At 33.6% G+C, this 72,089-nt stretch overlaps 3 protein-coding genes across 4 annotated transcripts; 2 read left to right on the top strand and 1 right to left on the bottom strand.

The window, feature by feature from the left end:
• The first annotated feature begins 24,751 nt into the window (after positions 1 to 24,751).
• Positions 24,752 to 26,893, top strand: LOC6642728 (cytochrome b-c1 complex subunit Rieske, mitochondrial). The gene is made up of 3 exons (XM_002064908.4): positions 24,752 to 24,915; positions 25,204 to 25,583; positions 26,591 to 26,893. Exons 1-3 carry the CDS (start codon positions 24,849 to 24,851, stop codon positions 26,807 to 26,809), a joined length of 666 nt encoding a protein of 221 aa, XP_002064944.1. The 5' UTR covers positions 24,752 to 24,848; the 3' UTR covers positions 26,810 to 26,893.
• Positions 26,894 to 33,269: 6,376 nt separating this feature from the next.
• Positions 33,270 to 52,774, top strand: LOC6642727 (rab3 GTPase-activating protein catalytic subunit). Its single transcript, XM_023175824.2, has 6 exons — positions 33,270 to 33,472; positions 33,528 to 34,784; positions 35,259 to 35,431; positions 51,201 to 51,748; positions 51,831 to 52,060; positions 52,132 to 52,774. The coding sequence occupies exons 1-6, from the start codon at positions 33,359 to 33,361 to the stop codon at positions 52,654 to 52,656; spliced, it is 2,847 nt and encodes a 948-aa protein (XP_023031592.1). The 5' UTR covers positions 33,270 to 33,358; the 3' UTR covers positions 52,657 to 52,774.
• LOC6642725 (leucine-rich repeat and fibronectin type-III domain-containing protein 2) lies at positions 39,629 to 45,320 on the bottom strand. 2 transcript variants are annotated; one of them, XM_023175823.2, is made up of 8 exons: positions 45,093 to 45,320; positions 43,994 to 44,944; positions 43,566 to 43,928; positions 42,623 to 43,296; positions 42,267 to 42,405; positions 41,392 to 41,516; positions 40,743 to 41,126; positions 39,629 to 39,770 (listed from the first exon to the last, which is right to left on the bottom strand). In XM_023175823.2, exons 1-8 carry the CDS (start codon positions 45,303 to 45,305, stop codon positions 39,641 to 39,643), a joined length of 2,979 nt encoding a protein of 992 aa, XP_023031591.1. In that variant the 5' UTR covers positions 45,306 to 45,320; the 3' UTR covers positions 39,629 to 39,640. The 2 variants fall into 2 exon arrangements, with proteins under 2 accessions (XP_023031591.1, XP_046866424.1); XM_047010468.1 differs by lacking the exon at positions 40,743 to 41,126.
• Positions 52,775 to 72,089: the final 19,315 nt, after the last annotated feature.

The raw sequence follows: 72,089 nt of genomic DNA, 5'->3' as shown, positions 1-72,089 counted from the left end.
ACCAATTTTTGATATTAAGAAATCTTCTAAAAAGAATTCTAGAACTGCAGATTTTTTAAACTATGGTTTTAAGTTTAATTGATTTTTTTTGTTGCTAAACATTAATAGAAGTTCGCCAAATTATTACAAGTTTGAGTACTTCGAATAAAGTGCAAAAAAGTAAGTCCAAGAATGTCAATTTTTAAGCTGTTTGGGTAATAAAAGTTTTAGGTTACACAAATTAATGGATTGCAGAGACAAGCTATGCAAGTAATTATCCTTTTTTTTTTGCGCCATCTCATACTCTGTCATTGGCCATGAGAGGACAAAAACCTTTTTTCACCTACTTTGATCTGGGTGAAATGTTGTTGTTGTTGAATGGGTAGGTTGACCTGAAATTTGTTGGTTATCGCATACGCATCTTCTCAATGATTTAAATATCTCATTTAACGCCAGGACGAGTACACGAGTCCCACATAAGTCTAGAGTCTACAGGGTGGAAAGGTTTAACTGCATTTCGCTTTCACAAACGACCGCAAAGCTCACACACACACACATACACGCACACTTACACAAAGGCATACAATAAATTTCAACATGTTTATCCCTTTTCTTTTCTCACAGGCAACGGGCCTGTTTTTGCTACTGGTCCTAGGACTAGTCCTGGGCTTTCTATATATATACATATCTATCCCATATCCTTTTTGTTTGTGTGCGTGTGTGCACGCAGCGCTCAAAGTGTGTCAAAAACTTTTTTGGCTATTACTTTCACTACTTAGAGTTAAAGCTATAGGAGTGTTGATTGAGAGTATCAGAGGACAATGGTCGGGGAAAGTATGTGAAAGCAGAACTGTAACTGGAACTGTGCCACTATAGACCAACATTTCTTTCACTTTTTTGTTTTGGGGGGTGAAATTGTGCTATGTGTTTGTGTGTGTTTGTATGAGGGTTTGTGTAATGCGACAAATTAACGATGTTCGTAATTAATATGTCACAATTGGCTTACAATTTGCTCAAAATTTGTCATGTTTTGGCCATTATGCGAGTGTGCACAAGTTTGATATGAACTAATTAAATGAACAAAAATTATTATGTAATTTTAGCAAAGTATTTGTTAAATATCATGTTCACTTACTTGATTTCCATAGCTTAAAGTTTATATTTTTATAAATATGTACATATATTTATTCCATGGCTAGACATTCAATATAATATTGTTTCAATTTAATTATCATGTTCAATTCAGTTTCAATCTACTTTTAGGAATTGATAAGTGCATCCGAAAAGTATGCAATTAAAATTTGTTTAATATTTGTAATTAGGTTTGCACAGTGTGGCATATTCCCAAATAATTCGCTATGAAGATAGTCCATATAAATCAGATTTTCAAAGTCATGTGATTAGTCAGCTCTTTTCCGTGAAAAAATTGACGAGAAAATTTGTATGTAGAATGAATAAAAAATAAACATTTTGAAGTTATGTTTGTTTTAATGTCTGATATGTATAGTACTTTGTATTGTCCAAAAAGAGAGCAATTTAATTCGAAGTACTTGTCTTCTGTAAAGTAGAAACTTATGTTCTGTATGTTTCTGTGAATCGTAATGAAACATTTCTTTTCTTTGGATTTTAATACCTTGTTCTTCATTTTCGCATTAACTGCATAACAACAAATATATATATTTGTTACTTTTAGTGAAAATTCCATAAAAAAATCAAGAAAAGCCTAAAACAATGAAAGTAACTAGAAATATATATACTTAATATATTTGATGAAAATTCCATAAAAAACAAAGAAAACCATATGACAAAAAAGGAAAAGAACTACTGCAAGCGGTGTATTAGTTAATGATTCTATTTAATTATATTTGCTATAGCTATAAGACTATTCTAATTTACAAAATGTTATTAAAATTGTTATGTTCTTATGCTTAAGTTATTTATATTACTTGAGATTTCGGAGTTATAGTAACTTACTTATTTATTTTTCAATATTTTGTTTTGTTATTGTTAATCAATAACTAGGAATTTTTATGGTTGACATTATAAAAAGATAAAAAAAAAGATTTGAGATATTTAAGTCAAACCTTCCATTTAAGACGGCTCGAGGTCAAAAGAACATTATTTCAAAGGCAACACGAAAAGGTGAGCAGGTTGTCTGTAAAGCTATTTGAAAACCCACCAAGTTCTATCATCAGCAGACTTTGCTAAAGAACTCCACAATTGCAATAGCCATACCAAATCTTCAACGCCAAAACTAGTTGGAATCAGTTGAGATATATTTAAATTGATAAGCTGCATATAAAAGTAATGAGCAAATTATTTCAAAATGTTCCAAAATGTTTTGTAGGTGGCATGGAAAATAATTTTGAAATTTAATTAATATGAAAAGTATTTTATGAATTGATTTATTCACTACCTTTAAGCTATTCAGAAACACATACATGCATATATCTGTATCTGTATATTAATATGTAGGTATATTGTCTCATTCCTCTGATGCAAAAGCCACTAAAAACTTATCATCCTCAGCGCATATATAAATTTTAATTAGACTCTTCCACACACACACACACACACACACAAAGACAGAATATTTTTGAATTAGGCTTCTTCTCTACACTTTGGCCTTAATTAATTTCTTTGATGCGAGAAGGGCGGTAGTGGTAAAGAGCGGTTAGGGGTAAGGGGAGGATGCTTGATGGTCTAGTGACATTGTGGGAGAAGCTGTTCTTGTAAATGATGAATTGATTTTGCACAGTTTTATGTACACTAGATAGCAAGTTAAAGTGAAAGTGTAAGTGAGAAAGACAGAGAGAGAGAGAGAGGAAGATTGTGGCAACTGAAAGTGAAAGTTTTCTACAAGTGCAGAAGCGCAGCACGAAAAGTATCTTACAGATACACAAGAGAAATTGTAGGCTGCTGCCTAAAGCTGGTGGGGTTAGATGGATGGGGGAGGGATGTGCTCAAGAGGACGGTGGGGGTTTTTGGGGGGGACAAACTGTTGTCAAAGTAACGAGTGCGCTGTCAGACTGTCAGCCACACCTACCCCACCGTACCCCCAATTCAACTCTTAGTGTACGCCCACGCCCACGCCTACGAGTAGGCCTACCTACCGCCTTTCTTGCTCTTTTGCTTCTTCATGGTGTTTCGTCTTCTTCTTGTTTTTGCTGTCAGAAGTAAGTAAACTAAAAAGACAAAAGCCTCGCCTAAAAGTGTGCTACACATAACAGGGAAAACAGGACGAAAGTATATAAGGACCTGCTGCTGCTGCTACTGCCTCTTCTTCTTCTTCATCTGTTTCGTATTCTACTTGTTTAGCTTCTGCTGCGTCTTCATCTTTTAGGTTTTTCTTCTTTCCTTTCTTTCCTTTCTTTTTTTGCACGTTGCCCCTGACAACGTTGCGGACTTGGCCACGAGCTTCGGCTCAGCCAAGTGCAACAACAGCAACAGCAGCAGCAACATTGACAAAAGGTTTGGCATTTTGGGGTTGCCATACGCACGCAACATTCCCATCTTCTTTCCCCCCCACCCCATTTTCTCTCCACTCACTGTCTCTCTTTCTTTCCTTGTTTTGCTATCTCTTTCTCTACCTCTCAGTGTCCATGTAAACGAAAAGTTGGGCCGCATTTTGTTGGAAAATTCGAATGTCAGTTGTAATAGCTTTGGCATATAAATCAATAAAATGATTGTACGCACCTTTGCGCCTTTACTTTTTCCCCGTGTTATTGTTGTTGTTGTTGTTGCTGCTTCTGTTTTTCCTTTTCTTTTTTGGTATATTTTGTTTTTTTTTTTTTTTTGAATCGTTTTCTTGCAGCTTCTGGCTATGTGGGCACTTGTAGCCGCTGCTGGCGGCCCATTTCAGTTGCTATTTCTCCACAACTCCTTGTTCCTTGTTGTTGCAATGTTGTTGCCACACAGACGTAGACACACACACACACATACACTCATACACATTTATCTATATAGTAACAAGTTTGAGGGAAAACCAAGTAACGATAGGCTGACTGACAAAATATGCGAGGGTGGCTTAAGAATAGATTGTATATGCGGAGAGAGAGAAGAGTAAGTGATTAGTATGCAAATGCAAAATTTGTCACAATTGATTGATGTGTAACGAGTGGCAAGGAAAAATAAAAATAAAACATCATCAAAAACCATTAAAAAATACATTTAAATTTATTTCAACAAAAGGTTTTGTTCTAGAAATTTAAACCAATTATAAGATTAACTTTTGATGTGGTTTGGGAAATATATAGATTGGCGAAATATTCAAGATTTTCTGGTAGAGTTGTACGTTTCTTCTGTTCGTCTTGTAATTCCCAACTAGTTTAAGCTCTCAAGTCAATGGCGTAAATATGCTGTGAATTTGAAGAACTTTAATCTCTAAATTATGGAATAAGCAGTTCAAGAATATATTATATCCCTACGTAGTGGAATGCGGCAGCAATTCTAAGGAACCGTAGACCTGACAAGATTTAAGACGACACACTGTCATTCCCATTTGCCTACAAGTCTCCTGTCTTCAGTATTAAAGTACATTAACAGACAAACGTATTGGTAAAATGATTATACAAGGCTCTAGTGACGGATCACCCGATCACGACTGAATCCAAACGGATTTCGGGATTTCTAGATTTGTGGAATACTATAATGCTGTGTTCACTGATATACAGCAAGCAGTTTCTGGCTTAACAATCAATTGAGCAAGTATCTAGAAGAGCGTCACTTTATATACAATTCAGATCATAAATAATAGCTGGAGTACCCCACAGTAAAGTCTTGGGGCCACAACTATACTTTAGTATTGTCCTAGTCAACTGTATTTATACAGCAGACATATCCTGCCAGGAAGGCCACTTATCCTATTAAGCTCTAAATGCCACTCTGAGGCAGCAAAAGATCCAGTAATCGAGTAAAAACTCTGGCAGATTGCTGCAAGTAATAGAATTTAAAGATCAAATCCCAGAATATCACTAATTATTGCTTTGCACTAAAAAGACACCTCGATTCAGATAGAAGTCGCAATTTTATAGCAACCTGCATAGACTAAGTATCTCAACATCACACTTAACAAGCAACCAACTTTCGGACCTCATTTATAAGCAGCAGTAGTATAATTTGGCATAAGAGTGCAACAACTGCATTGGTTTATTAGGAAAGATAGTAAACATGTTACTTTTGGTCAAGATCAGTTTATGTTCATTGCATAAATCATATAAATCATTCAGGTTTTGCAGCATTGGGACAAATTATAGATTGCTTATGGCAGCTGCGTAACTCCATCCTTTATGGGAACATAAATCTGCACACTGTCAAAGGTCAGACTGTAAGGCATACCAGCAGATATAGTAATCGACTTAATTGGATACATACTCTGTTATTTTTCGTCGGGTTATTGAGGTGTTTAAAAGGAGTGCATTTCTTCAAAACGCTAGGCGAAACATTATGTTCTCCCTCTCCTTCTCTCTTAATTTAAGAACACTTTGTTAGCTTTCATACTCTTAGCATAAAGTTTGTTCCCCTTATTGCTTGTTAATGAAAAGATCTTATTTTATTGAAAGCAATGAATACAATCCCAGCCCATTGCAAATTTTAAGAAGAATATTTTAGATCCAATTATCTTAAAATATAGATTTGTGTAGAACTGCAATTCTACTACTGAATAAAAGAGCTTATAGCACCATTCTCACTATCTCCAAAAAATTGAGTTTATTTGTTCGACAGTTCGACAGTTCCAACCCAACAATCAAGTTAAAAAAAGACTTTTGTCTTTAAATAAATATTTTCTAATGTAAAACTTTTCATAGTTTTACTAAATCTACACGCCATATAAAGCTTTGTACCAAATTCCTAGAATTTTGAGAATTTTTCACACAATTTTTATTATCATTAAATTGTTGCAAACTTTTGCAGCCAACCTCATGGCTTCAGGTGCGTCTGTTGCTTGTTGCCGTTGTTGGTGCTGCTGTTCTCGTTGCCATTTGGCCACACAAGTTGGGCCATTTTGCTGACTGTTGATGATGATAATGGGCTTGGGTATTTTTTTTTCTCCTTCAAATTTTTTTTTTTTGTGTGCTTGCCTTCTGCTGCTGGTGGTTAGAGAATGTGTTTTTTTTTTTGGGTAAGGCGGGGTAGATGGGTTGGTCTCTACCCAACCGAGCGACCAACCAACCAACCAACAAATATAAAACCAAGCAAGCAAACTTTGTCCCCATCCTGGCCAGCCATGGGTATGAGAACGAGGACGATGTCGTAACGTAGTTAGTATGGGTATAAATTTTTACTCATTTTTGATTTATGGCAGGGCAAATAAATTGTCGACTTGACTTTTGGGTATATTGAAAATGCATTCCCCACAAAAACACATGACAGAAAAAAAAAATAAAAAAGAGAAACAGAAGCAGAAAAGTGGCAAGTTTCAGCTTTAAAGGCAATGCTTGAGGAATCGAAGCAATTTTGTTAATGATTATGGGCCAGGAGTTGAGTTGAGTTGTGTTGTGTTGAGTTAAGTTAAGTTAAGCAGGCAACAGCTGTAAAGTTGTTGCCAAAAACATTAAGAAACGCAAGCACCTGAGGTACACACACATGCACACACAAGAAGTAAGAATGAGATGGGTAGAAAATGGTGTTGTTGTTGTTGCTGCTGCTGCTGCCTTTTGGCCATTAAAAGTTTTTTTACAATGCAGACACACGCACTTTTACTTTGCTTTTTCTCTCCAAGAGGGTTGCTTACCTGGTCCAAAAAAAAAGAAAAAGACGAAAAAAAGAAGGAAACACACAATTTTTTAGGCACACTTTAGTGAGGTCTCCTGGCCAACAGTGCGCATACTTGATATCCTCCCGCCCTCCTTCTCCTCATCCTCCTCTTCTCATCTATCTTACTCCCTCACTTCTTGCTCTATTCGTCTCTCTGTCTCACCCTATTCATGATGAAAGACCACAACACATGCGAACTTAAGTTAACTTCACTTTCTTTCCTCTCCTTCTTCTCCATCTTATTTATTTGTATGTTTTTTTCTTCTCTTCTTGGCTCGGTTTTTTTTTTTTTTTGGCAAATTTACAACAAGTAGGCCAAGTGAAGGAGCGCTTGAAATTTATTTCTTGCCTCTGTTTGTGTGAGTGCAATTTAAGTTTCTTTAAAGTGCCCGAAATGGCCAAAAGTGTGGCATAAATATCAGCATAAGCATAAGCTTCTTCCTTTTTTTTTTGTTTTGTTGGTCTCACTTTGTCTGAAGATTTGCCATATGAAATAAAATGGCCCCAATGGCGGAATTTGTCTTAAGACAAAAAACATTTTTATACTCTTACGTGGAGGTTATTTTTGATGATGCAGAATAAAGTTAAAAAAAAAAGATTCTTATATACATATGTATAAGAATGCTAGATCCATATCGAAAGACAAGACTTTATTCTGTAAATTTGGAGTTATGAAAGGGCATAGTTTAGTCAAAGAAATTTGATGTTAAAAGGGTTTGATAGGTATCCCTTTCACATGAATAATGACATAAAAGCAGTTAGTTAACCAATTAAATAGTTATTTTTATTTCATCTGCTAGAACCAAAAACTATTCGAACTGATGTACAGTTATTTCTTGTAAAAGTTTTTATTATGAGACCCTTTAAATTCATTTAACAAATATAAAATCTTTAAAAGGATCAAAGAAGAATAATCATATATGTATGTCTCTCAATATAAAGAATAAGTGCAAAATTTAGGTAAATTTTAGGTACTTCAATTTTACTCTAAAAATCTAAAAATCTGAAATCAAACTAAATTCTTTTCAAATCTTTCGAATATAACTGTTTTGAATTTAACATAATGTTGATACTGCTGATTTTTTGAATTCTTTGAGAACAAGAACTTTAAAAAAAAACCCCACTTTTGGGACCAGCGAACTAAAAATCTAATCTTAGGAATATTAGAAAAATGATGCGCCAAAATGAGCGTTGACCTTTAATTTTAAAACGGTTCTAGTTTATTACTTAATTTAATTATTTTTTATTATATAATAATCCATTAATAAATTTACTTTAAAAATAAATCACTTAAATCCTGAAATGGTAAAAATATTTGCCTAAAAATGTGTATTTTCTCTCTGTCTTTGGACAATCTTTAATCGTTTAACTTCAGAGGCCATGAAGATATACACTTAAGTTATATTAAATTGTATGTGCCACCTTAAATGTTATACTTATGTGCCCTTTATCTGTTAGTAATCGTTTTTATTTGGTTTTGTGTGTTTTTTGTTTTTGTTCTTGACGGGAGGTAACACCTCATTAAAGTTACATAGAAGATTCACATATAACTAACGAGCCATTCACTCAAACCTGCATAAGGGCACGCGTTACCCCATGCCTCGACACACGCACCATCTCGCCCCTTCCACACACACACACACACAGCCACACATACCTTCTCCCTTCGAATGTAAGAGGGGGGAAAAATATACATCCAGATTGCCACAGGGACTCACAGACGACGCCTGGCCTGACATTGCTGTGACAGCAAAGATAACGCAACAGCTCCAACTCCAACTCCAATTCTAATTCCAAATTCAGCTCCAACAAATGTCAATGCATGTGTTGCGGCTAACAAACGAAATGACCAGCAGCAGCAGCAGCAGCAGCAGCGGTAGCAATAGCAATAGAATGGGGACTATGGCTAGGACTAGAACCACCAACCAGGAGGACATTCAAACTGACCGTGTGATCTATGCCTATCTGATGTATTTTAATGGTGCTCACATATATTTTTCATTATTGCTGGCTCTACACTCTCCACACACCAAAACAATAACGGAAAAAAAAAACAAAAAGTAAGAAATAAAGGTAATATCAACGATGTGTTACCCTATATAAACTAGAGCAATCTAATATATAGGTATGGAATTAGTTATCGAGATTCAAAATCAATTCCAAGATCCCAGGAACTATTAAAAGAAGAATTGTGTCTAAAGATTTTAAAGATCACAATTTATTATCTTCTTTAACTTTATCTTTATCTGATAAGACCGCAAATTCTGTGTATTTCATGGCGCTTTACAACACTTTTCGACGTTGATCAATTTTTTTCTTTTTAAACATGTCTTTGTGTCTTTTCAAATACAGTCAATACAATTAATGATAGTTCATTTTAATTTTCACGTGGTTTAGCAAGAGTAATGGGAGTAGTTGAATATGCGTCATATTTGAATATATCAATGATAAAATTAGATAAAAACGAAGCATATACTTGGCATTATTCGATAATCGATACAGTTTTTTGGTTGTTTTGAACGAATATCTATCTATATATGAACATATAATTTCGAGAGTTAGTACTCGTTCTGAATCGTTTAAAGTTAAGACTTGACTTGACATCAATCATAGCAGTTCTGTGATATATGTATACATGAATATTTAGATTTATAGATTCATATATGAAAATGCTTTTTGGAATTCGAGCATAGAACAGATGCAACTTATATTGCCATAGGGTAATATAACGATATATACCTATGTATAGCTAGTCTATATTCCTTCTTTCCCTTTTGCACCTTTGCCGAACACCCTCTCTCTCTCTCACTCTCCACATTACGTATACGCAATGACTCTCTGCCGCCACCTACACACACATGATTTTTTTTGGAGTCGGAAAAAAACTGAAATTTATATTCTATACACCAGAGGCCGCGAAATTTTTACTCTTTGCTCTGCGACAAATGCGACGGCTGCATCCCAAATAGAATACATAGATGAGGCCACCCACAGGCGCAGACCCAAAAGCAACCGAAACCCAGACCAACCTAACAACCAACAAAATATACAAAGTTCAGGCTCACTTCCATTCAAATTTGTCGCCCTTTATCCTCACATGCTGCGGCGTTTTATATTCTGGATGCCATTGTGGAATGAGAGATAAAGAAAGAGAGAGAGGGAGAGGTAGAGAAAGGACAGAGGGATATTTTTTATGGCCCGTTGAGATTGCAATTCCAAAATCGATAAATTGCAATTAATTTAATGGTCACAACAACGACATATCGAAAGACATAAAAAAACATGCCGAAATGCGTGTATATATTTCCATATAAATCACAAATACTGCAGGCGAAATAAAACGGCAAACTCATATGAAAGAAACCAAGTTAAAAGCAAGGTAAAAGAGACCAAAAGAAAAGAGGAAAAAAAGGGGAAAAATTCTAGTCACTTAATGCAAAAATATGCCAAGAAATTGTAATTTATTAAGGGGCCAGCAGTCACTTAATTAGCCCTAAAATTAGTTAAAAGCCTGTGGAATCCACAGAGCATAAGAAAGATTTTCCAAATTTCCAAGGAAACCACCACCAACAACAACAACAACAACAATAAATATACAAAATGGTAAAGATAAATGGCTAAAGCCAAAAAAAAACCAAAAGCAACAAAAGAGTAAAGGAATCTTAGTCAAGGATTTTGACGAAAAAAGGGTCAACAAAAAGTCAAAGATCAAAAATATTTTTATAAGCATTTATTTAATTTACGTAAATTAACTAAGAAATTAAATAAATCTTAAATTTTGCACTTTTTAAAAACAAATATAAAGTTTACCATTCTTTGAATGTAATTTTTTATCTAAAATCAAGATAAGGAGATGGTTAAATGCCAAATCTAACAAGAAACGGATTATCCTTGGTCAACTGTATGACCTTTGGTTATGAACTGGTCAAGATTATTGGTCCAATTACCTGCAAAAGCTGTTAAGCTCAGAAAAGTAATAAACAGATCGCTTTAACATTTTGACTTTTGTTAATTCGCTTATTAATTTTCTTAATGACTAATTAGCATTCAAGACATTATTTATTTATGACCATTCGAATTCAAATGAAAATCAATATTTGGTTAGTGTATTTTTACAGTTATTTTCATAACTCGTTACAAATGAAAGTTTATAAGACCAAAACCAATCCATTTTTATTTATATCATCAATTTATCAATTTATATCATCAATTTATACCAAGTGCTCTAGAATATTAAGTATACTTTATTTTTGAACTATAACATTTTTAGTTCTTTAGTAAACATCTCAAAGTTTTGATATACTTTTGGCAAGTAAAAGTTAAAATAAAATTTCCTAATTTGAAGAGGGCAATGACGTTCGTTTGATCCGTGTATCATATATTAATAAGTACTCCTAAAAAACCTTCGGTTCTAAGCGATAGTATCAAGGACGTAGTCAAGATAGAGAATTTTGTGAACAAAAAATATAAAGATATAATTCTACAAATTTCTTTTGTAAGTTTATCTAATCTTTAAGAGATATACACAAGTAAGAATTCATTAATATAATTTTTAATGGAGAAAAATCAGAATAAATTTTTCAATGTCATGATATTTAAATTTTTTAAAAACTATTAACTATTTCATTTTCGATTGCATTTACTGATGTTTTCTTTTAATCCGTAATGGAAATTCCTTTGTGTATATTTTTAATTAAACTGCTTCGCTTTGTGATGAAGCATATTTTAAATGCAGCAATGAAAAGCAATTTTCCATTGAGCCTTGGCATAGGCACATGCGCGCATTTGCATAATTTCCACCCTCGGCCGAGATTCAGTTTCATATTAGCTGGTCTTGTTGTTGCTGTTGCTGTTCCTGCTGCTGGCTGGGATTGCTGATTAGGTGCTCCTACCACCCCATTCCAAAACGCAACTTTTCCGCCTCCATTTTCATTCTCATCTGGTCTTATTGTGTGTTCGGTCCAGCAGCAGGCAGCATTTAATTACCACCCAACAAAAAGTTTAAGGGCAACAACAAAAACAGGTTAAAACGGCAAAGCGAGCGGGTGTGGGAGGGGGAACAACAACGAGGCTGGGAACATTGATGCCCAAAAGGAAAAACAAAAACATAACCTAATTTTCTCAAATTTCGCCCAAAAAACGTAGGCGACGACAAAAACAAGAGCCTGGACGAGAACGAGAACGAGAACGAGGACGAGAACAAGGCAATGGCAATGGCAACGGTATCGGTAACGGTAACATTGGTAAAGGATGGGAATCGTTTCGTAGTCAACGTTTAGGTGAACATTGTGTTTGGGGAAAATATGGCGCAGTTTAAGTGCGCTCCAATGGGAATGCGGGCCGAAAAAGAATGCACTGTGAAAAATTAACCAACAAGTTGAATGAAATTACCATCCATAATTCATTTGAAGGCAATTATATATAAGATTTTTACGGTTTTTAAAGAACCATAAAACATATAGTTCTATGGCTTTGTAAGGAATAATCCTAAATCAGAAGATTTAGTCATTATTTTGAAAGATTTTGACTACAATTAGTTTCTAGCAGATTAATGATATACAGTATCGCCAAGATATTTAAGGTACTCAATTTTCTATTCTTCTTTACTATGCTTCTATTTGATTATTCAAGTTCTTAAATTCGGAAAGGAATGGTTTTCCTGTCGTTTCATTAAGTTGAAGTCTACCCTGACAGAATCAAATTTTTACAATAGTGAAAATGTTGAAAGAGTTAGCTTAGCCTTGACAGTTCCCTTTTCCTTCATGCATATGACATGACTCGAACCAAATTTCTCAGAGAATCTCACACAAGTTCTACTTGGATTCCCTTAAGAAGAACAAACGTTCCTTAAGGATTCTTTAAGATCTCTTACAGGGATTTTAGGGTTGTGATTTTGTCACTGTTAATCAAATGTTCTACTGTTTATAAAGAATTTTACAAATTCATCTTAAGCTTTTTAAGCTTAAGCTTTTTTTTAATTATAATATCTAAAACAATAATACAAGATACTTTCTAATAAGTTTTTTGAACCCTTGGATTTCGCTACCAATATGAGTTACTCTAATTATTGCATGCTAGATAATTAACAAAATGCATGTTATAAAAAGTGTTCAGATTAGAAAATGGTGGAAAGACAACCTAAGCTGAAGAATGGGTGAGTACTCCAAGAACTGCGATACACATTTTGACGATTCTCAATTTCAATCTGTCGAATCTCTTTATAAGGAGTACATATCGAGTTTATAGTCCAGGTTTTTCTCCCCAAATTGTAATTTTTTTGTTTCATTTTGGAGTGGACATAAAGGCTTGAGGATATTTATGAGAAATTTAGAGAAAAAAAAACTAGTTGGTCACTTTCACAATCAAACAACCAAACGCAATATGGTACCGAAACGGAAAAAGCTTGACTCAGATCTGGCAGATCTATGTATTATGGTCTAAAATTTTTTAAAACTGAATTGTGGGTCTAATAACACTCAGATATACTCAGTACCGAAAATTTTGAAATTCGGTGTATTTTTTGAATATTATTGGTTTTTTTAAATTAGCGATCTTTTATTAGTTTAAGTACATCTGATTTATTTTACGGATAAATAGATATAAGTTATGGTTAGCCTAGATAAGCTTTGCATCTCAAATAAATAGACAACTTGATTTATCAAGTAGATATCAAGTTATATTTGCTTAGAATAGGATATATAAGCTGTCTTCTAGAAAAGATAGTGGAAAACTTAAACTTAAATAGGACTTAATAGCATATAGGAAATTTATAAGAAATAAAATTTCAGAAGTTTTACCAAATCAAACTCAAAATGCAATTGAATTTTAACTAAAGAGATGCCTAGTCTAAATATGAATTCTTTAGCTTTTTCTGGCAGACAAGTGAATTTACATTAAATCCGCTTTAAACGAATATGTAATATACATATAAATATATGTATGTAGTTCTAGTATCTGCCTTTGACATTCCATAACAACATTTACAACAACAGCAACAACAAAGGGCAACATTAGCCAACTGCCAAAATAGAAAAGCAAAGGCAACAAACAATGATTTTCATGGTACGTAAAATTAATTAGGGCACTGAGACAAAAATCCTCAAATTTCAATTGTGAGTCTGAGATAGGCGTTACCAAAAAGAGAGAAAGACACAAACACTGCGAGTGAGAGAGATGGAGAGATATATAGAGTGAAGTGAGAAGGGAGTGCGCGAAAGATATGCAATGAAAACAAGGCGGAAAGCCCAACTAAAAATATCAGCAGAAGGAAAACCGAGAAGAGCTAGAGGAAAATGCTGCTTGAGAGCAACATAATTACTCTCGGTGCGTATGTGTGTGTATCAGTGTGTGTGTGTGTGTGTGTGTGTGCGTGAGGCTTTGTGCGTAGGCTTCGGTTTCTGCTATTTCTTCCTCATCTCGTCCTTTGCTTTCCTTTCTTTTTGTCAATGCAACACACATTTCAACGAAATTCCCTTCGCTCTGTTTGCTGCTGCTGCTGCTGATGTTGCCCCTTACCTCTCTGATTCTCTATGTACTTGAAGAGCTTTTACATAGAACAGGGAATATTGTGTGTGTGTGTGTGTTATCAGCAGCTCTAGCAATTACAGCAACTACAACAGCAGCAGTAGCAGCAGCAACAACAACGATAACAACAACAACTTTTGGTGTCGCATCCTTGTTGGCTCTTTTTTGCCTCTGCCTCAATACATAATTACAAATACATTTAAGCCTGAAAGTTGTTTTTTGTTGTTTTTAATTGTTTTTCTTTTTCATTGTACCGGGGAGGTGGACGGGGGTGTGGTTGAGGCTAAAACTGAGCCTGTGGGGGCATGGCAATTGCTGACGTTTTGTTTTGATTGACATTTTTGGAAAATGTGAAAAGTCATGAGGGGGAGGCCCACCAGCTATGAAGGGATGAAAATTTTTGAAGAGGACCCAAAGCGAATCGCATGAAAGGTAAAATGTATAGGCAGGTATTTAGTTAGGGGTAAATTGCATTAGTTATGTATACCAAATCAATTTCAATATGGTATAGAGAGATACATTTTTAATCTACTTTCACATTGCTAGGCAATCAAAAATTAATTGAAGTGGGGCAATGAAACAAGAAAAAACCAATTGGTGACCCCGACGTTTTCATCAAACAAGTGCTTTTTTGAAGGGAAAAGAGATAAGTGTTCATCAAAGTTTACTTTAAAATGTTTATTGGTATACAAAAACAATTGCAGCTGTAGTTATGGTGACTCTAATGCTGATATGAAAAAGTTTCTTAGTTTTAGAGATAATTTATCCTTATGTTTAAAGCATGAAGATAGCTTTTCAGATGCTTTGATTAATCCAGGCTCCGCTTCACCAAACCACCGAACATATCCAACTCCTTTAACTGAGTAGGGTAATCGTATACTGTGGAATGATTCTATATAATCTTTCCCATTTTAACTGTGCGGACTATCAAATGACAGCTCTAAAACACTTCGTGTAGGCTACACGGACTCAAGGTAGAAAATGCAGGACTCAAGATGAAGCCTCTAGTACACTTTCTGTAGCCTGGGAAATTGCAGGGCTCGGAATAGCGGCTATGTGGCTTTTCTTATAGCATGAAATAAGTTCTACAGTTTTTTTCTTACCGATCCTCTGATAAATTGATATGACTTTGAAATAAATGACGATGTATTTTAATTTACTTAAAAGTAGAATTTCTTAATTAACGATTGGCTGATGTTTTCGTTGACAACGTTTTCGAACAATTCTTTTAGGAATTACCTTGGAAGCATTCCTCAGGAATTTAGTGAGTTATAATTATTGGAACAAACTTGTATCTATCAATATTGAATGTAAACTGTTTTGAATGAATTATAATTTAAAATATAAAATATATTTCTTTATATTTATATATTTATATTTAAAATATAAAAAACACAAAGAAAATTAATCAAGCAAAAAAATAAATATTTTGAGGTGAAATAATAGTTCAAAAAACTAAAATCAAATAATTATAATGTATTTTATTAGGTGGTAGCTGACTCGTGAATCTTAAAAAATTGAAAATTCATTGAATCAGATATCAATTTCTCAAATTGTTTGATTTGTTTTTTTTTTTTTTTTGTATTTCAATCATTCGAATGAACAGGGTCAAGGTCATTTTGGAGCAAAAACAAAATGTCCTATGTATTTATATTTCTTTTATTTAATTTCAATTAGAATTATTATATTTAATTTTTGTCATTCTATAATATATTCTTCGAAAACAAGGAACTTTTCAGAATCTTAATGAAAAGATACAATTAAAGTCTCTACTATAAATTTATGTATACGTTTTATTAGTTATTATTATACATCAATATTAAAACGTTGACATAGTGAATGCAAAATAAAACATATCAAACAAATAAAATGGAAATACTTCCAAAATATTTTTGACCAATTGGCAAATTTGTTTAAAGCTTTAAAATTGCAATTAATTTTCAAGTTAACCTCACACCACTGACAATTGAAATACACGCACTCACTTTATTAGGAAACCATATAGACCTAGGAAGAAGAAGAAGAAGGGGCAAAAAATGTTGGCATAGCAGAAATAGATATAAAACCTCAAACCTCAAAGAGAATTTCAGAAGGCAAGGAACCACAATTCAGGCTTTATTTAACAACTCGCTCCAGTTGTCGAAACTTTAAACTAAAGCAGCACACAAACACACTTACACATACATACATACATACATATAGACCCATGTAAAGGACCTACTCATTGCTATGCAGTGCATAGCTTAGCATAGCCTGCTGCTTGCGACCCACATTGATGGAAAGGCAAAAAGCCACATAAACCACATCTCTTCTTCTCTTATTTTTTGTGCTCGTATCATGCATTCTGAAAGGGATGCGGTAAAAAACTACGCAATTTACGAAAAAGCAGGCCTGCAATCTAGAAGAGGCAACCAAAAAAGGGAAGCTAAGCTGTTATATACCTACTATATATAGAGAAACGAATGTATATGCCTAACCAAAAACTCCCTATACATATATACATTTATATATATATATATATAGAGAAAGAGAGACAGAGAGAGAGTGAGCCATTTCCCCCTTAAGCATACCAACAACAGCAATCAATGTCAGTCACATGGCTCCCAAAACACACACACAAAGACAGCAACTCGCCGCTGCACACGCACAAAAGCGCCAAAATTACAAACGCAGCGAGTGGTCGTTGTTAGGAATGGCAAAGGCAAAGGCAAAGTCATAATGGAATGAGCCGAAGAAGAATGAGAAGCAAAGAAGGGGGAGAGAGAGCGAGCGAGCGGGGGGGTGGTTACCGATTTGGGCGTCATAAAGGACTGCATAAACTCACCAACTGCTCACCCATAAAGCCTCCCAAAGAACCAAAAAACTTTATATAGGCGCCGGCGCACGCACATCTGCAACCAACAAAAAGAAAGAAAACCAACGGCAGCAGTAGAAGTAGATGTGGCGGGGGCGGGGGGTCGAAAAACCCAAACCCATGTCAAAGTCAAGACCAAGCAAAGTAAATGAAAATAAGCGCCCTGCATTTTTTTCCATTTCCTTTACACACACACACACCAAAGTAAAGTAAAACAAGTCACACACACACACACACACATATATATACAAACACACCCACTGCGAGTTTTCTTGAACGTCCTTGATCCTTGCAACGCATAGTAATAATAACAAAGAAAAGAAGAAAACACAACAACAACAACAAGAAGAGCGGCGCCTGCTGGTCGTCTTCCCAACATACACACACACACACACACACACAGCACGAAGTGAAAAAGCATAGCATACTTTTTTGGGGCAGCAAAATCCTCATCCCCATTGACGTCGTCGTCGTCGTTGTCGTCGTCGCCTCCGTTGTCGCCGCTGCCTTATCAGTTATAAAAACAAAACCGGAAGCCCACACAGGAAGTCATAAGACGTTGCCAGAGCAAGTGAGAAAGTAAGAGACTTCAAGAGTAAGCGAGACACACTATAAAAGAAGGCGAGACAAGGACAGGACATCAAATGCGTTGAGAGCGTCGACGAACTTTTTCAGGGTTTTTGTGAAAGTGAAAGCTGAAGGCAAAGGACAAGGCAATATTATTATTGCAAATGAAAGTGAAAGTCATCTGAGAGAGAAGCAAGACAAAGAGAGAGCCAGCAAGAGAGAGCCCTGAGGTAGGAGAGCGAGAGAAAGCGCAGACGCAGTCTACCAAAATAGTTATAAACAATGCAGAAAAGCTTCACCAAATAAGTACATAAATGAGAGAGAGAGAGAGAGCAAGAGCGAGCCGACTGAGAGCAAGCTGCAATTGTCTCAAGAAAAGCTTTACCCCACAAAAACTCACTACATTTTTAATGGCCACAATGTCCTTGGCCAAGCAAACGTGCCGCGAAGGATAACGCACAATGCGCACAGCGTCAACGTCAACGTCAGCGTCAACGGCAGCGTCAACGTTGACTGCGAAGCCTGCATTTACTTTCGTTTTCGCTCAACCCCCAACAAGAAAACCCCAAAATATCCTTCACCCCACGCCCATTCCATTTGATGTCCTGCCAACGTCTTTGCTTGCATATAATGTACTTTGTATTACAAAACTTTTACCCCGAGAGCTTTTGCTTTTTGCATTTGTTTTTTTGTTGCTTTTGCAAAGTTTATTTTTTGACAGAGTTTTATATGCCTGTCGGCTGCTGGAGGACACTGCTCTTGCTTGCTGCATTGGACCCAATCGGACCGCCAAGGGAGGAACCCCACAAAAATGACAAAATAATGTAATTTGCTTCTTAGATTTATGCGTGCTGCGCCTTCTTTTCCTTTTCAATGCTTGTGGGGAATCCCCCACATCCACTTCCCACAACTTTGGGTGTGCGTGAGTGTGTGTGTGCGCTTGTGTCCTGCAAGCGAAACGCAATGTTGTCGTTTCCTTCGTTATATTCTCCTACATTTTATTTATTTTTTTTTTGGGTTTTTTGGCCCACCCGCTGAGCCTTATGCTGCCTGTTTTCATCTTGTTTGTGAGGTTTTCCCTTTTTCTTTTCCTTACTCTCACTCCGTGCCTCTGCACTTAAGCCGCTTGTGCGAATTTAGGGCAGGTTTTTTTTTCTTTCTTTTTTTATATTCATTTTCTTTCGCTTTAAGCGAAAATATTTGTCGTTACCAAAAGTTGGCACAGCTAGCTAACTTTCAAGTTTTCATCAAAAAAGGAAAGAGAAGAGCAATATCTACAAAATATTGCAAATTGAAAAACCCAAAAAAAGGCAAAAAAGCAAAAAAAAAAAAAAATTGACAATGAAAAGTTTTTCTCAAGTGAGATGAACATTTTCGCATTTCTTGGTCAAAATTAAATTGAATTTTATGTGACGTTTTCTCTTCAGATTGACGTTGACATTAAAACCAATCAACAGATTGATGGAAAAGAAATCATATATATATATATGTTCATATGATCAGGCAAATCCTGTTTTTTGTTTTCTATTTAAATGTTGAATGAAATACATTTAATCAATTGATCACAATTTAATTTAGCCACATAAATATGTATCTAGTTCAAATAAATTGTGCAATGTGTACTATATATTGTGTCTATAGGACCTCAACATCATCTTTGATCCTTAGTTTTCCAGTAAAAAAGTACTCTTTTATTTTTACCAAAGATAACCTTGAGAGATGGATTTTTATATTGGTCTATATAACTATTTTAGGAACCACTGAAGCATTTCTGGAAGAAGTTAAAAATTTCAATAGCTTCTTGGCAAGAACCATTTGAGAATTACAACTAAAAAAAAAAAACAACTCAAAGCTGATTAAGGATTTTAGTGATTAAGATTAACCCCTCTATAAAATCATCTCTATAAAATCTATATTAATTTTAGAATAATTTAACCTCTGCCATTAATTTTTAAAAATTATAATAGGAATTTTAGAATACCAAATAAAATAAAGCAATTTTTATAAAGAGCCAAGAGCTAAGGTAAAATTAATTTTAGGTGAGAGTAAGAATTTAAAAGGCGAAGGATGATGAAACTGCGAGTAAAATTTGATTGAGCTTTTTTTAAATTACAAAACTACTCAATACTTTTTTAATTTGGTTCGAGACATTGCGGATTAAAAAGCTTTAAAAAACCAACATCAAAATTTTAACAAACTTTTTTAAATCGGTTTGGACGAAAGCATTACTCTAAATTCTGAAGAAGTAAGAGAAATATGTAAAACAAAGTATAAAAATACCGTGAAAAAAGGTTAAAAAATATATTTTATGAAGTATTGATCCTAGATAGTCGTTAGTCGTTTCCACTTTAAACCGTTTCTTAAAAATGTTCGTTATTTTAAAGCTGAAACTTTTCAAAGGTTTTATTCAAAAATTTTTGTAATTTTGCAGTTAAATAAGTTTCAAATTTTTATCAATATGTAGAAACAAACTTAATAAAGCACCATATTTTAGTTAAGTACTAAATATGTTTGCACTTTATATATATAAAACTAATATATGTATTATTTACTACAATCCCTAAGTATACCGACATTACTAAATAGAACTCTATACTATATAGACCTCTTATATCAAACTCTTATTACGCTTTTCCAATAGAAAATGAAAATTTTACAATTAAAATAATATATTTAAAGTTGCTTTCATTCTAGCTGAAAAGTAATCGAATCAAAAGAAAAATAATAAAAATAGTTGCCTAAATAAAAAAAAAATTATTCCCTTAATAAAAAACTTAAATAATAATAGTGTTCAACGATATTCTACTTACATCTCTTGAGAGAACTAAAGGCTCTGACTTAAAGATAGTTTGATAAAATCTCCCAACATTAATGTACTTCTGAGCTCGAAGCAAAAATCTTACTTTAAAGCTTAATTCTAGCTTTTCGTTACATTTAGATTATTATTCTTTTTTTTTTTTGTTAAGAATTTTAAATATGAAAAACAAACGTAGAAAATAAAACGGACCATTGTCATGGTCACCTAATCCGGCTAAGCAAAATGACCGAGCCATCCTTAGTGGCCCAGGACCCGCACACATACACACACACACATACACAAAGCAAAGGCTTCCAGGCACAAAAAAGAAGAAGAACAAAATGTAATTTTAAATGCAAACCGAAAGCCAAATGGCAACCAGCTGGGTTACATTTGCCCAGAAGCTGATGGAGAAAGAGGACTGCACATATGCACAGAAAATGTTTAAATATTGAATTTTTCCTTTTTACTTCATGCTTGATATATATGTATGTACATATGTATATATAGAAAATATACCCACACTCATACATACAGAGTAAAAGTCTCGACTGTCAGTTGTTTTGGAGCCATCATTTTAGGAGCCTCCTGACAAACTTTTGCCTGCCACGCACAATTTTCCACTTTCAACTTTTTGGCAAAAAAAAAAAAAAAAGAAAACATAGAAATAGGGAGATGTAGCATGGGCGGAAGGGAGTATCAATGGGTGTGGGGGGCAGTACATTGGACGAAGTGCAGGGGAGTAGAGTGTGTGTGTGTGTGTGTGTGTGTGTGGGTGGATGGGGCTTGAGCTTTATGCTTGGCTAATGTTGCGATAAGCAGGCAACGTCGTTGCTGCACACGCCAGAAAACACATCATTCCGCTATGTCTCTCTCTCAGCACTTCCCTGCCCTGGATACACTTCACTTTCTTCCCTTGCGAAGGGCCCTGCGGCAGGGTTGAAAAATAGGCAGTTTTGCCTTTGCTTTTCTCCACTTTCAGTTTGTTGTTGTTGCTGTTGTAGTTGGCGCCAGTTTTCCATGTAAAAGTTTTTGCTGAAAAGTGTAACGCAGTTGAAGCTGAAGAAGAGAGGAACAGAGAGTGGTAAGTCTTAGGGCAGGGGGTTTCTGGGGGGCAGATGGATGTTGGGTGATGGGTGATGGGTGGTAGGGCGGTAGTGAGGATGAGGCGAATGCTGCTGCGGCTGCTGCTGATGCTGCTGTTGATGTTGTGGCTGCGTCGTCGTCGCCTACGCGGCATAGTTTTTAACTTTTGTTGTTGTTGTAATACTCTATTATCCATAACAGTGATAGTGACTTTTCAAATCAAAGTGATAATAACTATTTTAAGCTCTATAATTAATGCATTTTTGTTGAGACAACATTTTCAACACTGCACTCCATATATTCGCTTTCTTTTTTGGCATAAAGATAAAAATTTCTTTTAATTTCTTTGAAATCAAAAAGAATTGTATAAGATTTGCGATAATCGGCGATTCTAGCACTTTGAAATGGGAGGATACTTTGCTCCTTAAAGTATGCAATAGGCTGGAAAAGTTTATATTGCACTTAGCAAATTGATGTTAACAATGTCTGCTTCGATGATTGCTTTTTATTCACAGGTCATTGCGAAATTCCTTTAGATGTTTCAAAAACTAAATTTTCGCGCTGCTTATTGCATACTTTAAGGGTTGAAATTCCCTTTTTGTATAGCCCTAGATTGGACACTAATTGTGATCAGCGTTTTATAATGGATATCGTTAAAATCTGTAATGGAATATTGCCATTAGTAAGGACTACTTTCTTATTTGTCACATGTTTTTTTGGGTTGTTGGGACTTAAATAAAATTAGATCACTCAATTACTCTGATTTACTTAAACTATATAATTTTAACCTTTCTCCACACACTTAAGTTTTTTTTTCCTTATTGTTTGCAATTGCTTAGTTTACTTTGTTTGAATATAAATGGAAATGACTCATTCCCTTGGCAAGTTTGGTCTTTAAATACAATTTATTAAAAAAACTGTAACTTCATTTCTCTAAAAGATAAGTAGAAAAAGGGCAAAAACTTTTAATAAGAGGTTTCAAAACGCAATATAAAGTTAAAACTTACCATTATTTTTTTTATTCTACATTATAAGTAGGTACATATAAACAGATTTGTATGACATTTTCTGATATAATGCATAACTAGAGGATTTAATCAGCACTCGAAATCGTTTAATAACAATCACTAGTCTACGTCCAAAATATAGTCAATACTAATTTGAAAATATTTAAAAGAATTTTAAAAAATTGAGAAACCGTTTCATTGTTCCAATAGAAGGGAAAAATATAATGAAAGTGTGCAGTTAATTTTAAAAAAACTAACTGGAAAACACTGAAAAAAAATAGTTTGTTTAATCATTATGTTAAAATGAGAATTTAGTTTATGAATCATGTATAAAATTCAAAAGAGCATTCGAAATTTGTTTTAAAAGTCAAATATTCTTTTCTTTTTTGCAGTTGTTTTTGTTTGTGCTAAAAATTCACGCACTTTCCCTAGTTGCCGCCGCCGCCACTCCACCCTCCTCTGTGTGTGTGTGTGTGTGTGTGTGTGTGTGTGTGTGTGTGTGTAAGTTTCTAAGCAAGTACATAGAAGGCGCCGTTATGTGCGCAGATTTCCTTCCGTTGGAAATAGACGAGAACAGGCAGAAAAGGCAAGCGGGGGGAAAGGCAGACTTCACTTTCGTTTTCACTTGCCACCTACATACATCAGGGAGAAGCAGCAGAAGGAGTAGGAAACTGAAGACCACCAAAAATAAAATAAAAAGAAAGAAAAAAAAGTTTCGACATCAAAAAGAACTACTTTCGATAATCACAGGCCTGGCGCCAAAGGAATTACATTTTCTTTTTGCTGCTGCTGTTGTTGTTGTTTTTGTTGTTGCCGGCTATTTCAGAGTTCTCCGACTTTTTACTGGGTTTATTTATTTTCTTGTTTTGCAGTGTTTTTTTTCGGCATTTTATTTTTGGCAAGTTTTAAAGTAATTTCAAATTTGTATATTGCCTACTTTTATGCGCATAACAAATTTTGGTTTGGCCCAAATGTTTTATGCATTTTTTATGGCCAACTAAAAATGATTTGTAAATTGTGGGACATTCACATAAATATATATATATATATATATATATGTGTACATATATCGAGTGGACTGGATCAAAACCAACCCTCGACCGGAAAATGACATCATGGTTAAAGAAAAATGCATCTGGGAAAATGCTTAAAGCATAATTTTCCTCTAAGGGTTGGAGATTGGGTTGCTGGGAAATTGGGCATAACCGGTTTATCCTCCCGGAACAATGAAAAGCTAAACTGTTGCAGCACAAAAGGGTTGTGTTTACCCACCTTTGATTTTGCGGGGGATGAAGGATTAGCCCAACTAAAGGTAAATACTTTCATCTGGCAATGCAATTTGGGAAAATCAAAGAAAATTAAGAAAAGCTGTGATGAATTGAGACTGAAATAAGGGTTGCATTATAATACTTTAATGTATTCTAGATAATTAAATATCAGCAAAAGTAAGTATATAAATTAAACTTGTGGTTTTTTATAAACTTAAAAAGTGAAGGAAAATTGTAATCTTAAATATAAAAAGTTATTCATAAAATCTTATCTCAAACTATACAAGAATCATTTCTCAATTTATGAAAATTAAAACTTTTCTAGACAGACAATAAAATAAGACAATAAAATTGTAAATATAGTGAAAACTCTGGGAAATAAATTTTCAAAAAAAAAATTGTTTTTTTTAAACAAAAATCTGTTTTAGACAGGAAAATCTTCTTGGACCATTAAAAAGACTTTAAAATCTTTTAAACGTTTTAAACAGAAAATAATGACTATTCTATTTTCGTTTGTAATTATTGGAATTTAAGTATGGGAAACGGGATATTAAATAGCTAGATTATTTGACCTAATATTGTAAAATTTTTTATTTTCAATTTTAAATTACAAATATGTAGAAGAAGTTTCATAGAAATTATAAAATACTGCCCTACATGAAGATTTCTTTTTATTGCTGTAAAAAAAATGGTTTAAATCATAAAATATAAAATCTATCAATATTTCAATTTTTTAATCTTCCACAGTTCTTGTTCTCATTATTTTGAAATTTGGCGCTCCGCTTAAAGAGTTGCCAGATTAAATTCACAACATGTGGCAGCATTGTCCCAAAACCGATAACTAACATATATCGATAGGCAGCTGTATAGTCGATTATCGTACAAAAAAATCCACCCTGATACTGGGCACTCATCGATAAACAACACTGTGATTGTGACGAACGTCGAAGATTTTCGACAATTTTGTTAACAAATAGTTACAAAATTTGGATTAAAAACACACACATAAAATGCTGAACGCAGTGTCGCGTCCCTTTGTGCGGGCCACCAGCCAAGTGGTGAAGGCAACCGCTGTTGGTAAGAATATGGACAAAGCTGCTGTCTCCGAAAAGAAAAGTCCAAACGGACGGGAACTATAAATTACATAATAAAATAAAAATTTCAATGAAAATGATGAAAAATACATTTTACAGATCAAAACAAGAAGAACATTCAATTAAATAAGTTAATAAACTACAAACTTACATAATTTCAACATAACCTCGACCTCACTCAGCTGTTTTGCGAATACCCATGTGAAGCAAACGGGCAAAAACTAAGAAAAACAATTGCTCATACTTTCTGTTTTTCTCTCTATTTTTTAAGCCACTCGCCAAGCACATACGGATCTGCAAGTGCCCGATTTCTCGGCCTACCGTCGGGATTCGGTCAAGGATGAACGTCGTCGCAATACCACCTCGGAGGAGCGCAAAGCCTTCTCCTATCTGCTGGTTGGAGCCGGTGCCGTGGGCAGTGCTTATGCCGCCAAGGGTCTAGTAAACGCCTTCGTTGGCTCAATGAGCGCTTCGGCTGATGTCTTGGCCATGGCCAAGATTGAGATCAAGTTGTCGGACATTGCCGAAGGCAAGTCCGTTACCTTCAAATGGCGTGGCAAGCCGCTCTTCATTCGCCACCGCACCGCCGCCGAAATCGACTCGGAAAGAAATGTGCCCACATCGACTCTGCGTGATCCCGAAACAGATGATGTATGTACAATCGACAACAAATTGGTGTAGCTTTGCATCCAAAGTGTCTTTATAAAGATAGGAATCCTTTAGAGAACATAATAGGCAAAATATTGGCTCAGTTGCATCTTTTCAAAGTGAAAATAATAGTTATGATTTCATTTAGCATAGTCCTGATGTCTGAAAGATGTTCAGCCCAAGTTTTTTCTTAATAATTGCTCTGAGTCCAAACAGGTCTATGTACCTTCGTCATGTTCTTCTATCGTGAGGTTTTACGGCTTAAACTTTCCATAAAAGTTCACAGGGTCAACTAAAATGTTTTAAGATTTGCCTAAATGATCTTTAAAATCTACTTAAAAGTCCTTTTACATATAGAAACAGAAAAAAAGGCCAATCCTATTTGAAATTTGTGTAAAAATTGTTTAATTGTCCTTAAGCCTTTGTCCAAAATTGATATCTGCACCAGTTTCCGTTCCGTTTCCACTTGATTCTCGATAAAATCCTTTGTCATTATGGCAGTAAATCATAAAAACGATATATATATTTTTATCTCCATCTTATCTACTTAATTATGATGTGCTTAATGTAACTCAATTTGTGGTATCACACAATGTACATATATAGAAGCAAATTATGTTTCAAATGCATTACTTTCTGAAAACAAGAAAAAAGTAGATTATAAGGCAAACAGTTATTTGGAGCATTAGCAATTGAATATCTTTTGAACCAATCAAAACGAAAACGATCAAATAATACTCTTTCTTTTATGTTATATGTCGGCTTGAAATCTTAAAAATGTATTTCATCCGCAGCAGTTTCAAAGAAAATCTCAATGGCCCCTTAAACACCAATCTGAACTGAAAGTTTTCCCATTTTATCTTTATTCCAAAGCACAAAACTAATCTTGTTAAGGAAAAACGCCAAATTCGCCCATATCATCTTGTAGTATTACCTGATTTTAATTAAGATTAAGACCACTCCCTCTATAATATTTCATTCTTAATTGATTTTACATTTTTCTGTTTTAGCAACGTGTGATAAAACCCGAATGGCTGGTGGTCATTGGAGTCTGCACGCATTTGGGTTGTGTGCCAATTGCGAATGCTGGTGACTTTGGAGGCTATTATTGTCCATGCCATGGCTCCCATTATGATGCATCAGGACGTATTCGTAAGGGACCGGCACCTCTGAATCTGGAAGTGCCTACCCATGAGTTCCCTGATGAGGGCACCCTAGTTGTTGGTTAGATTGAATTGAGTTCACTAAATTGAGTTATCCATAAACCCGCAAAATACACAAAATAAAATGTTGTTGGAAATGGCAAAAGAAAACTAGCAAAATAGTGAATCAATTAATGTAAATTAATAAAAAAGAAAAAAAACAAAGTAAACAACCAAATAGACGTATCTGAAATGTTAGTCAGAGTCGAGGTTTTTGAGCTGTCATCAACGATCGCTAGCAGTTTACTTCAAGAACAGCTTGAGAATGGCAATTCAAGGCTTACTAGATGGAACATGTCCACAAAAAAAAAAAGTTTTTTTAGTCCCATCTCTCGATCAGAGGCTAAATTGATGACCTTATCTGAATGCAAAATTGAAGAAATTCCTCAGACTGATAGGAAGATCCACCAAAAGGATACTTTTAAAACTTGTAATCTAACAAGCAATCCTTGAATCAGTATGGACCTACAAAATACCTCTAAAAGTGGCCCCTCTAAACCCAAAATTATTCAGCGATTTCATGGCATAATCTTGTCTCAAGTGAATTTTATTAAAGTACACAGCGCACGTCATCGACGAAACCACCAGGCTAAGGAAGACCCAGCTCTATTGGCCAGTAATCAGTTGGCCAGGAAGCACTCTGGAGCTTCCTCAAGTACTTGACCAATCACCAACTTTACACCCAATTCCTCTTTCATCCAATCATCTCCTTCCTATCGATTTGTGATATGAAAATTCTGCTCATTTCGACATATCGCTCTAATCAGCAGAGGATTATTCCGCCCTTTTTTGATGTAGGTCATCAAAAGACTGCAGTGGGTGTTCCTACTGCTGATTGATAAATGTGAAAAGAAATGAATACATGGATATAATCTGAAATTTGTCTAACTTCTGCTGATAAATGAATGTACGGCAAAGTTTTAGGATAAAATGTATCTTAAACTAAAACCAAATAGGAATGATCACAAGGTGAAGGTAATCCTACAAGAAAAATGAATGCAAACAACAAGGTTTTTTGTTTCTTTTCTTAACTCACATATAATTAGAAAACAAGTTTACAATAACAAACAAATAAAGTTCAGTTAAATATCGATTTCAACATTCCCGAACCGTTGGAGGTATTTTATTTGCACAATGTGCCAGCTATGCCTCAACTCACAGCCAAAAGTTCGGATCCGGGAATGTGATAGGTCACAGGTTGGTCTTAAATACTTAAATTAATATTAACTATTGCTAAATTATACTTTGGTCTTACATATGTCCATTTAATGGCCTTAATCACTATACATATCTTAAATTTTTTGTGTGAGTGTTAATAAATAAATCTATTTTTTTTCTATGGTATATATGTATATATTATATGGTCTGCTGGTTCTTCTTTGCGCTCGACGAAATACATATTAATTAATTTATCAATTTGCTTTTGTATGTTCTCCACGGTAATTTCGTGTTTCTCAGAGAATACGGTTTTTACTTCGCAAATTAGATCATGCTCAGACATTTGTCTTTTCTTTTTCATAATTCTCATTATTAGTGCTTGTATTCTGTAACCTAAATTTGGAGGTGGTTTTGGGTCAGGTTCCTGATAAGCCGGGCTAATATTAATACGACTTTGGGTGTTACTATAAATCGTGCATAATTGGATAGTTGAATCCTTTGTCAATTGTGTTGAATTTTCGACTGTCAATATATCCACATCAATAAGTGATTGCAATACTGAAATTAAATTATCTTGATCGACTCCACAATTATCCATTAGATTTTTTACTGTGTAACTGGTTTTATGATTATACTGCAGTAAGACAACCATTTGATATGTGTTTGCCCGCAATGTATACATTTTTTGATTTATATTATATTGAAGTTCACCCTGGGATGCAAAGTAATGCCAGTACAAAATTTTTCGATTAATTACTATCTTATGTCGCTCTTGTGTAATCGTATGGGGCTTGTATTGGGTATAAAATGTCTCAAAGACCTTCAGAGGTTTCAAAAATTCGGGGGGCAAAATAATTTTTGGACATTCCTTAAGAGGTGTCCAATATTGTCCTTCCACGGTAATCGCACTAAAGTTTTGCAAACCACATAAAAAGGGATAATCGTCTTGGAAATTATCAAATTCCTGAATTCGTTTTTTTAAATGTTTTAAGATTGTTAATCGGTTATCATTTTCCTCAGGTATTACACACATTTCCATGAGTCTATATAATACAGTTTCATTGCCTATTGATATGGAATCATCAAATAAACGAAATGCTTGCATATTTGAATATGAATTACAGAAATCATAATTGTCAATATAATATAATATCAATATAGTTAGTTCAAAATAATTTTCATTATATTTTGTTAGATTCCTGAGGACTTGATCACACTGAATAGCTATTATCCTAGCTTTCGATTCAGGTATGTCTTTGGTATTTTTACCATTATTTTCGATATCTGTTTTTGTGCTTTTAATGAAACTCTTAAATGCCTCGATGGTAATGTGCATATCGGAATCGTTTGGAAATGTTTGAAGCAAAAATCGTTTATTATCATCAAGTATATTATAGATACTTTTTATAGAAGTCATTACATTATAATTATGCTGGTGGTTTGACAACTTGCTTACCAAATCTTTTTTAATATTCTTTTTCAAATGACGTTTAATTTCCGAATTATCACATTTTGGAAGTTCATTCATTATAGCATTCACTGTGGAATCGTCATAGTCCTCTGAAATAATTTTCCACATGGCTTCAGCTATTGATTCGTTAATAAAATTATGTTTATGCCATATTTCCATAAACCATTTATATATTTTTTTTTTAGTTTTAGCGTCTATTTTTCGGTTTTCATATTTGTGATTTGATAATTCCATTAAGCCGTCTTCATATTCCTTACAATAATCCAGATATTTCTTTAATTTCGCTTCGCTGGTGTAGTTAGACTGATCAAGCTCACTTTTTTGGTCATCAAAATGTGTTTTGAGGAATTTACTATTTAGATCTTCAGAGGGCATAGGCAAGCTGGTTATCCACAATTCCGGAGTGTTTGGAAATACACTCCACAAAAGGTCTTCAGCATTTATTAGTATAACCAAAATGCTTTTCATATAAGTTACTATATTTTTGTCATTCGGGTGGAATTCTTCCAATTGGCAGCGCAAATCATTATCAATAATAATATGGAGATGTTCTTTGATTTTTGAATTGCCATTCTCGTCTAAATTGTTCATGACATCATCCACTAGGGAATTGGGTCCAGCATCAGTAAAGTAATTAAAAATGCTTTCTGCTATCAATTCGTTAATTGAATTGTAATTGATCCACTCTTTTTGACACCATTCATACAGTTTATATATTATAGTTTTTTTATTTTCATTATTAGGAAAAGAGTTGGCGATTTTCTTAGCTTTTGTATACTCAGAGCAATATGTAACATACTCTTTCAAAATTTTTTCATCTTTATTCAAAATCTCGTTATTAATTGCATTCAACTGATTTTCTTGCCTTAGAAAAATTTGATGTAAAAACTCATTCAGATGTTTTCTATTCCAATCTTCAGAATATATAGACAAATTATCAAGCCACAAATCGTTGTTGCTTGGAAACTTTTGCGACAATAGATTTCTCCATTGTGTGAATAGCATGGATATATTTTCCATATATGTCGATATCTCTGTAACACTTTTCATTTCGTTTAATTGTCGTAAAAGAGCCATTTCGATTTTGGGCTTAAGAGATGTTGTTATTTCCAAATTGCCATTGACAGTTAATTTTCTCATTATGTCTTTCACTAAATCACTGAGATCGTTCCGATCTAGAGCCTTAAAGATGGCATCGGCTGTAATTGTGTTGATGGTATTAAGTAGGTTCCACTTCACCAGACACCATTCATAGAGTTTGTGGATAATATGATCATCTTTTATATCAGTTGCGCTTTTGCTTTGGTAACAATCTTCAAAAATCTGCAGACCTTTTGTAAATTCGTTACAAAAGTCATTATATTTTTGTAAAACTTCTTTAATATTAGTTTCAACTGATTTTATTTCCTGTTCTTGGATACGAAAACGATTTTCTAAAAATTGATTTATATTTTCTGTTTTCCAATTATCTGAAGGTATAGACAAATTATTAATCCACAAATCGGGATTTTTTGGAAACATTTCCCACAAGAAATTTTCCCAATGTCTGATTTTCTTTGATATATTTTCCATAAATGTAACTATATTATTAACATTTAATATGGCTTCTTGTAATTGATATAAAATATTTTCTGTTATTATTGTCTTAATCTGAGTCAATATTTCCTCATTGCCATTTTTGGTTATTTTCTTCACTACACATTTCACTAAAGGTTTGCCGCCATCACCTGTTAAATATTTCTGAATAGTAGCAAATATCATTAAGTTAATGGAAGCATTTTCGTTCCATTTCACCAAACACCATTTATATATTTTATACATAATATGATTCGTTTTATCATCGTTTTCGTTAATGGACTTGTAAGAATCGTCAACTATCAATAAAGCTGTTGTAAATTCATAACAATAGTCACGATACTTAAATAAAATCTCATCGTCATCATTTTGAAGTGACTCAATTTGCATTTTTTGCCTTTCAAAGATTCTCGCTAAAAATTCATTTAGATATTCATTCAGCCAATCTTCAGAAGGTATAGACAGACTGTGAATCCATAAGTCGGATGTATTTGGAAACACTTGCCACATAAAATCCTCTCGTTGTCGAATAAATTGTGAAATCATTTTTATAAAATAAACTATACTATTGGACTTAAATATGATTTCTTTCAAGCCGCATAATATATCGTGTTCGACTTTAGATTTTAAAATACTTATTATCTCAGAATTGCCATTGTTTTTTAACTGTTGCATTGTCTCTTCCACCAACTGACTGAAACCGGAATGCATAGAACATATATAAATGGTATCGGCAATCAATGTATTAATGGCATTATGTTCATTGAATTTTTTTTGACACCACTTCGATACTGTGTATGTGATATTATTCTCCTTCACATTATTTTCATTAATAGAATCACACCATTCGTCCAATTTTTTGAAAATCTCTTTATATTCATTACAAAAATAACAATACTTTTGTAATATTCCTTCGTTATTTCCAAAAAGTGATTTCATTTCATTATACTGCTCATTGAAATGCTTCTCAAAAAATTCCAATAGATATTTTCTATTCCAATTTTCTTCAGTTTTATATTGTGAACAATGTTTTGTGAAAAATGTATAGAATTTTAAACATTTTCCAATATTTCGATCTTCTTGAATTGTGTTCAAGTGACTCCAAAGATTTTGCTTCATTATCTCAGTTAGATCCAAAAAATTATCTTTTAAATTAAGAAATAGATATGGAAATCTTTTTTCCAATTCAACGTATTTGGCATCATTGAGCAATAATTTTAATTCCCTTTTGGAATTCTCTTCATAGTATTGTAAAAAGAGACGCAAATGTGGAGAAAATACATTTTCCATTTTCTTCATCACGGTAATTGTTTGCCTTTCATTCCTATCATTAGTATATAGCTCGATAAGGGATTCCATTACACGGAATACTAAATTCTCTTTGATAGGCTGGCCTTTTTGATTTGCTGCAATAATCGTATAAGAAACCGCATTGATTAATGGCGTATTTATTTTATCAAAAATTTCATTTTTGAAAGCAATCAATGCAGTGCGATAAACCGTATATACATCTTTATTTGATTTCATTTCCAATGGTAACCAATATGTGTTCATATGCTTACAAAGAGCATTCAAAAGTTCACTTGCTTTCTTATAGTTTATCCAACATTCTATATAGCTGAACATTAGCTCATTATCATCGCTGATCGATTCCAAATCATCCGAATATTGCCACAAATGATCCTTATAAAAATCCAAAAGATTCGCATGCAAATGCTCTCCGCGTCTTTGAGGAGGGATATGTCCATGCCTTGGATAGGTGGAGCAATATTTATGTACCATTGAGATGAATGTTGACTTTTCCACAGCGGTCAGTTGATCGCCATTATATATTTTCTCTATTTTTTCAGACAAATAGTCCCATATTTCAGTTATTTCGTTCATTTTATTGGCTTTGATTTTCTTTGTTTCTCCCTCTTGTATGTATGTATTTTTTTTTTGGGAGTCCCAATATTTGTAGCAATATAAAAGTAAAGTTGTTAGCTTTTCTTTTGCGGCAATTAAATTGTATTAGTTTATTCACATCACTTGGCAAGTAAAATTCACTTCAGATATTTTGTTTTGATTTTTACGCAAATCTTTGGGTTTAAATTAAAATACTATTATTCTTTTAATAACATTAGTCAAATGTTTCTTATCAGTCCACAGGTGATTCAGGCTGTAAGATATTGATACCGATATCGATGGTAATTTAGTATTTCGATAACAAATCGATATTTTGATATTTATATCGATCACAAATTAACATTTTGACCCGCCTATTCAATAAATATGTTTGCTGGGCAAAGACATCAGCTGTTGTCTGGACTGTCTTTGTTTATATTTATCTTTTTTTGTGAATTTAAAGATTTTAGTGAAACTTTTCTTATAGCATGGCTGAGGAAATTGATGATAATGAATTTTATCGTGAGAATTTTAGTGCCGATTCAGATTGGGAGGTGTTCAATGCCCAATTGGGTGAAATATTGCAAAAATGGAATGTGAATGTGAGTATTGCATGAACTAATAAAATATTTAATTGACTGTGTTACCATTTTATAGATGCCCGATGCCGTTAGATGCTTTAAGCAAGGAGAACTCTACCGTTGCAAGTGGCGCGTGGAGCGGGAATTGCTAGACACCCTAAAGAATGGCATCGAAGTGGAGTTCCACCAAGCCATCTTAGATGATGTGGCCAAAGGGGAACACGAAGAGCAGGTGTCAAAACCAAAGGACGATACACAGGAGGAAGGCAATTGCATGCAAAGAACACATTTGCATGAAGATTTAATGAGCATGGCCAATACTTTCGGGCCACCTTTGAGAAGAACGTCAAGTGACCTGCACACTTTGGCTCGAATCTATGGTCTAAGAAGATTCATTCTAATGCATCCGGTGAATGCGAAAAGCAATTTTATGAAATCTACATCAGAATTCAATTTCTTTCTAAGCGCCGCTGCTGTGGTGGCTGCCGAAGTGGGCAGTGTCGTGCCCATCTTTGTCCAGATCTATGATCCCAATTGGAATTTCTATACAGGAGTTGCTATGGCTCCGGCTCTGAGAACTAACTTTCGTTTAATAGGCCTAGATCAGGCTCCCACAGAATGTCGTTATTTAATGGGTCTACTAACGCTCTTTAAAGAGAAAATTCCAAATAACTACAGCTCTTCTTCCGCTCAGCCAGCCAAGGTCTCTGTGTGCACCACTTATGCCCTGGATACCATGCGTATACGTTTGCCCATGTATGTTCCCTTTGATCATGGTCTCAGTTCGGAGGATATATTTGTTGAAGGCGTCGATAGCATACATTTGGATCTACAACAGTTCTATGCTTTGCCCCATGGTTATACACCGGAATCCTGTACAGAAATGTTTGTGGTTTATACATGGCCGGAGCTATCCGAGCATGTGGCATTTGACAGTGAACAGAGATCCGATTTTATACCCTCAAAGGCTCCATTAGGCAAGATATATCTATCTGTTGAGGCTTCCTCTTATCTATCCTGTTGCCTAAAAGACTATAAATCTGTGGCCAATATTACTCGTTCCCTGGTATCGTATGTCGGTCGCAATTTTTCGGGTATAAGCAGCGGAGCTGAGACAACAAATCCTCTGGATCAGCTCACTGAACATCAATTGGGTTCGAAACGTATAGGAGGCAGATCCAATTATGAATTGCCAACACAATCGACTCTAACCAAACGTTTACCTGGACCTATGACCGAAAGTGAATTAAGTGAACTGTTGGCCTATCTCTTTCCGGATATGCATCCAGAAATGGCTTTGTTTCCATACAATAAACAAAGCTTTAAGGATAAGGTGAGTCATTAAATATCATATAATGGTAAGTCTTTAAGAATTTTAGCACTAGATCCTTGTTAATCATGTCTTTTAATATGATCTTCTGATGACTTTAGAAAGCGTTTTAACGTTTAAACAAAACATTTTTAAATAATTTTGTTCAAAATTTTGAAAGAGATTTAGTTTTAATTCCAGTTTATGCTGTTTTTTTTGGTTTATGAAACTTTTTACTAATTACAGTAAAGATATTGGCTAATAGGTTTTGAGACTTAAATTTTATAGAATTTTTTTTGAGATGAAAATTAAGAGAATGAATAGATCAATAAGTTTAAAGGGAGGTACATATGTATATAACGTCATATATATCTGCAAAAAATTTTATGAAATTTTAGGTCAAACTTCTGCATTGTTTATTGTTTTATTTTTACGCCTTAGTTTGTTTAAAACTTTAAGCTTAACTTACTTTTTTATTGAATATTTTATTCAAAACAGTTCGATCCAATGCGAATCAAGAGTGCTGTACCCGATTCTTTGGTTTGTCGCCTCAGTTGCCTATTGACTACATGTCACGCCCATTTGGGTAGTCTGGAGGGCATGGCACAATTATGGGCAGCCTTTACACGTCAATTGCGTTTACTATGGGACAATTCTCTGGCTATTCCTGGGTAAGTGATGAAAAGTCAAAAAACCAACAAGTCAAATTCTTAACAAAAATATGCTTTATTTGGAACTTTTTGCAAACGAAATGACAAAATGTGAAAACGTAAAACTCTTTTTGAAAATTGTCTAGTAAATTTTGTTTGCTAATATTTTCAATATATGTATATATGTATATATATATATATATGTATATGTATTTGTTATCGTTTTCGTGTTCTCTGAAGCCGTAAAGTTAACATTTGAAATTTTGTTTATTTGTTTGTTTTATTTGTTTTTTATTATTATTATTTTTTTTTTAATATTTAACAATTCAACGCACACTTATGGTTTGGCTAGAGTTAATTTGCTAAAATCTAACTTTTGATTGGTGGTTGGTGTTTTTTCTTTTTTGGATGATTCATTTTTAAGATGAGCCATGTGAAAGTAAAGTTACGATTTTTGTTTTTGAAATGAAAATTTTTTGAGCTTTTGTTATAACCTTGCAAAGGGAGAAGATTTTCATTCTCATAGATGCTAGAATTCTATGAAAATCAATTGATTTTGCCTTTTGGTTGATAGAATTGTAAAATTTGTTCTGTCGTTGAATTTTTGGTTTTTATAACATTCGTTTCCCTTTGCTTTGACTTACTTCTTAAATATTTTTACTAAAATATGATTTTAGTTTGCTGTTAGATTTTTAAAAAATAATGTTAACGACTGAATAGAACTCGAATTAAATAAGGTTTATCTTCCATGTTCTATTTAGCTATACCTTAAGCATCTTTAAAAATAACCAACTTAAATCTTCTCATGACTTGGAGTGACATTGAAATCGGATGATCATAGAAAATCAATTTAGTATTTGCAAGGTTATAGTGACTTTGATCTAGCCAAAGTTTATGTTCTATAGCTTGTGTTGTTTTTGGCAGTTTTTGCATGAGTTTGGATTTATTTGTGTATAAAATATTTTAAGTTTAGTGTGACCTTTTTGTTATTTTTTCTCTCGAGTGTGTGCTGACTAAAACTAAATAAAATTTAAGCAAGTGCTTGAATTTTGGATATACCTTATATATTTTTTTGTTTTCTTCTTCGTTCCTCCAGGTGCTAAGGCAGTTTTTTTTTCTTTTAATAATTTTTTTCGTTTATATGAAATTTTTTTGGTGTTAAAATCAAATTGAGTTTTTTATAATATTTTGTTGGTTTTCCATTTTAGCCTACAGTTTATCAATTGTTTTTTTTTGTTTTTTTGTTATTTGTTTTAAATAATTGCTCCCGTTTTCCATCTAAATTGTGATTTATTTGTTGTCTAATGCTCAAAGCTATATATCTATGTATGTATGTATATACTTATTATTTGTATTTAGATATATGCATTGTGTTTTTTTTTCTTTAAATTAATTTATATCGATTTCTTACTTGATCTAAGTATTTAGTGCCACTTAATGGGTGTCTTAATTGGATCTATTAGATTAGATCCAGCCCAAAAAGTACACTAAATATTGTTAACTGTCAACTGTGTTCTGATTGGACTTTAAGCTAGAAATTCTAATGCTTTTTGTCCCAATCGTCTGCTACTCCTTTTCTCTTCAATAATGCTAAGAACAGAAATGAAAAGCTTAGATCTATAGAAGGGAGTCTATAACTCCTATTTACAGTGATTTACAAGGTGGGTTAGCTAAAATCAAAGCAAAAACAAAGCAAAGAAATATTAAAAAATGTAATAATGTTTTTGAATTAATGTTTTTTATTATTAGAAAATCATAGTAGGTACTTAAAAGGAAAAACATAAAACTTAGCACACAACAAAATTTCAAAATCAAAGCTTTTATACAAAAAATATTGCATTTAAAATGAAAACTTAAATTACATTTGACTTTAAGAAAACGACGAACAAAAAGTAAAGTGTTTGATTCGAAATGAAATTCTCAATTTTCACCTGGGTTAGACAAGATTCTAAATGTCTATACACAATAACAATTAAGCTTAAGACTAGAGAAACTGTTTGGAAATTGTTTAAGTTTCAGGTTTCGGAAAATTCTTTTTAAAAATTTGGTAAAATTAAATATTGTGAAATTACAAAAGTTGGAAATTGCTTAGTTTATTTCAAGTCTAAATTAAAGGCAGGGTTGTTTTCGATTTTTTTTTTCATTAATTTTTGAATAAAGAAAATCGACTTAAAAATCGTACTTGATTAAACCAATTTAATAAAGTAGTAAAATGCTTGAGTAGTTTGAGCTCAGTAATAATAAAAAAAATTAAACAATGCTATTATGTTGTTGTCTGTCGAATTATCGTTGTACTATCGATACTATTATCGATATAATAGATCTTATTTTTATATATTTTACGTTTCTGCTGATTTAAATCAATTTCTTCTCATACAATGTGAAATATTATTGCATTAGTTTATAATATTTATATTCATGATAGAATTAGCTCTACAACGTGCATGTGTTTTTTGATTCTAATATCGGAAGCGATAAACGATAAACAATCAGTTTTGCCAATTTAATTAACTCTGATGCAGTTTAACCTATTTCAATTAATTTTTCTATATTTTAATTTATTTACATATTGCTTTTTCTTATAAAAAAAAGGAAAAGTAGAAAAAATAAGAATTTGTTTTCTAAAAATTGTGCTTGATCAGCGACCATCGACCTTGACTTTGAATCATGTCCAGTGCCATTATATTCTTGCCTAACCCAGACTGAAAATCAACTTATGACTATAACTCTATAGAATTTGTTTAATACAGTATAGATTGCAATATATATGTATATGTAGCTATTAAGTAGATTAGTACCATTGTTTTTAATTTTGTTTTTATAATATTAATTTTTGTTTTTTTTTCTTTTTGACTTAAGTTTTAGTTCTTTGATTGCTTAACTCAATTTCTGTATTCTTCGTGTTCTTTTCTCAATTCGCTCAACTTGCAATTAACTTAAGACAGGAAGAGTTATCGTCTCACACTTACGCACACACAAGTTGTGTGTATGTACCTATATTGCACACTCTGAATAGCATATATAAAAAATAGCTAGTTGTATTTTGTTCAAATGGATTTTTTTTTGTCGTTTCTTTTTTTTTTTTTTGGGATTTGTGTGTTGTTTTGTTTTATGCAAATGTCAAGACACTACTAGAGCAACACTAAGAAAAAGTCCTTCTCAAACCTTGGCCATGTCTGATGTTGGGGTTTTTGCTTCATCATCGCCTTCCTCTGGTTTTGCTGCTGCTGCTGCTGTGTCAATGTCAGGCAATGTCAAGTTCAGAGACAAGGACACATCCTGCCCAGTAGTTGACTGCGGTTGATGCTGCACTTGCTCAATGCTTGACACCGATGTGCTGCGGGCCAAAGATGACACTTCCTCTGGGTCTGGTTTTTCCTCAGATGTTGTTGTTGTTGCCCCACCAATGTCTTCTCTATAAGTATTTCTAGTTGCATCGTCTTCTTCATCATCGCTTAGATTACAATTACATTTACAATTACAGTTATCACTAAATGTATGCGTCTTATAATTGTTGCTGCTATTTGTATTATTATTATTTATATTATTAATATTATTATTATATAAAATATTGTTAGTCGTTGCATTTGTTGCCATTGTGGGTAACTGTAAACGGAAGGCATTGCTGCGGGTTGTTGTTGTTGCTGTTGCTTGTGGTGGTGGTGGGGGTAAATGACGTGCTGTTGCTGCCGTGTTGCTGCTACTGCTGCTGCTTGTGGGATGATGATAAATGATTTCCTGACGTTCATATTCGTTAAAATAGTTCTCAACAACTATGCCAGAGTCTGCAATGGCATCTAAAGTTGCTGTCAACGCAGCTAGAGGCGCCTGTTGCTGGTTAATGTTGCTGTTAGTGTTGCTTCTGTTGCTGTTGCTACTGTTGCTGCTATTGCTATTGTTGCTAATGTTGTTGCTGTTGTTATGGAAATTGGCTGCACGAGGCACCACATCAGGGGGCGATGTACAGCGTTCAGCCTGTGGCATATAATAGTGTAATCGTTGCTGTTGATGTTGCTGTTGTAGTTGCTGTTGATATGGCTGCTCTAGTTGCTGATTGTTTCTATGTCGTTGTTGTTGTTGCTGCTGTTGTTGCCCATTTCTAAGCTGCCGTTGCTGCTGACGCCGACCATCTTCCCCCCTAACCCCATCAATGGCCGGCGTCAGATATTGTCAGAAAATGCCATCCAAATTTAATACAACATTGAAATATCAGGATAACATAAGCCGCCCTCATAATGGCACTAAACCGTTGCGCGTTGTTGGATTACGCGCCATATATATATCCATATCATGATCTGTCCAATTATCAGATGTATCGCAATAATTATTTAACGTATGCGTTGAACCAGCCGTTGAATATCTGTAATATATATAGACAACCACACACAGATACAAGTGTATATTAGTTACTTTCATTTCACTTGCTTTTAAATGTTTAATGATTTGTGCAAAAATCAAGCATAACTAGTGCAAATTATATTACAAAATGTGTGGAAATGCCATGGTTAATAAATTTCTGTTGTAATTGGTTAGAGTTTTATTGATTGTATGTGCCATTAGTGAAAAGTGTGGCTGCATATTGCTAAGTCCAAAATAGAAAGTAAATCATGGATTGTTATGTTAGTTAAACTAAAAGTTGAACTAAAAGTTCATTATAAAAACAAATACGTAAGCTTCAGCTTTAAAAATATTATTTCATATTTGAATAAAATTACAGACTTAAAAAAGTGTGGCTGCATATTTTTAATCAAATAAAGCCAAAGTCTGAAAATTTTGTGCTTAGATGAAGAGACAGATCGCTTAGGTAATATTAGTTCCAATCAAAGACTAGGAAAAACCTAGGAATCATTTGTTAAAAAAAAGTGTGGCTGCATATTTTCAAAGCTCATAAAGCTTAAAAATTATCTTTTTATCTGAAGAGAGAGCTCGTTAAGCTAATTGAAAAATTAATTCCTTTAACCCACATTTGATAGTTCAATCAATTTTAAAGCTGAAGCTTAAGTTTACAAATTGTCATTCGTGTGAAATCTTTGATAACGGATCTCAAGTTTAGGTATTAAAAATTAATGACACATTAAAAAGTGTTACAAGAAAAAGAGAAATAGAAAAAAAAAAAAACAAAACTGAAAGTGTTGTGCTTGTGTTGTGTGTTTTATGGATTAGCAGTAAATTTTAAGCCTCTTGGCAGGTGTTGAGGAAAAAGAGTATGAAAGAGTAGGTACCAGTGGGTGCTTAATTAGTTGCCAACCACCATTAACGTAGCATAGGAACCACAATCTTTAAGTTTGATCTCGATGGTGGATTTGTTGGTTGTGTCTAGCGTTCTACTTACCGACTTCCCGGTCGATGGTTATGTATGTGCGTGGTATTCAACTGATCGCGTGATCTGGAACGCGGACGCGACCGTCTTGCGCTGGATGCAATGCTTGCCGGCCCGCCTCCGCTAACCAAACCGCTCATGCCCATCAAACCATTATTGCCAATCCCCATACCGCTGCCGGGGCCACCGACACCACCGCCGCCTCCACCGTTTCCGCCATGAATGGAACCAGCGTAGGAGGCACGTGACATACGCTCAGAGGCAGCGGCCAACGATTGACGGGATTGCCGTAATTCTGGGCGAGAGTTGACCAAATTCGATGGAAATGCGCTACCCAAATAGCCGCGATGTGAATTATTTGAGAAGCTATGCTGCGATTGGCCATCGGCAATGGATCTGCTTTTTAGATGTGTATGGATGCGTGTGTGTGTGTGTGTGGGGGGCATGCATTTGTTTTGTGGCATGAGAGCAAATAACAAACATAACGAAAACATATACATGGGTGTATATAAATAAATATAAATGTAGTTTAAGGTATATATGTGAAATCATAAACAAAACATTTTCAAATATGCAAAGAATTTTGAAGTAGGCGCATCAGCAAATATTTGCCTTACGAAACGTAATGGAAATAACGGGCAACGGGCATGTTGGTGCTTACCTTGATTTAGTCACTTTGCCAGGCATGCCAGAGAAATGGCTACGCATATCATCTGGTTGTTCGACAGGATATATGCGTGGACGTGGTATTGATCGTCCACTATATGCTGAAACTTGATCCCATTCCTGAAAATCATAGAAAAAAAATGCTTGAAAACTTATTTTTAAACTTATTCAAATAGTGTGGCTGCATATTCATAGAGTTTTAATACAAATATTTTGGAAATTTAGTTTTGGCTATGTGTGAACACATTTTTTAGGAGTGTTTAGCTCAGATAATCTGGCTTTAATGCAACAGAACAAAATAGTGTGGCTGCATATTCAAAAAGTTAAAATACTGCATTTATTAGCAATTTCCTTTGATTGTTGAAACAGCTCAATGAAATTTGCTTTAATGCTACTACTTTTCCCTTTGGAAATTACAGAAAAGTTTTACCTAGTTTTCTTTTTTAACAAAAGGTACACAGGATTCGAAAAAATCTGATTAACGCATTGCCTATTTAAGTTAAAATTTTCAAGAATTTTCGTTAAATTCTATCCGCAACAGGGTATTTATTTCATTTTGCATAGAATATATAACATAATAATGATGTTTGTCGTTTGCATAAATTATTTTCAAGCCAAACTAAATTTTCTGTCTAATAAAACTCCTCCCCAGCCAAGAGTTTTGATTTTTCTGTTATCTTTCGCTTAAATTTTACGGTTTGGTCTCGTTTCAATGGCATAAATAAAATCAGCACCACAATATTAAATTGGCTCGATGAACAGCCACCCAAAAAATGAAACCACTCAGAGTCATGACCCAGGCCCTGGGGGCAGCATCATGAGCAATTTTCTTGGCAGCGTAAAGAAAAACTGAAACTAAACTAAACTCACCTTGTGATTGTTAAATGCCGATAGCGTTGCAATTGAGCCAAGTGGTCCTGGTGAACCGGTTGGACCGCAACAATTAACGGGCAGACCTCCAATTGGCAGTGGACTCTTTTGCTGGTTGTTTTGCAACTTGCGCGACCGTCTGGGGGCAGGCAAAACGAAAAGGAGAAAAGAAAGAAAAAAAAAATGGAAACAAATTGATGATAATACTGATGATGATGAAGTGCAGATAGCATAAATAGCCAAGGCCTGAGGGGTTAAAGCGTAACAAAAGTGTATACACTCATGCCACACTACAAAAAAATACCAAAAAGGGAGCAAGGGAAATATATAGGTACCTAAATCATACTGGCACTCACCTGCTGGCTGCTATAAACACAATCACTGCCACAATAATTGTACCACAAATTGCTGCACTTGCCGCTATTGTTATTTTATCCATATTTGAAGCTTGGGAGGCCACTGTTCGCACCTCGCGACATTGCTGATATGGTACTGTTTCGGGTGTAACATGCAATTCCTCCAGCGATATCACACATACTATTATACACTCTTGGGCTGGCACATTTTTAATTTTGAATTCACGTTCGCTGGCCTCTAGTGGTGGTCCCTGTTTGAAGGCCTTTTCACCGAACAGACGATAAACGACACGGAAACCCAAAATGTTTGCCGTATCCGAATCCCATTGGATGATCACTGAGCTATCCTGACGGAAGGCATGTTTCACCTGCACTTCGTTGGTATCATCGATGCGTGTGCCACGCTGTGGGGGATATCCTAGAACCAATGGCGGACGTTGCGGCTTGTGAGGACTGTTACCACCGTTGTTGTTGTTATTATTATTACGCCAGCCAGGTGCTTGCTTTGTGTGCAGTGTAGAGGACGACGATGATGATGATGAGGAGGAGGAGGAACTACTTGTGGTTATCGTGGTGGCCTGTACAGTGCCTGTACCATTCACATTGGCAAAAGCTGGGGCAGCTCCAACGGAACTTGGAGCTGTGGCAGCGGTTGTTCTAGTAGGTGGACGTGTCTAGATTTCGTAAACCAAAGCCAAATATTCAAATTTAGAGAGTAACATCAATTAGTGTGGCTGCATATCGCAAACTAAAAAATACCCCAAAACCTATCCACTTTCTGTTTAACTGACAACTGGCTAAAGTTACTTCCAAGTGTAAACCAAAATACGAAAAAAAGAAAATAAACCAAAAATTGCAATCATAGAATTGGTTCAGCCTTTAGCCAAAACAAATCTGTTGGTTTTTTCTTACTCAACGTAAGCAAATTTATCTTTAATCTTACCGGTTTGGTCGCTGTGCTTGAACTTGAGCTTGTTGTTGGCTCTGGTGTGGTACTCGTTGTTGTTACGCTAGTGGTCGCTATTGCTTTTGTAGTGGTCGGTTTCACTGTTGAGCTACTGACACTGCTGGCTACCGGATCAGAGGCGAGAGCTGTGCCTGTGGCTAGGCCAGTTTCAAACTCCACCGAATCAGGTGATGTAGGCAATGTGGGCTTCAGGTTATCAGCCAAACCAACTGGCCCACGTAAGGCAGCATCAGCTATTTCCGGACAGCTCAATTCCTCAGGTTGTATGGAATAAAAGCCACGGTCACGGAAGCGAGGCGGAGTTCCACAGAATTGAGGATTACGTTCACGCGAGGTGACCTACACAATTCATCAGAGAGAGTATGTGTCATTTGAGTATGAAGGGTATTTAGTCATTCACTCACCTGCAAGTCACCGTTACGTATCCATTCGGCCACCCAACGTAACTTGCAATCGCAATGCAGGAACCTACCGCCCAGCGAAAGGCCACGCAGTGTGGCATTCAGATGAACGAATGCACCCTCCGGCACAGTGCTCAGCGGGTTGCCGTCGAGGGCCAGGAGTGTGATGCCCGGATTACCACGAAACGCTGCCTCCGGCAGTGTAGTCAACAAATTGAAACCAATGTCCAGTACACGCAGCTCCTTTAGCGAGTGTATTGCACCGACTGGAAAGTCGGCCAGCAAATTGTTTAACAAGCTAAGCGAACTCAAAGTTTTTCGCACTCCAGCAAATGCCGTCTCGGCAATGCTTTGTATTAGATTTCTTTCCAAATTCAATGCAGTCAGGGCGTCTAGTCCGTCAAAGACTCGTATACCGCCCGCTCCGGGCAACTCTTTGATGCCATTCTGTGAAAGATCAAGGAATGCCAAACTCTTTAGACCGCGTATACTTTCCGGAACTCTACGCTGTTTGGTCCCCTTCAAGTTTAAATTCTTTAAACTCGACTCTAGGCCACGGAATGCCCATGCCGCCAGGGTTACATTGTTGTCGTTAAGTTTCAGTGTGGACAGCTTATTGAGACCCGCGAATGCAGAGTCTGGTATGTGGGTTAGCTGATTCCTGGACAAGTCCAACAAGTTTAATTTGTTTAGCACTTGAAGTGCTGCCACTGGCACTTCACTTAGCAGATTATCCTGCAGATTGAGATTCCTCAGCACAGACTCTTGTCCCTTAAAGGCTCCATCGGTTATCCGTTGAATGCCACAACTCGATAATTGAACATTATGCAGACTTAGATTACGAAATATATCATCCGATAGCTCTGAAATGGACGAGTTATTCACATACAACAAATCCACAGGCTTGAGACGAGCATATGTGTTCATGGCATCCAAAAGTTGTGAGAAATCCACCTGAAATTAAATGACATTAAGGAAATGAATATCAATTAATTTAATTAATGACTTATCTAATTTAAAACAATGCAGTTATGAATGGTAAATTATGAAGAAAAGTATTCTAAATTATGTCTCACATTTATATATTCTATCTGATTCTTACCTGATCACATTGTATGCTCAGTTCGCGTCCTAAATTGTAGGCGCATATGCAACTTGTTTGCAGATCGGGCACATCTCGCTGCCAAGGACATTGGGCTAATGTCCTGTCTACTAATAGCACTAGAACTAATAAAAGTATATGTGTGACAGTCGTCGTCCTCCTCGTCGTCGTTGCTGCTGCTGCTGCTGCGGGATTCGTAGTGCTTCGTCTCATCTTAATGCCGGCATAGAGCTGCAAGAAAAAAGAAAGAAAACATATTTGAGTTAGTAAATGAGATAAAATTTAGAAAAGAAAGGAAGCACAGGAAAAAAAAAAGTGAAGGTTGTCTGAACCAGTCGGGCCATAAATTACCCAATTAATACTGTCACCTAGCACCGTCATTCCCCCCATTCCCCTCAACATGGCTGTCTTTCACTCTGGTTTGCATAGCAATTTTCCTGCTTGGTCAAGATGTGTTGGCCATTCTGTTGGCCAAAGGCATTTGGCACAGGCGTTATTTTTCCGTCCATGGCTTTATCAATCAGTTGAGTTGGCTGCTGCTGCTGGCTACTTTCAATTTCATTTTCATGCTCGTTAAACAACAAACAGTGCGTGAAGAGTAGGTAGAAGAAAGAGGCTCATTCCCTTTTACATATCTCTCTCTCTGTCTCCCTCGTGACTCTTTCTCTTTCTTTGCTCTGATCCTTTGGCAGTTTAGTTTGATTAATTTGCTGTCTACTTGGTTACCCTGTCAAGCGAGGTGCTCCATAAAATAGGCATAAAAAAAATTCAAAGGAGGAGACCAAACAAAATGAACGAGCCAGAATGGACAGTGGAAAAAGAAACGTAAAAATGAATCCAGCATCCCTTTTTTTTCATTCTTTCTGTCTTCTTTGGGTTGACTGCCATTTAGAAGTGTTACGCGAAAAGCTTTTTGTTAGCCATTTAATTTAATTTGGTGGCATCATAAAAAGTGGCACGTGATTCATTGGGTAAGATGATGACTGGACTTGAATCTAAACTGAACTAAACTGAGCGCACGCGGGGGTCAACAGCTAACAGAAGCCGCAGTCAAAGCTGTTGACCTTTTTTTTGCCTCTTTATTTTTGCATAATCATGAGTTATGATGACAATCAGTTTTCTCCTTTCATTTTTTTCCCCATTTTTTTTGCTCGACTTTTATGGTTACATTTTGGTCAACTTCTCTTCAAGTGTGTGTGTACTTGGCAAAGAGTTGAATGTTCTCTGTCGTGAGAATATTACATAAGCATAATAGGCAGGCCAACAGGTGGCTAACTTGATGGCTTCCACCTCTAAATATGTAAATTGCTAACCAAAAAAAGACTATTAGAAGCTAGAAATTACTTCAATTTAAAATATATAGCATGAAATTAGATTATATAACATGCTAGTTAATTTAAAGAAAAATTGGCTTGAAAATAATTAAGTCTCGAAAATACATACATAGATTTCTTAATATTATTAGAACAAATTTTCAAATATTTGCTAAAGGAAGGTTAACTTCGACCTCGAGTCGTCAAACAAAAAGGTTGCCAAAAAAATCTTAAAATTAAACTTTAGAAACTCTTGTAAGAAACAAATATAATAAAATAAAAATAAAAATCCAAATAGATTAGATTTGGGTTATTAAGGAATTTGTTTTGAGCTAAAGCTATATTTGATTAACTCTCTGTCTCTTTTACTTCTGACTTGATAATGACTGGTAATTTTAAATAAAACATGAAATTTCCCTTGCACCTTTTGTTGAGTTCATTGAATTTTGCTTACAAACTATTTATCTTCATTAAATGATTCATGCTGTGATTATTATAACAAATCGAATTGTTTTCCTGCTTGATTTTCCATTGAAAGTAAAAGTAAAACTTTAATCAGCTTACCGGTATTTACTACTCACTAATACTATTTGCTTTTTAGACAAAATGAACTGAACCGAACTGAACTAAACTGGCCACAATGTGGCATGCCTCGCGGCTGGCTGCCACAACCTTTCTTCTCCTTTTCTCTTATCCCCATCTTATCTCACTTGTCTTTCTCTCTCACTCTCTTTGTTTTTCAACAAAAAAAAAAAAAAACATACTGGGAGAAAACTAAACCGCAAAGTAATAATTAAACTGCACGCTTCGCTCCATTCGAAAAATAATAATAATCAACATTTTGTCTTTTGATTGATAGTTTTTCCTTCCCCTTTTTGGCATTTTCCTTCGCCCTGAGGCTGATATTTCAATTGTCGTTGCGCTTGACTTCATTTTGTCATGCCGTTTTGAATTTGCCTTAACTCCGACTTACAAAAAATGGCATTAAATATGAAGAAGAAAAAACAAAAGAGTTATATACTTAAATATTTTCAACTTCAATGTGTTGCAAGGATTGCATTTTTCTTTCCCTTTCTTTCTTCGTTTCTCTATGCTCATTTCTCACTCAACTGTCCAGCCACAAATTTAATTAAAAAATTCTTGCACCATTTCTCCTTTATTTTTATTTTTTTTCCTTAACATCGTTTTTTCCTTTTTCTTTTTTCTTGTTCCTCCCACTTTTGTTGTATTTCCCTTTTTGCTTGTATTAATTGCATCACTAAAATTTTTTAATGCGCGAAAGTGCGAAAATTGCTCAAAACAAAAGAGAAGAATGAAGAGTGAATGAAAAACGAATCAAGTACAGTTGTGCAAAAAACAAAAAAATGCAATGCGTTTTTTTTTCCTCCCTCCATTTGTTGCAGAGTATATCACAAAAAAGTTTGAAAAAGAACATATTAAAACATATTAAATTAGTCAAGAATGATGTTTAACAATTTGACCAATAAATTTTTTATCATATCAAAAGCTTTAGGATCATATTATCAAAAAATGAATCTATGTTTTTTTAAAACAATCTACTTCGGATTGGATTTAAGCTCCAGCAAAATGTGATTAAACTATGGATATATTTTTTTTAATAAATGTATGTATTTATGTAATATTCTTAACATTCAACATGTGGACTAACAAAACAGAATTTTTTTGCTTTTAAAAAGCGCTTTTAAAGAATTTTGTAACTTAAGATTAGATTGGAATGTTGATGCTTTGAGGAAGTTTTTATAAAACCGTTTGATAAGGAGTTTTGTATTCCAAAAATTTTGCTTTGATTAAGCTTTTATATCAAGTATTTTTGAAATTAAATGAAATAATAATTTATAATAATAACATAACCTAATAAGATTACAATTTTTTCAAGTTTAAAATAAAAATTCTTTAAAAAATATTTGGTATTTTACGCAAAATATTCAGGAATACAAAAACAAATTCTACTTGAATAGGCTCTTAAAAATGCGTTTAAATTTAGTCGGAAATCATAATAAAAGACATGAATTTTGTTAAAATGATAAGAAATATTAGGATTTTGGTATCAAAATGTAAGATCGTTTGTCGAATTGACATGATTTTCAAAATCGGCAAAAATATGCAGTTTTATCAACTAGTAAATAGATAAATTTGTAAATAGATAAATTTGTAAATAGATAAATTTGATATTCTTTTTTATCAAATTTGACAGTCGATTGAATAAACAAGATACAAATGTACATATATGGAAAATTTGCAGCTTTGGGTTTAAGAACGTTTTAAAATTGTCAAAGTTATTCATATGCTTTCTTTAAGCTTACATTAAATTTACTTATGTTTTCGTTTTGTATATTTTTATTGCTTGTTGTTGCAGAAATTGTTTAATTTAAAAAGTGTATTGAAAATTCATCATAGCCATCGCCTTAAGCTTAAGGCTTTGGGGTTTTTTCCTCTTGTGTTTGTGTTTTTTTTTCTCACCCCAAACAAAAAACTTAAAGGTGCAAATGTTTTTCTGCTGGTCTTGTGGCCGCATAATTATTCACCTTTTTTTTTTGGTTTGGCTTTTCTCGTTGGTTTGGCAAATTTGCATTTTTAGACAATGGTCGAGTAAAAATTTTAATTTTTTTGTTTAACCGAAAAAAAAAGAAGAGAATAGACCCTCAAGCCGTGTTAGGAAATCTTCTCTTCTATATCCACTTAAAATGATTTAATTGAAGTTTTTTATTCAACAAAGCTTGGCCCAATTTTTTTTTTGTCTCCTATTTAAGGGGATGGTCATGAGTTGTGGGCGGTTTTGGGTTTGATAATATGGTTAAGCATTTAAGTGGATTAGAATTTTGAGGTTGAGAAAAAGTTTTTTTTTCTCCTTTTTTTTGGGAGGGTGAAAAGCAAAAGTTGTCAATTGAAAAGTTCCGGCTGGGTATGAGTGTGTGTGTGTGTGTTACTTAGCTGATAATCTTTCTATATATTATATAATTTTGGGTCAGGTCAAGCAAAACGTATTAAATTGGGTGAGAATATACAAGGGAGTATGTATATAGATAGATGTATGGATAGAGTGTTTTTTCTTTTTTGCTGGACAAAGTTATAAGCCAAAAGGATTGCTTGTTATTAAAAACTCTTTAACGACACATCTCTGAAATGACCAATTTTATCAGCAATTTCTTAAAGCCATTAACATTTGTTTGGTCTTATAAATTTGGTCTTAAACTTATCCTACGCTTTTCCTTTAGTCTATCTGCCGGCAATTGCCGGCAAAGGAGGACTATAAAGTCTTCTGGTCAAATAAAGACCAAAACCAACTAAATTGTTCTTTCTGGCCACAGAAAAATAAACGTAACATTGACTAGTTTATAGAGGCCATGTGATGTTATTTTGTGGCCGTGATGATGATGATGATGTTGATGATGATGGGCACGAGGAGGAGTATGAGAAGTCGAGTATATCTGCCACCACATTTTCTAGCTCATATCATTTACTCGTAGCAAAAGGAATTAATGACATGAGAATAGTTGATGTTTCCATTTCATGAAAGTCACATGAAAATACTGGCCAATAAAAGATACAATTTGTTACCTCACTCAACAAAGTATCTTTATTTAGTTTCACTGGACCATCTCGGCCATCTTAAATAACTTTTACTCTAATGTTTCGCTTGTCCACTATGACATGGAAAGTTGGAAAATATTAAGTAAACCTTTTAAGCAGCTGCCACTTGCAGCTGCCCCAAACTAATAAGACAACTTTATGCAAATGGTGTTCGCCACCTATATCCGTCTTTTTAGCCAAATAAGTCTGAAAATAATATGTAACTGTTAAAGTATTGCCTTTGAGCATTGGCAAAGGTTCAACAAACTCTGTTTTTTTTCTTCTTTTTGTAAGCAGTACCATCAATGAGTCACTGGAATGCTTTACAAAAGAACTAAAGAGTTCCAGCTCCTCCAGCTCCAGCTCATTGGCTATGCAAGACCAGAAAGCCACGCACGCGTTGACAAGCGAGCTGAGCGTGAATATCAATGGGGACAACTTGGGGCTCTACAGTTAAAAGAGAGTTATATACACACATACATACATCAGTACATAGACATAGGTGGGATATAGGTTGCCCTTATATACTCATATATTATATCTACTCGTATGCATATAAACAGACTCTTTGTTTGTTTGGTAAACAGCTTTTATTATTGCCACTTTTGCTGGCAAAGTTTGACTATACACTTCTTGGTTTCTTGTCTTGGGCTAGGCCAGCAGAATGATTATCATTTCAATCGGTTTGCGTTTCTAGCCTCAAGACCAAAGCCCATCTAAATGCATAATAATTATGCATAACCAGTAACGCGAAACGTTTATGCCGATGTGCAAGTAAAGTAAACTAACTAACTAAACATGATAAAACGTTATCTAGTAGACTTTAATATGGAGTCAAGAGAATGTTGAAACCCCTTAAACAAGCATAAAAACGTTTTTAAAACTAAACTTAACTAAAACTAAAAAAAAGTCTATAGTTTTTCTATTAAATGTCTAAAAATTTTATTTTCCAAAAGCAAGTAGTTCTATTTCAAGAATTTTGAATAAATTAACTAAAGTTTTATATTAAATTTGGTTTACAAATTTCTAAACACTTGATTTTAATGATTATAACATTTGATATAACTACCTAAGATAAAATATAATTTTTTTTAACTGTTTACAGTATTAACTTAAATTAGCTGACACTAAATAATAATTTTAATTTCTTTCATGTGAAATTTCTAATGAATCTTTTTTCTTTCTGTGTTACACATTTTCTCAGCATTTCAGGTGGTTTTCCCGATACACGCACCTGTCTGCTTCATCAGAAACTGCAAATGCTTAACATTTGTGTAGAACGTCGCGTGCAGCGTGAATCTGTCAGTAAACGCAAACAACAAGAGCAAAAGAAAGCCAATATCTCAGAAGACGACAATGATGATGATGATGATGATTGCGATGATGATGATGGCGAGTTCTTTGACTGCGATGATGTAAACTCCGGCTCAAGTTCACCAGTTAAAGCGGTGTTGAGTTTTAAGCCAGAAGGTCGCCTCAGGCAATTGGGTCTTAATGAGCGTTTGCTTGATGAACCTGAGGAATTTCTTTATATACCCCAAACCCAAGAGCCAGTGCCCAAGACAGAAGATCAGTTGCAAGATGATGCTGAAGCTATGCTTAAATTGGGTCCTGGGTCTGGCTTAACAACAGAAATGATGTGCACATCGCTGCTATCCGATATGGAGGCATTTAAGGCAGCCAATCCGCGTGGCATAATGGAAGATTTTATACGCTGGTATAGCCCAAAGGATTGGGAAGAGATACAAGATGGTAAGATGGCACAAGTGAGACTAATTAATGTACTAAGTATTCAAGAATTCTTTTTGTGTTGTTTTTTTTTTGTTTTTGACAGAAAATGGCGAAATCCATCATCAGTTGAGTGTACGCATGACCACTGAGGGTAATACCTGGCAAATGGTTTGGCAACAGGCCAAACCTGTGCCCATTGCCAGACAAAAGCGTCTCTTTGATGACACCCATGAGGCCTTAAAGGTTCTACACTATTTGGAGACACGCAAAATGAATGAAATATATGAGCTGACCATAATACCAACTCTACACACGGCCATATTAAAGTTAATTGTAAGTAACTACATATATATATACAAAAACGCAGACTCTTTTAGCCAATTAATCCACTCTTCTCGTTTTAGGATATTTTTAGTATTGCCCATGTGGAGGATTTATTTAGTACACAAGTAGAACAACTTTTGGGTGATCTTTGTCGTCTTTCTCGTTCAAATTCCGACACTGCACATTCCGTGAACTATCAAAATCTACTCGATGATTTGTCCGAATTGGAAAGACGTTTCTATCAATTTAAATGCTTTGAACGTCTTTCTGGCTATCCGAGACGCAGTTCACGTGAACAGGTTAAACAACAATTTAAGGAAATCCTAAAGAATGATAATTCTTGCACCATACTCAATAAGAAATTGGCAGCAGCTGGTGATGTAATTGGCAGCGGTGGCAGTCTATATGATATATTAAATCCCAAATTGGAGCAAGATATGTCGGAACGTTTAATAAGCAAAGATTATGTAATACGTTTAGATGGCGATACAAAAACCAATGAGAAGGGCATTAACTATTTGGGGCCACAATTTCTCAGAGCCATAGTTACGGGAGAGAAATTGAGATTGTGTGGTGCATTCACAGAGAGCACAACATTTGTTTAACACTTAATATTTATAAACTAAAATGTGACAATTTACATATATATATGTATATCATAAGCCTTAGGCTCTAACTTTTAACTATAATTATATACATATATTGGTTCTATTGGGGTGCTTAAATATATTAAATAAACAATTAAATGCAAATTGTGAAACTTCTTTGTTTGGCTTAATCAGACAAATTTTTATTTATATTTTTTACTTGGCATTTCAACTACTCACTCACATACTTAAATGCGGTAAATACAAATTACATTTTACACTTTTACATTCACCACCGCAAGGGAAACCGAATGGAACATTGTTGCAACCCTTCTTTTTTTTACGACAAGTCGTTCTACAACTACTAGCCAACCGACATGTACACAAAACAATTATAGCCTGTAGGTAATTTAGTGGAGAAACATTACCAGTAACCAACTAGGACGCAGCAGCAGCTAAAAGCAGAGCAGAACACACAGAACAAGACCAAGTAGAAGTGGCGGTAGGCAGTAAGGAGAAATGTTTTATGGCAAAATGGAGTTCCTTCGTCGTTGTTGTAGACTGTGCGCTTAAAATAATTTCAGTTAAACATGCCCCAAAACACACACAACCCGTAGCCAGAATTTGCTTACTGAAGAAAGGCTTGTGGTTGGTTTGGGGCCACTTCAGTTGCTGTTGCTCCTGCTGATGCTCCTTCTCCTTGGCACTCGAGGAATGTAGGCAATTTCATGTCTAAAGTTTTCGTTCTCTCGAATCGAGTCGAGTTGAGTTGAGTTGAATTTAAGTAGATGCAGGTAAAACGTCTTGTTGCCTGTCATTCAAGTGGAGTTTCTTGCCTTCTTTTGCTTTCTTTTTTTTTTTTCGTTTTTAAGCCTGAAAATGGCTTAAAGTGTTTCGTGATTATGTGTGTGGCTGATTGGCCCAGAGAGTCCGGACTCTGGAGAGTGGATTGCCTATAATTGTAAATGTAATTTATTCTATGCGAAAATAAATTGGATTGCTAGTTTTTCTTTTTTTTTTGAGAAGGAAATGAAAGTCGTGTTATAATCATTTGGCCTATTAATACCTAATTCATTCCCATTATTTTAGATAGTGATGGTTGAAATTAAAAAAAAAAACAAACTACAGGACTTTGGTTTAGAATAGGCATTAATTTAGGAAGGGGAGGGGGAGGACTCCCTTTTCTGTTGTTATTTACTTTGTTTTTTAATTTGCGGAGGGTTCTCCAACTTATTTTGGTTTTTTTTTTATTTGTTTTATATTTTATTTTTCAGTCTTAACCAAATACTATGTATGTAAATACTCAATCTCCTATAACGATTTGCAATGATTACTTCGACTTAAAGTATAATAACAAATAACCAATATTCTCCCCTCTCCTATATAATACTGTATAAAACTCTTTCTCCTACAATGATTTGCAGTGACTATTTGGGTTTAACAAGTATTAAAAATAGCAAATTAAATATAAAACCAATAAAAAAAGAGCCTATTAAAGGTAACTAAGAATAATAAGATATTTCTACTTCTTTACTCTACTCTAGTTATATTATGAAGATTATTATTCTTGACATCAACTTTTTGTAAAATTTTTAAATAAAATTAGAGCTAAACTAAAACAAAAATTGCAACAACATTATCTCACTTGATATGCCCCTAAAAATTAAAATATTGAAGAATGAATGAATGAACTAATATTATAAACAATTTGTATCTACAGATAGAAAATTATCGTACAATTTGGTAAAAAAAACAAACCTAATTAAAAGTAGTATAGAATTAAATCCAAAATCCTTAGAAAAGTGTTAATAAGACCTCCAAATAAATTTGTAAAATTTCAGTAGGGTTTTCTATTCAAGAAACTTTAACTAAATATTTGAGAAACTTTTTGTGGATTATGTCTTTAAAATGGCTACAAGAATCTAACTATAATCTAACCATAATTCAATTTCCGCAAGTTGTAGCAGTTGTCATTTAAATACAGAGACATTCAATATAGCATCTTTGTATGTATGCACATATGTAAATGCATGTTTCAATTGGATAGATACATTTATTGTGTATAGACACATTTCCATTGCTTCAAATTGTTTGGTGTTAAAACACTTTCAATATGTGTTTGATTTGTATCACATACTTGTACTATGTATGTAACACTCTTGTTCACCCCTCCACCCCCCTTTAAGGTTAGTTTGCCATTTATATTGTTAAATGCAAATTGCATTTAGTGAATCAAAAATAAATTGTGCATAAAGTATACGTATGTACATATACATATGTAGCATAAATATTTGCATAATGAACATAAGCGTAGTAGAGAGGGGGCTTTTTTTGTGGTCAAGAATTACAGAAAAGGAAACTTAGTATTTATCCAAAGGAATTTTTCCAAAAGGCATATTTAAGCACTTTTTTAATAGTTCATCAAATAATAAAAGCTGTACATTTTATAGTTATTTTGAAAATTTATTTAAACATACAAAAAAATTTTCTGAAACTTAACAAAAATTTTTTAAAAACTAGAAATTATTCTAAGACACCTTATTTATTGGTAAAAGTTTCTGAGAATTTGAAAAATTTACATTTCAACTTAAATTAATTGGAATCAGGTATAAAATTCTTGTTTTAAAGATTTAGAAAAATTCATAATAAATGTTTTGAGGCATTGTTAAGAATTAGAGGGTTAATCAGTTCAAAAAGGAAAAAAAAGCAAATTTTCAAAAAATTTTACAATGGTTTAGTTGTGAGGTTTAGGAAATGGGTTTTCAACCATTTTTAATATCGGTTTGGAAATATATTTTTATTCTTCAAAATTTATTACCAAAAGTTGGTCTGAATGTATTATAGAACCATTTGAAATTTAAAACAGAAATTCAAAGGAATGACAATTTATCACAAAACAGCTCAGGATTATTCAATTTTAACTCACCATTCTACATTTTTTAAGTATCTGAAGTAAAATGAAAAACATCATCTATAAAATGTAGTAAACAAAGTGTTCAAGCGTTAATAGTTATTAGTAGGACAAAGTTAAATAGAACTAAACGATTTTTTTATATTTTCAGCTTTGACCTTGTTGTGTTTGAGAAAAGTTTTCTTAATTGTTACAAGATGAGGAAAACTTAAACTGCTCGTAAAGACATTGTCATTAAATACTTAGTCACGTAAATAATTAATTGACTAAGAATTTCTTTTTCTACCCCTTTTGTTACGTCTTTGAGGTGCTACGCATTTCGAAGCGCATACACATATAAAATAATATTGTAAATAAAATGAACAAATGTATGGAATCAAAAAAAAAAGAAGGGAAAGAAATTAATTAAATTTTCGCATTCAATTTGCCATGAAATGGTCGTCATTGATGCTGAATGCTTGTGGGGTAGGATTTTGCTTCCAATTGATTTGCTGGCGGTTTTGTGGTCCTCTGTTACAATCTTGCTGATGCAGTTGAATTTTAATGAAACTTTTTTCTATTTTTTATTCTTTCTTTCGTGTTGGTGCAGAGAAAATTGAATTATAGTACTCACACACACACAAACACACACACATATATACTCGCTCTCTCCCACACATTATGTTGAGATTTTTTTTTCTATCCAATTTTCTATTGAACTACAAGAACGAAATGAAATCAAATTGAAAAGAAAGCATTCAAAGGGCGAATATAAACTCTTGAAGAAAATATCGAAAAGAAAATTCTTGAATTGAGTTGCAGCTCTTCGCATACATATGAATTATTCACTCTGCCAAATTGCAGTGATAAGACCCAAGACTTCTTCTTCTTCTACTACTACTTCTTTCCTACATCATCGTCATTGTCCCACTATGTAATTGAGTGAAATTGAGCTGGCCCCAAAAGTGGCCAGAAGGGGTTTGGGGTATGCGGAGGGTTATTGGGCGTTGATGGTTTTGGACAATGGTCAGCCATGGAGCAAAATGCAAAAGCCCTTTAAGAAAGAAAGAATGAAAAAGAAAAAAAAACACGCCTTAAATAATAATAGAGCAGTGAAACAAAAAATAACTGTGGGAACCAACCCATCCATTCAACCAATTGTGCCTAAGCTGCACAAATTTGCATATTCATCGTTCGCAGAAAAGACGGAAAATGTAAAAAACGTTAAAAAGCTCATTTGATGGAGATTATAAGTTTCACAACTCAATAATTAAAAGTAAGCAATAAAAAAAATGCCAACAACTCGCAGTAAGAAATTAAAAAATTAAGCTAAAAACGTGCCAAAGTATCCAAAAAAAGACAAATTATGCATGTAAATTTGCTCGAGATGACATCGTGAGTCACGCTGGAATAGGAAATAGATCACGTTTATGGGACAAGTAGGTAAAAGTGAAGACAGAAGAAAGAAGAAAATTATAAGAAAATTGTGTTATATACATTTTAGAAAACTATATACTTATGAAAAACATGATATAAGAACAGTATTTAAGGATTAAGAAACTTTTATGTACGATTTTCTCCTTAGATTTTAGGAATTTGTTTTAAAGCAATGATCTTCTAATCATAGGTAAAGGTATATGCCACAAGAAGAAAGTAAGTTTTTCACAAAACCAACAGTAAAGTTGTAAAAATTTTAGAAAGCAAACCAAACAGAAGAGAATTGACTACATATATTTATTTTTAAGAATGCTATTAATGCATGGACATTTTCCATTTTTATCAAGGGTTCGTAATATAAACATATTCAAAACGCAATTTCGTTGGTTAAAATTGGTCATTTAGTGGAATCGTTTTAAAAGTTCCAGTTTTAAAATAATTTATAGTAATAAAAGTGTTAAGCTTTTTTTTTAAGCCAATGAAGTTCTTGAATTTTGTTAACGAAGTTAAAGAAAAAGATAGGATTTGTGATACAGATATTGAAAATATACTTTGGCGCTTCTTGACAATTTAATTGTCAGCAGCGAACAAATAAATGTTGATTAAATAAATTATTTCTTTTCATTAACATATATTAAGTTAAACCATCACATTTTTTTTCCCCAATTATAAAATGATTACATTTATTATATATACTCTAAGTAGAATTTAAAACGAAATAACTGGTTGAAATACATAGATAAACCGAGATATGAACAATTTTAGTTCTTACTACTGATTTCTTGGATTTGAAATGTTTGCCGTTTAATTAAGCAGATTTTTTTTTTGAAAAAACATAGTCAAATAAAATTAACTATTCGGGAAAAAAATAAAATTCAATTAACGAATGAAATTAGATTGCAGATATTTCTTTCCGAGTATTTAGCCACATTTAGCCTCTTAAATTTGCTTTGGAGTAGCTCGTTCCATTTGCTGATTTAACTAGTTCATTTAGCAGCTTTTGAATAGCATTTCCATTTGCATGTTTCGAAAGAGATCTGCTAATCCTTGTGCTATCCGATAATTTGAGTATCTTTTCGTTTTGTGTGAATTTTTTCAAACTGCTCACTGGCACATCTCTCTGATTAAGCATAGGTGAGGCAGGTGAGTTGAATTAGTCATATTATGCTTTTCTTTTTTTTTAATTTCAGAGGCTTGTCAACTGCAGTCTCTATATATACACCTACACATACAGATATGTTTATATATATAAATGTCTGTCTGTATGTGGGCATGTTGATAAGTATCTTGCAATCTACCTGGTTGTAGCAGCACGCGTCTTAAGCAGCTTATGACAAATTTTTGCTGTTGTTGTTGTTTGTGTTGTATGCATAAGTAAAGAGATGAATTTAAATTATGAATATGTGGGTAAATCTACAAGGTTATACTCGAAAAACCCATACCATCCATAAATGTGAATCTTAACTTAACACTTGAGCTCAGCCCTCTGCCCGAGGCAAAGTGGATGGCAAATAATTGTAATTGAAGATGGCAATTGTTTACCAACAATTAGCCAAAGCTTGTCTTACTATAAGCCATAAAGAGCAAGGGTGTACCATACATACACATGTTTAATTTTAGGTGGGTAGTCTCTTGATTAGGTGACTATCATCTCCTCACCTTCATATATTGCTTATATTTGGACTAATACCATATATGTCTAGGGTTAAAATGTTTAGCAATTGATCAATTAATGAACATCCGTTTGTGTAATATGTGATGAAATTGATTTAAATATTAATAGACAAACTTATTTAATAAATTGTCCAAAAACTAACCACTAATAAATTGTAAGCTCCGAAAAACCATTTACATTTTAGTTGCTAAAATTTACACATTTTAGACAACCCATACTTAAAATGTCTGTGTGTGTGTGTATGTGTGTGTATATATGGAAAGAAAATTGGATTATTGATATCAAGCCCCTTGTAAGTCGTGTGTAAATATTTTAAAGGCAAACACAAAAACGAAAATGAAACAGAACCAGAAACAACAACAAAAACATTGCTAAAGAAATATTCACTTGGCCCTTACTTAAAGTCTTTGGCAAGGGGCTTTAAAAAGTTTTTAATACTTTTTTGCCGGTACAGTGAAAAAAAATTATGTCAACAAAATTAGAATATTCACTCAATTTTGGTAGTTGTGCATAATCATAGACTAAACGTTGAAAGACAACTCTATTAAGATGATATTTTCCAAAGCTGCAAATAACTTAGTTCCATTTAGATAGATCATGCTAATTATATAACTTAATTATATATTTTACTGGAAACTGAAATTAATTTTTTGAGAATTGAAGGACTGAAAGAAGTGTTTAATGTAGCTGTAAGCTGATAAAAAAGAAAGAGTATTGCTTGAAGATGACTTGACAAAGAAAAGAAAACTTCTAACCCTTAACAAAATAATCTAGATTCTTGTTAACTGATAAGTAGATTCTTGTTAAGATGTCAATTTTATTCTAGAAGATGTCAAAAAGGACATCTTCCAAAAGGAAGGATACTTTTAGGATATTTTTCATCAAAATGCAGAAACTGTTACTACAATTATTTAATTCAATGACTTTAACTTTATTAAAGCATGACAATATGCATCACTTAATGGCGATTTAAGCTGAATTGATTAGTGACTTATTTATTTTATTAGTTTGTATGTTTTTAGAGTTACTTTTATTTTACTCAATATTTAGAAAAATACCCAAAAGAAGATAGCGATTCAATAAGTTTTAAAGACATATCTAGGTGGGAGTAAGAATCGATAGCTTTACAAAAATGTAAAAGTAATAATCGATACCTTTAAAATGAGTACTCAACTTACTGAAATGATTAACTTTTCTATTACCCTAAGAAAAACTTCATTCCGTTATGAAGCTCTTTAGCCTATGAAGCTATTTCAGTTAATAAACTCTTTGGCTTAAACAGATTCCAGTCTGTTTACTAAGCTTTTTAGAGTCACAGTCCTTATGACTTCTTTTGCTAAAAGACTGTAAGCGAGGAATACAAATATCAAGGCAATATTATACTGTAATTCTATTTGAATATAAGCCAAATCAGTTCCATTACTTATGCTACACACTTTCGTTTGTTAATTTAATCTGACATTAACAATCTTTCAGCAACATTTTGTCACTGTGTATGGAGGCATCAGACAGACAATGACTAGCAGGAGGAGGGCTGAAGAAGCTGAAAGACGATGATGATGATAATGATGATGATGCCGACGACGACGACGACCAACTTAAAGTCGCTGCATGCCACGCAGATCAACTCATCTGTCAGGCTGATGGCAGGAGATGGCAAAAGATGGCTATAAGACAGAAGGGAAGATGATGGCTTGGTGATTGAGCGGGAGAGGGATGGTGAATGGTGGGTGGTTTGGAATGAAGGGCGAAGCATTTATTAACATTACTTGGGTGTGGCAGCTGGTGCCAAAAGGTGTTAAGTGGCAACACAACAAATGATGATGAAGCGAATCTCACATATCAGCATAAATTCATCCGCGGACAAAATCTGCGTATAAAAAAATTTCACCATTCTGTTGATTTTTCGCAGCCGTTGTCGATGCGGCATAAATATAAATTATTTATGTATAAAACAAAAAACAAAAAAAAAAAAAACGTCAAGGCACAAACAAAAAACCAATGAAAATAAAAATATTTTTATTGAAAAAAAAAGGAACTGATAAATATTGAGTGTACATACATATATATTCTGACGCGAAGGAAAAAAAAAAAACCAAACGCTATCGATATTTTTTTAATGGCTAATTAAATTGGCGAGAAAAAGCTGCAGAAAGTGCGCGAGATGTGTCGGGTTAAAGTTGAAATCTACCAATTTGAGGAAAATTTGCGGTGGCCAATGAAATTGGAAATTCAATTGGAAAATAACACACACACTCACACACACACATACGTATATATATATATATATAGACAGCGAAACGTAGTGGAAACACTTTGCTCACAAACATTTGCGCAAAGTTGCCGACAATGCGTTGTCTGTGGTCAGATTTGCCAAGTTCTGACACAATAGAGATGAGCAGATGACTAACGAATAAATGAATGAATGAATATCATTTCATTCATCCATGGAAAGTGCTAATTTTTGTTGTAAACATCAAATTTCTCTTTGATGTTTAATGGTTCATTCAAAAAAACGGAAATCAAAGTTGTTAAAAAGTTTAAAAAAATTATGAATTTGAAATTCAAATTGTCTTAAGTATTATTATTTCCATTAACTGTTATTTATTAGGCTAAACATATTGCCTAAGGAAAATGTATCCTAAAATATCCACTTGCTAGCTTCAGCTAGAGGACTTCGCATAGAAGGTCTTTACATGGATCACATAAAGTCCTTAGCTTGTTCGTTTGGTCTGCTTTTAAAGCCTTTTCAGAAGTTGCTTGATACACAATCTAAAGGGCAAATTTATTGAAAAAGGAAAGCCTCACAAAGTATCAATTTCGATTTCGAAGTTGAAAAAGAGAAGAGTCTTGAACAACCAAAATATAGTTAGCATTCTGTTCCATTTTCCGACTGATTGACTTAGAAATTAAATTTATATTTTATTAAATATTTTGTAAGCCTATAGCAAACTTAGCCCATAGTTAAAGCCCTCTTTGGTAAATGCTTTCCCACAATTATAAGACAGTTTTTTAGTTGCTTTGCTTTATTTTTGCATAGATCACAGATATTACTTTCTGTTAGTATTCACTTATTGTGACTCGTTTTTCATCACTAGTAGGAAATGCATTTGAAGATGTTGAAGAAAATTACGTCAGTGGCTTGGCTTACACACACACACACATTCACACAAACACGCACATACACACTGTGAGACTTAGTCGTAGATACGTCAGAGATAGAGAGCCACACGGACATAGAGAGATAAGTGCCTCCTGCCCTCCTTTTTGGGTGCTTAAAAGATAGACCCAACCATCCCAGTCAGTGTCGAGTCAGTCGAGCCAGAGACAGAGACAGAGTCAGAGCAGTTTGTGCCAAATACGACGACGACGACGACGACGACAACGTAGACAAAGTTGGTGATGTTGTTGTTAGTGTTGTTGGACAGATGACGCAGGCGATTGAATCTTGAAAGAGTTGGATGGTTGGTTGGCTGGTTTGGTTGAGAATTGGGTCGACTTGCCGCATTTTTGGGCCATGAAGAAGCAGACACACAACCACAGCCGTCTAACGGTTAATGCTATTGCCAGTTTGCCATTTATATCGTTTTGGCCATTGTTGCCAGTCGGTGGCAGCAACTTTGCCGCGAGCCAAAATCAAATAGGCGCACATATACTCACACACACACACACAACAAAAGTCAAACGGCAGCCGTTTACTTGACTTTACTTTACGACTCATTGTAAACGGCATAATAATGGAGTCGGAAGAGAGTCGAAGGAGAAGAAGAAGCAGTTGGCAAAATCTGTGCAATTGACCGTGTGAATGTGTGTGTTAGCAAATTGTGTGTGCGTGTGTGCGTATGTGTGTTTATGAATTTTGTTTAAATTGCGTTTAGAGAGAAAAGTTAGTTTAAACAAAACTAAAATTTGCAGAGACATCATTTTCAAATAGATTTAATTTCCTACATACATGCATGACATAATTGAGTTGAGAAATTTATTAGTTTGACCCCAAATTGATGTCAATTTCCCCTCTCATGATTATCAAGTGTAAAGACAAAGAATTTTAACAAACGATTATTTTATGTGAAAATTTTGCATTTTCATTTAATTACAAAATGCATTGGTGCAAAAATCATTCTATTTCAATTATTAAGCAAATATCCAAAAATATGGCAAATATGCTAAAAAGACTGGAATTGATTAACTTTTACATTGAAATCATTTAATATTGCCAAATAAATGTAAATCACTTCCGATTCACACATGAGTTATATCTTTGACAGAAGATATTTTGGTTTTTTTTATGCCTTCTGCCGTAGACAACAAATGCAAAATACTATTTAAGAGAAGAACTACTTTAATCCGTTTAAGATAAGCTAAAGGAATGATTACCATCAGCTTTTTAGATTAATAGATAGTAGATTATTAACGAAAATTCATTGATTAGCTTAGAGGAAATTGATTATTCAATAGACTCTTGAGTTAATGACTGTCCTTGCTAAGCAAAAAAATGTTTTTAACTTAGTTTTTTGAAGGACTTTCTATATGATCTAATCGAAATCGAAAAGGACTGCAATCTGGCAAAAGATCATCCAGTAGAAATAAATGCTTTATTGTTCTTTAGAGACTTGAGAGGTGAGATGCTCGAAAACTTATTCAGAATTCTCTACATTAGATTATATATATACCAAAAGTATATTGGTGGATAGTTAATGCTTATAAGTATATTAAGAACAACATCAGAAGAACAAACATGTCCTTTACGTGATGTTCTATTATGCTAAAATGATAATCTATTTTCTAAATTATCTATTTATAAAGATCACCATGAAGAGAAAACCCAAACTATGGACAAAATCAACGAATTAATTCATTTTAATTAAGTCTTTGGAATTTAATAAAAAAAGACGAAAACCCAAGAAAATATTCTTAGATTTCTTTCTTACCGATTTAAAGAATATTTTAAAAATTTGTTAGGTATTTCCATTCGAGGCTTTAGATATAAGACGTTTAGAAATTTTTAAGGCATACTTTAAGCATTCCTAATTAGAATTCTTTAGATTAGTTTAGTTCTTTAGTCAAGTTTTTACCCATTAAGAAAAAATTACAACCAAAGCATATTTATATAGATATGTACCACTTTTTTTCTATTCCTAAAAATTTACAAAATTTGTTTATTGTAAAAATCTCTTCAAGTTAATTAATTAAGTTACGTCTTGGCTGATTTATTTTGTGTTTTTAATTTAATTTAAATAGTTTTTTGTTCTTTAATCAATTTTTGAATAGCATTTATCACTTGAATTCTTAATTAAATTGCCATTGAGTGTTTGCCAAAAAGCATTTATTCATTGGCAACACAGACACACACACATACACACACACATCCGCACACCCACATATACATACATCATCATCTTAGTTAATGAAAAGTCAACTTTTTAATTATGCAAACAGCTTTATCAACTGTTTTTGCCACTCACTTGCATAATTATATAAAATTTATTTATATATATATATTGTAGATTTTTTTGTTTTTCACTTTTTTTTTTGGTATTAAAAAACTCAAGAGACGAACTCAAACAAACGCAAAACTTAAACAATTTTGTACAACTACAGAAAGTTGAAGAAAATGACAAGGAACTTTTTGTTTTTATTTTTTTGGTCTTGTTGAATTTTGAGAATTCATACCCTGCAGCCAGAGGGTAAAAGGGTTTTTATCAAAGTTAAAAGAAAAGAGAGCATAGCTTATCAGCTTAATCAGAAAAGTTGATAGAGACATTGGTCCATAAGTCTCACATATAGCGCAAGGACCTGAGATTCTGAGAAATTCATTGAATTTGGACTACATACTATGTCAAAATATATAACAAGTTTCTTTTAAATTTAAAAAAATATTGTATAAAAAATAAAATAGTTTTGATTTATATATGAAGATGAAGATCTAAGAAGTACGATGGATAAAAAATCTTTGACATGACAAAATTATTAAGATTGTTTAGGCATTTTAAGAAGTTTCACCTCAGCTTTAAAAACTAGTTTTTCACTTTTTTTAAAGAAAACTTATATTCAAAAGATAACTAAAACAAATGTCACTTTAATAAAGGAAAGGTATCTGAAAGTCGTCATTCTTATTTTGTTGGCAAGAATTTTTCGCTTTTGTTGCTTCTTTTCTTTGTTTCTCAACCAGACTTGCAGACATTGTCTTGCTGAGAAATTGCGCATATTTCCGTTTCCGTTTTCCATATGTGTCTGTGTATATGTTGACGTATATGTAAGTGTGTGTGTGTGTTGGTGTGTAAGTTGGCTTTGTACACTCTTAACCCCCTTTAGCGACCTGTTCTTTAGTTTTTTGCTGCTGCTTCTGTGTCTGTTGATGTCTGCGCATAAATTAAAATAAAATTCGTTTCCAGGCAGACGCCTAAAAGGACTCACACATACAAACCTACATATATACATATATGTACCTACACATGTATGTAAATGAAAAACCAAATGCAACATGGCATATAAATGAAACTTTACGCATTGCCATCATCTTTTTTTTTTTGGTTTTTTATTTTAATGAAATATTCTTTGTAAATGAAAGTTATAAATAATTTGATGCATTTGCTTGCCCTTATAGACAGTTGACGTTTTTTTTGCCACTGCTTCTGCTTTTCAGTTATCAACTGGCTTATCAATTTTTGGGGAATATTTTCACATTACATAACCATATTGATGAAATTTAGCCTGACCACAGACATATTTCTGTATTTCATTTTATGATTCATTCATTTTTTGATTTTTTTTGATTCGTTTGCATGTGTACAAAAAAAATTTTGCCAATTTATTTGTATGCAAAGGCAAAGTCAGTTCAATCAACATAGTTGACATTTGATGTGAAAACCTTTCAAACACATCTCGCTGATAGAATGGATTTCGATTTTTGTTTCTTTTTTTTTTTTGATTTCTGGCTCCCTTTTGATATCCTGTCAGGCTAGGAAATATATTCGGCATATATGTACGAAGAGATAAAATGTTGCAAGTAATTTTATTTCAATTTTTACAAGATTTATTTGTATAATTAACTTTTATATGTTTTATATTCTTTATTCTTATATTGAAGGCAACTTATAGTTTTTTTGTACTCTATATTGTTTATAAAATTTCTTAATAATATCTATATAAAATATTTCTTTTGTTGGAAAAATACTCTAATAAAACAGTGAAAACATAGCATGAACAACTAATATAAATAATAAGAAATTTAATATAATATGTAGGTATATGATTAAGACAAAAAAACTATTTGTCCCCTAAGAAATGTAAAATTTGTATTAAAATTTAATGATTTTATAACTATTTTTTTAACATGTCGATGAAAATTTTCAATTCATATTTTAAAATGTTTTTCTCGAGGGCATGAAAGAGTTCAATTTACCCTAGAGAGACAGAGAACTATTTTTATGTTGCTATTTGATACAAATATTTTTTCGAGCCTTCACCGTGTGAATTTTTTTTACGCCAATGTGTGTTTGAGTATGTGAATGTGTGTGTGTGTGTTTTGGTGGGGGTATCCTTGTTGACTGACTGACGACGACTGATTGCGTATTCGTAATGTGACAGTTGTTGAAAAATATTGCGTATACGTACATTCATACATATGTGTAATGGGTGTGTCTGTGTGTGGGTGTGTGTGTGTGTGTGGGTGTATGTGAGTGAGTGTTCACTACTAGATAGATAGATAGTAATGGTGAAGGGAGTTTTTATATCAATGTGATTTTAAATTTTACAATTTTTGACATTTGCGTTTGCATTTAAATTAGATTTTACGAGGCCAAAACATTGACTTCATCCATTCCAAGGACTAGGAAGGTGTAGATAGTAAACCCAAGTGGGATGCAGATTGGGTGGCTGATTGGGTGGCACGTTGCCGGTTCACTGGAGAAGTGACAAACATGGAGGGCTTATTGCAGGCGTGACAAATGGGATTTGATATCATTCCTTCCATGCTCTTTTCTATCTTGTCCGCTCTATCTTTACCGCCCTCACCCTTACGTGTGTGTGTGTGTGTGTGTGTGTGTGTGTGTTGCATATTGCAACTAGCCAAGTTAAGATAAACTTCTCACGTGCTCTATAAGTTGGTAAAAAGGGGATATGTGGCCCAAGTCACAAATGTATAACTCCTTGTCATACAATTCAAGTGAACTTTTCTCATGGAACATTATTTTCACTCAGCTTTTCCGTTTATTTTTAAGTGTCGTCTTCCTAATTAAAACAAAAATTGCACAATCTGAATGGTTGTCGTAGAAGAGGGGGGAATCGGGATGGCACACAACATTTAATTTTTGGTGTGTGTTAAGTTAAGCTACTTTACACCATAAAAATTAATTATCATAATGCTGATAATAATGATGATGATGATAATAATGTTCATGGCAAAAAACAAAAACACAAAAATGTTGTAAAAATTAATTAAACTTTAATAGCCATAAACAAAAGCAACTTTTTGGGGGCAAATGGAAATTAGTTAATAATTTAATGACTTCAATAGAGGGGGAAAGCATTATTTTTCATATTTGCCAATTTCAATTTCATATGGCCAGACATTTATTATGTTAAAATTTATAACTAGGAAACAGGTTTTTTTTGCTTCTTTTTTGCATTTTTCCATTCCTTATACCCTTTATTAAAGAAAGTTTCAGTGACTTTATGGAGAAGAATGTATGAGTTTATAAAACAAGATTAACTTATATTTTAATTAATTAGGTTCAGTTTCGAATAAGGATATTCTTATTAATTAAACAGGGAGTAAGAAATTTGAATACCTGTTTAGTAGTCAAATAAACATTATTTTATTCTATATAAAATGTTCTAATTAAAGGACTCCTTGCTTTAAAAACGTTTCATTACTTTATGATTCAGATGAATTAGGAATAAAAAGTGAATAAAATATCAATTCGACAATCAGGATATGAAATTATTATTTCTGCCATAGGATTTAATATAATAATTTGGTTTCATTCTTTAATATAATTTCGAATGTAAAAATTTATTGATGCTTTATTTATGAAATAATATTTTTAATTTTCAAAAAGCGTATAGAAAAATACAAGCAAAAGATTTTTATTTATTAGATATACAGAATACATATTTTTGCTTGTCGTTTAACAAATGACATTTCACAATATTTGCAGCGCCAATTTATTTTTTATGCACAGTTACAGCAAAAAACAAAAAGAAAAAACAACGAAAAAAAAGAATGCTACATAAATAAATTTTGCTTTACAATTTATGGCAAATATATGCATTTAATCGTCAGCCTATTAAAAGAGCACTGCAATCCAATAGGTCTGGCAGTCATTTCAAGGCATTAATTTTAAGCACTTTTACTCTGGCAAAACAATAAATACACAAAAAAAAAAAAAAAAAAACGGAAAATAAAAACGAAAAAAATTATTTATCAATTGCCTGCCACAAACATGCAAACGAAACTGAACTGAACTCTCTGGTCTGGTCATTGTGCAGCAAATTCCACAATAACGAAATGCCAACAAATTTAAATGAGCCGCAATACGAAAATAATTGTAAAATATATATTATGAACGAATTTTCATTCCCCGTTTTCATATGAGGTATAAAAAAAGTAGTTGGGTAGCTGCATTAATTAAATGTGATAAACAGAAGAAATAAAATTGATAAATTTAAAGTCTTGGTGCAATTGGCATTGACTAAGGCAAAAGACTTATTTGTAATGTATAATTAGCCATTTTTATAGAGACTTAATTACAGATAAACAATAAATTACAGAATCTGTACAAAATCTGGTTTTTATTGGGCATTGGCATTCAAAGACTTAGAGAGCTTAATATAAATGCAATATCAGCTAACTTATCGTTCTCTTTTAATGTTCACCAAGTTAGTCTCTCTTATATATAAATCTATCTATTGCACATTAGATAAAGTAAAGCTAAACAACTAACATAAATCATTCTGTTAGAGAGTCGAGGTAAACAGACATAAAGTAAAAGTCACGCACAAGTGAAATACTTCACTTTCAATAAACACCCGTTTAGGTGAGATTTTCTCAGACATTTTAATAGTTTTACTCGAAATGAATTTTTTGCATTTTTGAGTACATCAATCATTTTTTAAAAACCTATTTCGATTTACTTATTTGAAACTATTATTTGAATCAATAATGAATGTGATAGCATTTACTACAGAAGGTAAACAATTGTGTTGCTTTTAGTTTACAAATATTGACTAATAAAAAGTTCTTTTTAGCAATTTTTTAGACTATTTTTGACATGTTCCATTGAAAAATTTGCCCGTCCATATAGCTATTAAGCCAATCGTTGATACAACAATCATTCAAACTCATTAGAAATAAGTATAGTAAATCATTAACTTACTTTTAGACTCATCAAAGATAAGTATAGTAGAAAATGTAACTCGCTTTGTAAATATTTCATTTGCCATTGCGAATATGCAGAATTCTAATAGTTTTTGACATTTCCATAAGTTTTTCAATGCCTTTTCTAATCACACAGTATGGATCACATTCACGTAAATATGTATATTGTAAAGCTCTTTAAGAGACTTCTTACCTTTTTTTAAAAACTTTTTAAAAAATCGAAATCAAAAGATTTCAACCCCAATCTGCTGCTGTCTATATGAGTTATATATACATATAAACTGAACACCTTGAATACCAAAAAAGGTTTGATAAACTGAATACCTTCAAATATAACCAACTGACAATGAAGACCTAATAATTTTGGACTCCTAAATGTAAGTACATGAACTTCATTTTCAATCAAAACTCATTGAAACAAATATAAGAGTATTAAATGATTATGTTTAAAGTAAAATAAAAAGAAGGAAAAAGGTGGTTATGAAAAAGTCATGCTCCAGGAAAGACAAAAAAAAGTACAAAAATTCATTAGAGGCTGGGCTTTTACAATCAGCGATACAAAAATGCTGGAAAAACAGAAATGGAAACTGAAATGAAAACAGGTCAGTGGATAAATTGCAAGAAAACGGCAAAGCCGGAAGCCAAATGACAAATGGCGATAAAATAAAAGAAAAATAAAAAAGTAGTCGAAAGAGAAGAAGAGTGGGGAGAAAAAGAGTTGAAAATGGCCAATGTAAACAGAGACATCCACAACGGATGGCGACAACTTCATGAATTGTGCAATTGTGGACAAAGTCAAAAGTTGGATAGTTAAAGAAGAGGCCAAATGCTTTAAGACAAATAAATTAAAATGCAAATTTTGTTGTTTCTTTCACACATCATAAGATGACGATGATGATGATGATAATGATGATGATGGGATAGGTGGGTGGAATACGGGCAAGGTTAAATCTCAATTTAAAACTGCAATCGTGATAAGTGGCGACACACTGACTACGTCTGCGGAAGTTGCCAAGTGACCCAAAAACCAGAAGAAACAACAGAAAAAAATGACACTAGAGTAGAGTAGAATAAGAATAAGACAAATCTAAGGTGCTGATGTATTATTTTTTTTTCATTTTCTTTTCATACTCATTGTTGTTGTTGCACTCGAAGGTCACACAGAGTCTATCTAGCTATCTGTCTATCTGTCTGCTTTGTGGTGGGTGTTGAGATAAATCTATGCCAAAGAAAGTGTTGAGCTAAAGCCAAATGCTTGAGCCAATTTCCCACGTGTCACTTACCCAAATAGACAAAGTCACATCATCAGCATAATTCAGTTAGTTAGTATATATACCTACATATAACTCTCAATTGATTTTTATCAATTAGAATGCACTTTGGTCCATAATTTAAAGACATTTCGAGTGCTTTTTCCTATTCGTTTCCATTTCGTTTACTATTTACCATCAATTGCTTTAAAATCTTACCTAGAATTAGAAAAAAAGACAAAAAGAATTTGTTAAAATAAAGTTCAAAATATTAATAGTGGTAATAGTAAAGTTTTTTATTTGTTTGAAACTTTAGTTGTGCATGAAAATTATTTATTGCATATATGTATGTATGCAAGTGTGTGTGTGCGTTACCAAGCTGCGGGCTTGCCCAAAAAAGTTAGGGGACAAAATTTCCCTGTTGCAATCAGAACAAACAGTTGAAAAAGTTTATTCGTTTTTTACTTTTTTTCCAACATATACTAAAAATACACAAAAATATATTTTTACATATATATATATTTTATTGTTGCTAAATAGTTGTAACCGCAATAACCATTGAAAGAAAAATATGAAACTTCATTTGACACAAAAACATGAAGAGAATAGAAAACAAGTTTTAACAAAAAACTGAAAAGTAAATATCCAGGCAAGTTGTAGTGACCAGAATGGGTTATGGTTCATAGTTCTCGCTCAACCTAGTTAACATCTAAAAGTCCCGAGTGTTGGTGGACTTGGTTCTTTTACAAGAACTTCATTTTAGAAGTAGAGGCACTAAGGTTGGGGATAAGTCTTTATCATGAGCCGGATCCTCCGAAAGCGTTATGCTTCGTTGCGCTCATTAGTTGTTGAATTGACAAAATGATTGAACCACCAGTGTGATCAGGTTCGAGGGTGCGCATTCTTGCTATGCTCGGGTCTAGCTCGTCGGATTGGTCGGGGTTCTTTCTCCCCTTTTCACACTCACTATCATTAATAAATTTAATGCGCGTTAAGAAAACTAAACTAACTACTAAAAGTTAAAGGTGATGTTACTATTATTACTATTGCTAAGGTGCCAATTCACCATGACCTAAAGAAAGAAGACAAACATGAATCTAAATAAAGAATGGGAGAGAACTTAGATGTGATGAGTCTCTCTTCTTTACCCACCCGACCATGACAACTGTTCTAATTCAAAGGTTGTCCCAAAACAATGTAGTTTTATTTCTTTTATGACATCTTATGAAAGTTCAGCAAGGATACTTGACAGACCATATTAGAGTAACTCAATCCATTATTTCGGTTTCGAACATAATTTGGGGTTTTCTTAACTTATTTTCTAACAAGTTTGGCAAAATTTCATATTTTTTTTTTTTTTTTTTTTGACTTCATTCTTTCAAATCCAAAAGTGACTTAAATTACTAACATCTTAAATATAAAAGAAAGAAAAGGATGTGCTAGATCCAACCATATGGAGATATTCCAAATATAATATATATATATATATAAATTTTAAAGGATTAACACTTTACTCACGACTTTGGCTTACTTCACAGTTCTTCGTTGCAATCGTTGGGCCCAAGATGACGTTGAATTAGCTGTGGTGTGGTTTTTTTTTAAAAAAAAAGTTTTAGATTAATTATTTAAATGACAATGAAATATACTCCATAGGTTACCATACGCATATCGCTCCATTAGAACAAACAATTAAAGTAGGATTCTTAACTAGAGATTACTCAAATACTATAAAAAAAAAAGGTTAAAGCTCGTAATGAGCAAAAAAAATGAACTAAATTTAAATTGTTCGGTTTAAGTCCGTTGCTTAAGGAACGTTAG

This window comes from Drosophila willistoni, assembly GCF_018902025.1.
Source record: "Drosophila willistoni isolate 14030-0811.24 chromosome 2R unlocalized genomic scaffold, UCI_dwil_1.1 Seg167, whole genome shotgun sequence".
In the NCBI taxonomy this organism is placed as follows: domain Eukaryota; kingdom Metazoa; phylum Arthropoda; class Insecta; order Diptera; family Drosophilidae; genus Drosophila; species Drosophila willistoni.
Note: the sequence above shows the minus strand (reverse complement) of the source record. Positions and strands in the feature narration are given on the sequence as shown.

Excerpts from the sequence above, each read along its gene's own strand:
- LOC6642728 (XM_002064908.4), top strand. The coding sequence starts at position 24,849 with ATGCTGAACGCAGTGTCGCGTCCCTTTGTGCGGGCCACCAGCCAAGTG. Across the intron at positions 24,916-25,203 it reads GGTGAAGGCAACCGCTGTTG|CCACTCGCCAAGCACATACG; the intron begins GTAAGAATATGG and ends CTATTTTTTAAG. Across the intron at positions 25,584-26,590 it reads GTGATCCCGAAACAGATGAT|CAACGTGTGATAAAACCCGA; the intron begins GTATGTACAATC and ends TTTCTGTTTTAG.
- LOC6642727 (XM_023175824.2), top strand. The coding sequence starts at position 33,359 with ATGGCTGAGGAAATTGATGATAATGAATTTTATCGTGAGAATTTTAGT. Across the intron at positions 34,785-35,258 it reads AACAAAGCTTTAAGGATAAG|TTCGATCCAATGCGAATCAA; the intron begins GTGAGTCATTAA and ends TATTCAAAACAG. Across the intron at positions 52,061-52,131 it reads CGGCCATATTAAAGTTAATT|GATATTTTTAGTATTGCCCA; the intron begins GTAAGTAACTAC and ends TTCTCGTTTTAG.
- LOC6642725 (XM_023175823.2), bottom strand. The coding sequence starts at position 45,305 with ATGAGACGAAGCACTACGAATCCCGCAGCAGCAGCAGCAGCAACGACG. Across the intron at positions 42,406-42,622 it reads GTGTTTATAGCAGCCAGCAG|ACGGTCGCGCAAGTTGCAAA; the intron begins GTGAGTGCCAGT and ends GCCTGCCCCCAG. Across the intron at positions 41,517-42,266 it reads CGGCATTTAACAATCACAAG|GAATGGGATCAAGTTTCAGC; the intron begins GTGAGTTTAGTT and ends TATGATTTTCAG.